Genomic DNA, 72,089 nt, shown 5'->3' with positions numbered 1-72,089 from the left:
AACCCGTAAGTACAATCATAGTTTGTCTTTGTAGATTTATTACTTCATAAATTTAACACTTTCTTCTTTGTGCAGGCGTGGATGTTGACGCATTCCGGGGTGAAACGCAGGGGAGTATCTCCCCGCCAATGACGGTAGGCTCGGTCAGCCTTCCTGAGGCGTTGACCCAGGCGCCTGCGCCTGCATCCGCTGGTCCAGTTGCTCATTCCTTTGAGCCAACTGTTCCGGCAGAGATGACGTCACCGCCGGCTGTGAGTGCGATTTTTACAGCATCCTTCACAGAGCCGGCGGTTACTGCTGCTGCTTACAAGGCGGCGACCACGGCGGCGACCACAACGGCGACCACGGCGGCTGCCACCATGCCCGCGCCACCGGCACCGATGGCCGGACCATCAGGTACGCGCAGGGCTTCCCGCCGATCTTTGCCACCTTCCCGTCTGCCTGACCTGTTGGATGGATTTCCTTTAGGTTCAGGTGATGGGTTTGGCGGCTATCGGCCTGTCATTGACCCTACAGGTGCGTAGGGTTCCTTTCTTTTTCCCTTTATGTTTTTTATCATCTTTTCCTTACTGCTTTTGTTTCTTTTGCAGTGTCGGATTCCAATGAAGTGTATGTTCCTCGATGGAACATACGCCGAGGAACAAACCTTCGCACACCTGTGGAGTGCGTGGACTGGGCTCGCCACGCTGCTCCTCCGGGTGCGTTGGGGGAAGCCATGGTTAGCTACCAGGAGGGTAGGCTAACTAATGAGCTTCGGGTTCTCCAGGCCCGGATGCAGCCGCGCGTCGAGCTGCTTTGTCGTGAAAACGACAAGTTGAAAGCAGCTCGTGCCAAGGACATATCTGAGGCGCGTGCTCTTCGGGAGGAGAACCAACAGCTGGCGGCAGCTGCCGCCGACAAGGAGAAGGCCTTCAAGGCCCTCGAGGTTGAAGTTCAGGCGCGACTCGAGGCCCGCTCCAAGGCTGCCCAAGCTGTGAATGAATAGCTTCGGCTGGCCAGGGAGACTGCGCGAAACGCAACCGAGAGGGCTGCCAAGGCTGAAGCCGTTGCTGAGCCTTTGCGTGTGGAGAATGAGGAGCTGAAAGGCAAATTAGAGGCTCTCCAACGCGCTCATGATGCCTTGGCAATGGAAGATGCCAAGAAACTCCAGGAAATCCTGAACCAGAGGGGGGTGCTTGACCAGACCCAGCGGAAGCTTAAGGGCGTCGAAGAGGCTGCCGCAAAGGAAGTTTTACTTGCCAACCTTAACAAGAGCGAAGCCGAACGCGCCCATAACGAAGCTCAAGCTGCCCTCCAATGGCTTCTTCAAGAAGCGTTGCCTCAGGTATGTTTAGTTTTATCTTCACGCTTTTCTTTTGTAAGAAAAGGTTCTAATACTTGTGTTTTCTTTGTAGGTTGTGCGTCGGGTCTTTTCAGAGACCTCTTACGATGATGCTATGACCGCAGCCCTCAACGCTTCTCATGAGGATGGGGAAAAGGCCGGCTTCTTGCTTGGTCTAGGGTTTGTTGAGAAAGGCGTCCCGCCTTCCAACTTCCCTTTGTTCAATGTGGATACCGAAGCCATTTATGACCAAGCATTGAACCAATACGCCGCCTTCCCGCATCCAGTGGTGGAGAAGGTGGACGAAGTAGCTGCTGCTGATGATGGGTTAGCTGTCCTCAAAGCGTTCCTCGAACCACCCCGTTCTTCTGACGGAGCGGGTCCAAGTGGAAGCGGCCCTGAAGCTTGATCCTGAAGATCCCTTCCCATTGCTAAGATAGACTTGTATAGTTTTTTTTTTTCTTTTAGGCGGGTAGTTACCCGGCCATTCTTGTAATATATTCTTGAAATATTAATCTTTTTGCGTATAAGATTTTTATTTCCTTCTTTGGGTTCCTTGCTTTATAAACTTATGACTTGCATACTTAGTTTAAATTAGCAATTTTCCAAGTGTTTAGAATAAGAACCTTTGAACGTGGTTGATAATGGGTTAAAGTTTCGCTTCCTCCTTCGTGATTGTGCGGGTAGAACCGTCACTTGCACTTGGTAGGATGGCTAAACTTTAACCTTCATCTGACCTGCGTGTAGGTTTTCCTTTTCGAAATTTCTAAGGCATTAAGATAAGTTAACCTTTGAACGTGGTTGATAATGGATGTGAAGTTTTGCTTCCTCTTTCGTGATTGTGCGGGTAGAACCGTCACTTGCACTTAGTAGGATGGCAAAACTTTACCCTTATCTGACCTGCGTGTAGGTTTTCCTCATCCTTTGAGGATAAGTTAACCTTTGAACGTGGTTGATAATAGGTGTGAAGTTTTGCTTCCTCTTTCGTGATTGTGCGGGTAGAACCGTCACTTGCACTTAGTAGGATGGCAAAACTTTACCCTTATCTGACATGCGTGTAGGTTTTCCTCATCCTTTTGAGGATAAGTTAACCTTTGAACGTGGTTGATAATAGGTGTGAAGTTTTGCTTCCTCTTTCGTGATTGTGCGGGTAGAACCGTCACTTGCACTTAGTAGGATGGCAAAACTTTACCCTTATCTGACCTGCGTGTAGGTTTTCCTTATCCTTTTTAAGAATTTTGTTTTGAACCGTTCGACGCGCGGTTGTCGATAGGTTATTATTCAGTTTCCTTAATGATTCATGCGGATAGACCGGCACTTTCATTTAATAGGATAATTGAACTCTTCCCCTTCAACTGGCCTGCGTGAAGGTTTGTCAGGTTATTGGGTTCGTGCGGGTAGGACCGCCTTCCCACGCAACGACTTCACGTAATGTGAACGCCGTCACCAGTGTTGCATAGTTTAACCGTTCGACGCGCGGTTGTTGATAGGTTATTATTCAGTTTCCTTTAATGATTCATGCGGATAGACCGGCACTTTCATTTTTGGGTGCTGAACTTTTTCCCAAACTGACCTGCGTGAAGGTTTGTCACGTTATTGGGTTCGTGCGGTTAGGACCGCCTTCCCATGCAATGACTTCACGTAATTATGCGGTGAAAACCGGCATATTAGTGTTCAGAAAAGTATAAATGTAAAATCATCAGCTTCGATGTTCTTAGAGAATCATTTCCATTAGAAGTGGCTCTTGGCCTTTCCTTTACAAATTGGAATTGATTTACATGCAAATTGTGTAAATGAGCTCCCTTCCATGATGTTGGGATGGGAGTGCCATCGAGCCGATACGCACCTGGTTCGGGATCTCTTTCTTTACGCAGCATGTAGTCTCGATATTGAAGCTGGAATTTTGATTCGTGTTTTCCCCAGCTGGGGTTCTACACGCACTCGCCTGCTCAGCCTTTATTACGCCACGAGGTGCGCGAGCGTCCCATCTCTGACAAATGCTTCGACCATATCTTTTACATCTATGCATTCTTCAGTGTTGTGGCCCTTTGTCTTGTGAAAGTCACAGTATTTGCTCCGATCAGCATCGTGACGATGTCGGATTATTGGAGGCTTTGGCCATGGGAGCTCTTCAGTGGCGAATATCTCAGTGACGCTTTTGGTGAGTGGCATCCATCTGGAGTTCCGGTGCGACTGTACATTATCCCTTCCGCCCAACCGATGTTGCAAGCCGGATGAGGTGTCAAAGTTTACCCTTGACTGCCAAATGCCTAGCTTTCGTTTTTTATTTAGTCGGGCGGTGAGGACGTTGTCTTCTCTCGTCTTCTGGGTGTAGAGGTTTGTGCTCTGTGGGAGATCTCTACCCAGTTGCTTCTCTGTTTCCGCATAGCGTTTTGCTGCTGTCATGATGCCATCCCATGTGGATGGCATGCCATCTTTACCCGTTAGGGTGCGGATGAGCTCTGGGTCATGTGCGCCCTGGATGAAGGCAGCGCGAACAAGATCTTCGCTGATATTGCCCAAACTTAGCTTCTTTGAGTTGAAGCGAGTGATGAAGTTTGGCAGAGATTCATCTTCCTCTCGTATGCATTTGAGGATTGTCCATTGCTCCTCGGTATACTTTCGTTGCTGGCTGAAGTGTTGGCTAAACTTCTGTTGGAAGTCTGCCCAGTCGTAGATGTGGTTGACCGGTAGACGATCGAACCATGCTCTAGCAGCCCCAACCAGCGTCATTTGGAACATGTAACACCACGTGGGTTCCGTCCAATTGCTGACGGTTGCCCCTGCTATGAACCTGTTCAAATGATCGTCTGGATCAGATATACCGTCATATGTGCCTATGTTGGGCATTTGTTTGGCACTCTTTGGGGCGATTGCTTCAGCAATGTCCCTTGCAAATTTGGACGTTCCTGCATTTGCAACGTTTGGTCTGAACGTTTTAGAGAAGTCTCGTGGACTTCCACCTGTGCTTTTTGGTTTGAAGGCTTGTCCAAAATGCCTTTTCGGTTGGGATTCCGTTTCCTTACGCTTCCCTTTTGCCCTATGGCGAGGGTTCGCGTCGGAGTCGGATTCCTCCGAGTCATCCTCCCAGTATTCGAATTCGTCGGCCTGTTGCACGGAACGCAAGCGTTCGTCCAACTCAGCCTGGAATTCCTTTTGTCGTGCCTCCGCCCATGCCTTAACTTCATCGAGAGTCTGGCGGGGGAGTCTTCGTTTCTCAAACTGGATATCGGTGGATCCCAGTAGGTGATCATTTACTGCACTTGCCCCAGCTTTGGTAAGTGGGGTAGTGTTCGTAAAATTTACTTCACTTGCCCCGGCTTCGGTAGCCGGGGTAGTGTTCGTAAAAACTGTGTTGCCGGTGTTCATCCCAGTAGCTGGGGTTGTGGTTACCGGAATTTCTCTAACCATCTTTGTAGAAGTTTGAAAAAACTGGAGAAAAATAAAGTTCTAGCTTTATGCACGGATGACGCCAATGAAGAAACACTAACCGGACCCCGGGCAGATTACTGGTAACCTGGGGGTTGGATAGCTGTTTCCCACGAGGGGTTAGACCCTTGGAAGATGGTTCTTCTGATAACCTGCAAAACAGACACCGTGAGCTCGTCACTGAGAAGGGGGGGGTTCCTCCTTGTGACCACCCTCCGGCGTGAGAATCAGACTAGATTGCTCTTTAATTATAAAAGTATATTAAGAGATTGCTAGAGCAGATATCAGGTATATTATGATGATAATGTGATAATGTAATGTGTTCAGATGATCATACCATTTGGGGTATTTATAGCCGAAGGTAGGTTTCCAAGGAGGTATGGCCGGCTGCAACAGTGTTCCTGTTCATCAACAGTAGCCTACGCACGTGCCCTGCTGGTAGTTGGTGGGTAGGCAGCGGCTGATAGTGACCAGGCCTGCTGTATACTATTCCCTTTCCACCAACTGCCGGCTACGCACGTGGTATGACAGTAGTTGGTGAGTAGGCAGCGGCTAATAGTGATACAGTACAGGAGCATTTTGCTCGCCATACTGTATCAGTGAGCTGTCGTATCTCTGATCAGATCTTTCGCCCATACCTCGTCAGGTACAGTAAAAGGTCCTTCAGTATACAGACTGGCTTATTTGGGCGGGAGTATTCCCCCTCCCGCCTCTGTGCGGGATTGCTCCCGGCTTGGCTCATTCCTTCAGGTGACACTGAATGATCGAGAGCTAAGTGCCTTGTGCGTGTAGCCATGCTGCGCGGGTGGCCTTCCCTAATGGCTTGTATCCGAGGCTGCGGGGACAGGCGGAGTCCTTCACCATTGGGAGGCATTTCCTGCGGGACCAGCTTGCGTACTGCGCGTAAGGACGTCACGTCTCTGAGCATGGTTGGTCCTGCGGATCCAGTTGGTCTCTGCGCAGACGTCCCTGTTTAAGGTGAGTCTTGCGGGTCCAACTGGGCTCTGCTGGGACCTACCTCTTCAGAAACTATACCACATGTTATACAACAATCATTAGAACTTAATTATTAATGAACGATAAAAAAAAACGTTGTGAACCATATGCGTCCATTTATTTTTAGATGTCATAATGACAATCTTGTCATTTTATCAGGTTTGTTTGAATATGACTCGTTTTATTTTATTTTATTTTATTTTATTTTTTTCTAATGGTACTTTAATTGGCACGCTTATTGTTGGTTCATTTCATGTAGTCGAAGATATGGCATGGAGCTCGTCAAACTTTTTGTGGTCTTTATTGTATTTATTTACTTGTATTTTTCTTTGACGGATGCATGTTATTTTCAATGTTTTGTCATCATGCATGTATATTTAATTCTTAGTTTACACCATCTACAAAGGCATTCATATTGTGGACATAGTTCACTCAAAAGTGTATCATCATTCACATACTTTTCTTTATTTTCATTTCTTGCATAATATTCAACCTCATTTTTACATTTATTTTTTATAATTAGAATATAACAAACTATCTAGCTTTTCATTTGAGTAATTATGTTTAAATAATGGACACTTAAAACTAATATGAATAAAAGTATAAGAAAAACCAAGTATAATAAAATGTTATGTAATTGCACAATAAAAGTATAAATACATAAAGATTTTATATATTAATATTCGTTGCAAATTTTTAAGTCCAAAAAACTAATTTCAAAACTTACAAAGTTTACAATTTTTAAAATTAAAAGTTTTACAACTATAATTTAAAAAAAAACAAATAATAAAAGAAAAATAATAAAAAACGAAAAAAGAACTTGAAAGCGCCACAACTGATGAGCACATCTGGTACCCGTACCAAGTTTTTAAGAAAATCGGTATTGAAAAATTTGGATCGCTACCGGTATTGACCGAATGTTTGCTTACGGTACCGATACCGAACTAGACATTTTCGGCACTTATACCAAATTTTTAAGAAAATAATGATCGGCAAATTCAGAATCAGTAATGGTCGGTGTTGGTATGGTAACGAACTCATCCCTAACTAGCTAGCTCCACCACCACCCGTCACCATCGATCCCACCTCTGCCATAGACGTTTACTGTAACGATTCCGGCAAATTCAGGTATACCCTAGCCGGTATATACTATTTACGTGTCATTTAAATATTGATTATATGAGTTATAGTACGTATATACGAGTATATATGATTCATAGTACGAATCATACTCGATTATATAGTGAATCGTATTGGAATTACAATTAACCAATGAACGATTATTGAAACCCGAACGAATCGGGAATTACATTATAGACGAAGTATATAATGTTTAGTGATATTTATGAAGTATTAATGCTTCGGGATAAGTAAATTATAGCACAGAAAAAGGATTTCGATTTAATGGTACGTCGGTACGCTAAACGAAACCTTTAACACCAAACCAAGCAAGAGACGATCAATCAAGCCGAAAAAGATGCGTAATTATTAATAATATGATGTTTTAATGTCATGGGTTAAGTTTTTAAAGTTTTTAAATCAGTTTTATGTAAATTTTATTTTCACCCGAAAAACAACCATTTTATGCTCGTTTTAAGCCGAATTACGAGTTTAAACGAGAAACGAACTGAACCAGATTATCCACAACATTATCCGGATTGTGTAATCCGAATATGTGGCTTAGAATGGATTTGTGGGACCCACCCCCACCCATTACAAGGACCGATCGGCCCTAACCATTACCATATCACTTCATTTTTTTTTTCATTATCAAAACTCTCTCAACTCTTTTCCTACATTCAAGTGTTCTTCAAGATCCTCATTTTCAACCAAGAACACAAGGTATAACATATGTTTTGAAGCTTGAATCTTGTTTTCTAACTTCATGATCTTGAGAAAAGGAGGTTTCAAATGTAAAAATGGGTGAAAACCCGAGTTGAAACCGATTCTCGCATGATCAAGTGATGTATACAAGTTATACAAAGGATCTTGATCCAAGTGATGAGTTAAAAGAGTTTATAACGAATTTTTACGGTTAAAATCTTGTTAAAATGAGTTTCCAAGTGAAAGATGGGTGAAAATCCGAGATGAAACCGACTCTTGTATGATCAAGAGATGTATACAAGTTATACAAGGGATCTTGGTCCAAGAAATGAGTAAAAAGAGTCGGGAATGGATTTCTACGGTTAAAACCTTTGTTTTTACATAAAAACCGACACTATGAAAGAAATGGTTTGATTGTTGGTATAGTTTGCTTGGTATAGTGTTATTGTGCTTGTAAGTGTTGTATCTAGCGGCTAGCAAAGGCTAGAAACCGAGATCCTTGCGATCTAAAGCTAGAAAACACAAAATAGTTCGGTTTTCGTGTGTATATGAATTATGGACAGATTGTTGTGTGCTTAGAGTTGGGTCACGAAATTTCACAGAGATGATCTACACATGAAAATAAGAGATCTGTGAATTTTTGGTAATTTTTGGATAAAAGATGAATATTTGGTGAATTTAATGCTCGGTTTTGGCCAAAAATAGTGAAAAATAGCAAAACATGATGAAAAATTCCGGAAAATTTAATATAATCTTTTTATAACATATAAAAGTCACCCACAAAATTTGAGCTCAGTTGGAAAAGTCTAAGTAGGCTTTTCGGTGAAACGAACTCTAGGGCTTTCTAGCTCGGTTTTGGGTGAAAATGGCTTGAAAAATAAGTTTTAAATTCTGGAAAAATTCCAGGAAGTTATGAGGATGATATAGATCATCCCAGAAAAATTTGGGATTTTTCTAAAGTGTTTTGGTATTTTTGATATATTTAGTGTTCTAATAAGGTTTAAAAATAGATAAATAAATGTAAATATAGGAAAATAAATCTGGAAAAATTCCAGAAAGTTATGAGGATGACAAGGATCATTCCAGAAAAATTTGGGATTTTTCTAAAGTGTTTTGGTATTTTTGATATATTTAGTGTTCTAATAAGGTTTAAAAATAGATAAATAAATGTAAATATAGGAAAATAAATCTGGAAAAATTCCAGAAAGTTATGAGGATGACAAGGATCATCCCAGAAAAATTTGGGATTTTTCTAAAGTGTTTTGGTATTTTTGATATATTTAGTGTTTTAATAAGATTTAAAAATAGATAAATAAATGTAAATATAAGAAAATAAATCTGGAAAATTTTTACAAAATTCCTTACTGTCAAATTAAGTTTTGTGCAAAATTTCAAGACCCGAGACTAATCGGGTAATTATTTGTGCTAAAAAGAACATAAAAGCAAGTTTTTAAAGCTTAAAACGTGTAAACCGGCAAAGTTCGCATAAGCGAGCTGACTGGTACACGAAAACTTTAAAAATGGACTATTTTCATAAATCTAAGTAAATTAAGTAAAAATAAATCATCCGAAAATAATTCGGATGATTTGGGTAATTTTACCCGATTTTACCGTTTCCGGCACCGAAATGACGGAAACGGGCCCCACGGCCAAACGGGGTGTCAAACCGAGCTATAATTTCATCACCTTAACTAAATTGACTGTCAAACTCTAAGCAATGTCACAATCTGAGTCCTTAGAAGTGTCACGGGGTTAACATTGTCCCCGAATCGAGTACAGTACTGGGTTAACAATGTTCCCAGATGTACCGATTGATACGTATTTAAGTTATGGGAATTATATAGTAACGATTAGATATTATATTACAGATCCAGGCACGTAGCTGTTCCTTGTATTACTCACCGACTCACAAAATGTGAGTTTTCACGAGCCCCTTTTAATGAACTGTTTTAATATTTTTCCCGGGGCGGAAAGCATGATTGTGTTAAATTATCTAAGTACATACCGATCGTATGGAAATACTTGTATGTTTTTATATATATATATGGTATGATGCATAGAATAGATAATTTGTTTATCGGGTGGAATTGTTCTGGGTAACTTAGTTCCCAGAGGGTTATTGGATATATTTCTGGGTTAACAGTGTTCCCAGAGGGTATTGGATATGTTTCTGGGTTAACAGTGTCCCCAGAGGTTACTGGATATGGTTCTGGGTTAACAGTGTCCCCAGAGGTTATTGGATATGGTTCTGGGTTAACAGTGTCCCCAGAGGGTATTTGATATGCGCTGGGTTAACAGTGTCCCCAGGGGTTATTTGAAATGTACTGGGTTAACAGTGTCCCCAGGGGTTATTGGATATGTTCTGGGTTAACAGTGTCAACAGGGGTCATTTAATGTGTTTTTGGGTTAATAGAGTTTTCATTAACGGGCTTAGCATAATTTCATCATTAACATATGATTTTTTTTTTATACTGATCTATGGTTTATTTAAATTAGTGAAACTCACCAACTATTCGTAGTTGACCCGTTTTCTTTACATGCTTTCTAGGTATGCCCAGGTTGGAATGATTGATATGTGCTTAACTATCTGTGCTACCTGTTGGAAGCTTGCTGCTCTGTATTTTGTAATGAATATATATTAATGTCTTATTGGTAATATATGTGTGTAACACCTAGACAGTAACGCAACTCGCAACAATGTAATATGTTATAAATTAATGTAGTGGTATTTTCTTTATAAGCAATGCTGTTGATATCAGATGTGTCTGTTGCATCCCGTGTACGTTTCCGCTGCGGTTACGGGGTGTTACATTTACAGTCATGGTTGAACAATGCGACATCAGTAGACTAATACATATAGCTCGTATGTCATGTTGATATAGATGTATGCGTTAAGGGTTTAAGAGATGTTCATTAACAGCTAATTAAGATTATAAAATATGGTTTTGGATAAGGGTATGACTTATCACTATCTTTGATAGCCCCACTTTGAAGTCGTTAGTGGTAATGAAGAATGATGGGTATCACATAGATTTAGCGGTGGGATAAATGGTGCAAGAGTTGATAAGGTGGCGCTTGGGTACGCATGAAAAATGAAAAACAGAATGGATGACACATGATGATCTAACCCGTAAACATTACCCTTCACAAGCTTTGGTAATTCTTTTAGGCGTTAAAAAATATAAACAATGATTTTAAAATGTATTAACAGATTTAGATGTTTAAAATATATACTTTTCAAAATTGTCATTTTATATCAGATAAAAATATAATTTTAACTATGTTGATAATACCAAATGATAAAAATATAATTTTAACTATATAATTTTAAAATATATTAACTATGTTGACAAACAACGGGAATCATGGATCGGATTGTTTATTATATTATCTTCATCGTCAATGTCATTCGAGGTAGTTTCGTGTTTTAAAGGAACTTGGCCCACACTCTTCACAATATTACGGCAGAATTAAGATGGCCACATATTAAAGAATATTTTTTATTATTATTTTTTTAATATGTGGCTATGTGCATAACTGCATATATATAAACACAGCTTTCATTGGCATCTTTTTCTTCTTGGTTCATTGGTATTTGGTAGCACGTTGATCATTTCGCATCTCCATTTGTGTAAAATGCTCACATAGGTATATAATGTATTTGCATATTAGGGAAACTTTCTAAAATATTCATTTTACTTTGTTAAAGTTAACATTTTATTCATTTGAGTGGCTAACCTTTAAGAATATTTATCAAAAAACAGTTTACTAATCGAGATTAATTATTATCTAACTGGATTTTAATTCAACCAGAAAATACCATGTACCAAAAATCAGACTGGATTTTTCAAAAGTCCAAAAGAACAAAATGGTTTTCTTTTCAAAGTTTGGTTTTGAATATTATATTAATATAATTAATTTTAATTCTATTTGATTTTTCTTTTATAGCCTTTAAAATATGTAATTTTGTAAATTCTGAAGATACCGGCTATTCTGACGTGCTTATTTTAATCAATGTTATGTTTAGTTGTTATATTTTAACTTAATGTAATTTTTAACTTTTAAATATATACTATAATTTTAAATAATACGAAGATAATAAAAACAGTTTATAATAAAAATAATTTGATGGTAAAAGTAAATGTAAAAAAAAGGGATGCTATGAAAATAAAAGAACGTTTGACCATGAATATAACGTTGAAAAGAAAATAAATGTTTCATAATGCATGAAAATCTAGTGTGCAACTAACGTGCCACGTTTGTTGGTGTTTAAAGAGGATGTATTAGGATGACGGGAGTAGTCTCATTTCGTATGGGATTGATGAGGTGGCTATATAGTATTGATAGGGACCGCCACGCCACGCCACCCTATGCACTAAAGGTGAGGGATGGGCGTTTGAGTGTGCTACTCATACCAGGCGTGAAACCATTGATGATTTACAACAAAATAGCTCAAATGTAAATTTTCATGATGGAAAGGCAGCACTACAATCAGAAATGTTATAAGTACAAATAAATGTTGACAAACAATTTTCTATGAATATAATTTTTTATATTACTCCATGAATTTACACGTGTGAGTTTTTTCTCTCTAAAAGACCACATCATCTCGTGTATTTAACCATGGACAAAAAAAAATCATGTCAATTTATCCTCACTTTGCTAAACTCTAGTACCAATAATCGACAAAGGATGAAAAGCATGGTATCGCCATCAGTATCATTCGAGGGTATTTTCACCTTTTAAAAGAACGTGGCCCTCACTCCTAAGGATGCCTATGGTAAAAGAAATATCGTCTACACGCATACTCTCCTTAGGTTGCTCGGTCGGGATGAACTATAAGGCCTTTATCCGTCAACGCCAATTTTGTGGCAATACGATAAGGGACATGTAAGATGACATATGACACTAAGTTGATGTGTAGAAAATAAATAAATAAATAAATTGTAAGAAGCAATAGAAAGTTGTTAGTATGATATGATATGATATCATATCATCAACTTATTATTCGGATTGTACGGCGCTACTTCATTTGACTCATGGATATGCCTTTCAGGGGTATTATGGTCTTTTGAAAGAAACGTGGCCCTCACTCATACACTGATACTAAACTCAGATCTCAATCCATCTTCAAACCCTAATCACTCACTCTTTTCTTTCCACTGTAAGTTTAATTAATTAGTTCAACCTTTTATCTTACTGTTTGATTATTATTTTATGCATATCAACTTTCATTTTAATTTTAATGTGTGGAATCTGGTATTTTGAGTACGTAATCTGATGTCTTTTATTCATTTAGTTTTAATAAATAAATTTGTTTGTTGTTTTCTGATTATTATCAACTTTTCAAGGGTTTTAACTTTTAATTGAATGAAAATTATTTTATTTTTGTCTCCGTACATTGGAGTTACAGTTTTTCAGAGTAGATATAAGTCTTGTGATGATAAAAGTCATTGATTTTCACCACAAATCAATCGATTTCTCAGTTTTTCAGAGTAGATATAAGTCTTGTGATGATTAAACTATCAAGTTAATGAGCAGGGTGTGCATGGGTCGGGTTGGTTTTCGGCTAAAACAGAAATTTCGCCATTTGAGTGTTTCAAAATCGTTGGGTTTCAGTTTTTTCGCTTATTAGTTGGGTTGGCTTTGGTTTCGGTTTTTTCTCGATTTTGCTGTTTGGGCTTAAAAATTCTGGGCCTAAGTTGGCTAAAAGTTTTTGGTTAGTTGATAATTTATTTGATTATTATACATTTATGCTAAAATATTTGGGGTAAAGTGTTAAACTATTATTAAATTATTGTAATTGACTCTAAATTTCATAATAAAAATGAGAATCTATAAGTTCGGCTAGGTTTTTTCGGTTTTAATTATACACAAAACCGAAACCAAACCAAACTGCCGTTTTTGTTTCGGTTAGGTTATGTCGGTTTGCTTTTTTTGGCTTTTTCGGTTTCGGGTCGGTTTTTTCTTTAAGGCTCTGATGATAAAGTCAGTGTTTAAAGTTGTAGTTTGATCATTTGATGTATAAAACGGAACGAAAAGTTTGTTTATAAAGGCATAACTGAATCTTTTCATTTATGCCATTTTGTTTCCAGATTTGAATCATGGGTCAAGCTCTAGGATGCATTCAAGTGGATCAGTCTAATGTAGCCGTGAAAGAACATTTTGGCAAGTTTGATGATGTCCTTCAACCCGGTTGTCACTGCTTACCTTGGTGCTTGGGGTATCAGCTGGCTGGTCAACTGTCGCTGCGTGTCAATCAACTTGACGTTAGTTGTGAAACAAAAACAAAGGTTCTGTTACCGTTTCTTTATTGACCTTCATTGATCATACATAGTAATATTACCAAAATTCTATTGTTTTCCTGTTTTATGCATGTGTTTGATTCGATTGCTTTGGTTGGATTGTTTTACTGTCATTTCAGGATAATGTGTTTGTCACTGTGGTTGCTTCCATACAATACCGGGCCTTGTCTGATAAGGCTGCTGATGCTTTCTATAAGCTCACAAACACAAAGCAACAGATTCAAGCTTATGTATTTGATGGTAAGATGGCAAATATTTTGTGTTATATTCTGTTGGTTTTGATTAATAATGATTGTTATCATTCTAATGACATTTTATTTATGTTGTTAGTAATTAGGGCTAGTGTACCAAAGCTGCTTGCGGTGCGCGCATATAATGTATATATGTGTGAACCCTCGGGTGGGCAAAAGTAAAATTGCACTAATTTTGACGTTATTTTACTAATCTCGTGAAAATAACGTTAAAAGTGGCGGAAGGTTAATCAGGCATCATGTGGTGGCGTTGATAGCCGAAAGACAAGGGCACATGCACCGATCAGCCGGTGTCCCGATGATTGAGTGCTATGTGCCTTATGTCCAAGGCTTGATGCAAAACTACTATCGAGCCGGGGGTCTCACCGGAAGCAGCCTCTCTATCCCTATGGGATAGAGGTAAGGCTGTCTACATCTTACCCTCCTCAGACCCTACCATAGCATTGCTATTGGTGGGATATACTGAGTACGATGATGATGATGATGATGTACCAAAGCTGCTATTGGATGATGTTTTTCTGCAGAAAAATGAGATAGCCAAAGGTGTTGAAGACGAGCTCGAGAAGGTAAAACTTAATATTACTTTTCCTATATTCATTTTAAACATGTTTCTTATGTTCTTATGTTTCAGGCGATGTCTGGTTATGGTTTTGAGATTGTGCAAACTTTGATTGTTGATATAGAACCCGATCAGCATGTGAAACGATCCATGAATGAGATCAATGCAGGTCTTTAGTTTAGTTGATTCTCCGATACATCAATGATTGATAAAATGACACGTCTGATAATAATATGTTAACTGTAATAACAGCTGCTAGAATGAGAGTTGCTGCAAATGAGAAGGCGGAAGGCGAAAAGATTCTACAAATTAAGCGAGCAGAAGGGGAAGCGGAGTCCAAGTATTTGTCTGGGTTGGGTATTGCTAGACAGAGAAGCGATAGTGGACGGTTTGAGGGACAGTGTGCTTGCGTTTTCTGAAAACGTGCCTGGAACATCAGCCAAAGAGGTTATGGACATGGTGTTGTTGACCCAGTACTTTGATACCATGAAAGATATTGGGGCTTCGTCGAAGTCTAATGCTGTGTTTCTTCCTTATGGACCGGGTGCGGTTAAAGACATTGCTTCACAGATTCGTGAGGGTCTGCTTCAAGCTGAAAATGCTAGAGAGTAGTCGATTGGATAAGGTATATGATGGGATTGCTATGAATATACTATAGTTTTTTTGGGGACTTGGCTTAGTATGATGCATATATGGTATGATCGGTGCGCATATAATTGATCATCTTGTTATTTAATTTGGTCTATGTATATGTGTTTTTGCTTATGAGAACGGGTGGATTTACGTATCTAATTTCGCGTATGGATATTTTTGAGTTTGAATTTCACAGTTGCATTATATTGATCAAGGTTGGAAAGGAGTATTATATGTTGTTTTCTGGATTAAACATAAGTAGCACTATTACATTTACAACTTGTTACAAGGTAAAATGTCACATATCAATAAAGTCGTTTTAAGCTTCAAAAAACGTTACGAGCTCAAACCATTTTGTTATATTTAATCTTTGCACATGTCTGATATGCAATATGCTCATGTTTATCACTTTATATCAAATTCTTAAGTGCAACTTAAGATAATATATTTGTTTGAGTTAATAACAAAGAAGAATAAACTAATGACTTGTTGCTTTTTAAATTGATTACATTATTAAAAAAGATGGTATGCATTTTCTTATGTAACAATGTTAAATCTCAGTTGATTAAATCTTAAACCCATTTGGAAATAACAAATCATCACTAAAAGGGTTTTGTTTAGAATCTTTATTTTAGCAAAACTAAGTTGAGATGAAATTTTATTATTTATAATAGGCCATGCGTAATGGTTAATACTCCTTCAATTATTACCCACTTCAAGACATATATGGATGTTAATTCGTTATTGTAAAATGTCCATACTCCTTCACACCCCGGTGGGTTGTGTAGGGGCTTTATTGGTCCCAAAAATGCCCTATACCAAAGTCAAGACTAGGATTTATAAGTTTAGACTATACCATAACTAGGACATGACATGTATATTTTATAAGTTTAGAGACTATACCAAAACTTTAGAAACCAAGCCAAAACTATATACGTATTTCATAATACAAATACATTTAAAAAAGAGTTGTTTTTATCCTATTTACCTAATAAAACATTAACGATAAAATTGATATTTTATAAACTATTTGATTATTATTTTTTAGTGGGAAAACTGATTTTTTTTTAAAATGCCACTCCAGAAAACTGTTAAATCGAGCACACATAACATGCATCTTAAAAAAACTTTTGGAATAAAGGGTACTCAATGAAGAAACAAAGCAACACAATAAACCCCTAATGTAGATAAACTACAATCCATGGATAGGTAGAGAAATCACCTAAAAAAACTGTTGGAAATTATTTCTATTGTCACCAAACGTATGAAAAGACCAAAAACCCAATCAACCCGAGAGCCGGTGAAACCCAAACATATCATCACGGCTTAAGCGCCAATGCAAGACCAAACTTGGCGCTCTTGTCCACAGCTTTGGTGTCAACTTCTCCTGAAATGGTAAACACGGATTTAGGGCGCCACTCGTGCTGGATAAGAGCATTTGCCTTGCCAAAGTTGTCAATACGGGCCTTGACCGTGGTCAATGGGTCCAAAGCATGCTGGGTACCAACTGTGATTGTGTTCTCATTGGTTGAGAAGGTGTGTTTCACTTCTGCACCCACTGCAGTGTTGGTCAACGGCTTCATAGTATGGTAGTATGAGGCAGTCAATGCATCACCCTTGTCATTCCTAAATTACCATTCATATTAATGTGTTGGATTTCTGAAAAGAGTTAAATTTTTTAGGACAGTTAACAAGTAAACAACTCACAGAGTCAAAGCAGCAATGAGATCAGCATTAGAGAAGCTGATGCCAGCATTACATTTGGTGAAGTTGCCGGTTTTGGTATCAAATGAAACATCAGTACCAATAGCAGCAAGGTTGGTTCCCAAAACGCCAGAGAAGTTGACTATTGGGTTTGCAGTCAACCCAATGCTTGTAGCGATTCCAGCATAGTCATGCAAGTATTGGAGTTCCAACTATCATGATAATAAACAATTAACCATTTTGATACTAGTAGCATATCAAATCAAGAAGCAGTTTAATTTTCACACACCTTGCCAGACCTCTGATCAGGAACTTTGAAGCTAAAGATTGCCTTCAAACCAGGAGCAGGTTCATCAACCACGATGGTGGTTGAAAGCTACAAATGATAACAAAAAAAACCATAACGGAAGATCATAAAGGATAACAAAATATGAATGATGAAAAGTGAAATAACTATCATACATTAGAGCCTGTGTCCACTTTGATATCAGTGGTAACATTGTTCCTCTTTAGTTGAGTGTTGACATCTGCAAGAAACAAGTCACCTTTCTTTGTTCCAGATGAAGTGATTGCCTGCATAGTGTGGAAAGCAAAATGTCAATCTAGTGAAAATAATATTTGGAGTTTATCACCAAAGGTATAAATGATTTTGAGCAAATATGATCCTAATCCTTAATAACAACCAATAAAAACCTTCAAAAAGTTAACATGAATGTTGAATAAAAATAAATAAAACATATATACATCCGTAAGACTAGAAGTAGCATGTATAAGTAGAATACATACTAAAAAGGGCAGAAATATGATTAAATCTTTAGAGTTTAGATCTATACTTTAAGACCATAATATTACTAAATTCATTATATTCATCAACCATCATGTGATTGCAGATGATGTGATTGCCTGCATAGTGTGGAAACTGGAAACGTTAATCTAGTGAAAAGAACATTCAAAGTTTACCGCCAGGCACCAGTATACAGACCTAAATGCAAAGTATAACTATCTCATTTAACAAAATCAAACAAACATATATAAATTTTCTAACCATTCAAACGGGCATCACACATGAATACAAAACACATAGGCATACATGATTTGCTCAATTCTGTCAAATATTTCAGCAACTATAATCCTAAGAATTCCTAATAAAACCCTTCAAAGATGATGGTTGGTCCTCAAACAGGCGAAGACACTTATGACACGGTCACATTATGAATTTTTTAGATAGAAAGCTAACAAGAATGTTGGTTATAAAAGAATACACAGTAATACATCCATACGCAGGGCCGGCCCAGGCCCATGGCAGGGTAGTCGACCGCCATAGGCCCGAAAATTTAAAAAAAAAAAGTTTATATTTTATAAAAAAAAAATTTGTTTAGGCCCATGTGTAAATTGTATATAGCCCAGTCTTCTGAAAATTTGTTCAGGCCCATTTAGTGATTAACGATTCATGGAACAGAAGTACAGAAGTATGAAAGGTTTTTAAAAAAAAAATATTTCATACCAGAGACTAGAGTAACCAGACCAGACACCACAAAAACTCCAAAAGGCAGCCAGCCACCAACCACCGCGTCACCGCGACCGCCGGCAGCCAGCCAGCCACCAGACACCAGTACCACCACAGCAGCCGGCTCCAAAGTCCAACCCTGCTCCGACAGTCCGACTCCGTCAGTCCGTCGAGTCGTCGAGCTACCAGCGCCAGGTTAGTTCTGAGTTCTAACAATCTGACTTCTTGTTTATTTGTTTAGTTTTATACTTATATTATAAAAGTTAGTGAGTTATGGAGTTAGCCAGTTAGGGTTAGTAACAGACTAACAGTTGTCAGTTTTATTATAAAGGTTGTTGAATTTTTGTTTATCAGTTTATGTCAACAGTAGGTTTGATTGTTAATTGTTACTTTGTTTTTGTTTATTGAATTAACACATATATATTATTTTTTAGGAAAATGCCTCCTAAATACAAATACCTATCCGGTAATGAAAAACGCAAAAAGAGGAAACGTGACGAAGAAATAAGAAAGTGATGTGTTGAGAGTGATGGCTTGGCGATGATATCTATTGAGAGTGATGTGTTGGAAAGCATAGATTATCAAGAATTGATCGAAAGTTTTGTTTCAAAAAATGCAAGGCGATCATCGCGTTTCGTTTAGGTATGTAAATTAGATTATTTTGCTACAATATTTATGTTTTGTGTCTTGAAATTAATATTATCATCGTATGATTTGCTTTTTTATTTGCGTTATCGAGTTTATATTTTACTTAAATCGTAAGGCCCAAATTTAGATTCGCCTTCGGCCCAAATTTTTTTTGTGTTTCTCGGAGCCGGGCCTGTCCATACGGCTACAAGTAGAGCATGCATGCATAAGTAGAATACATATACTAATTAGGGCAAAAAACAACATGATTAAACAAACCTTTAGATCTATAGTTTAAGACCAGAAAATTTCTAAATCCACTATATTAATCAACCATCATCCAATAGAAAATATCTAAATTACAGCATGTCATTGTGGTTACTCTATCTCCTTAGATTTCAGTATATCATTGTAAGGTAATTGTTTTTTAATATTAATATTATGCGGTGTAGTTGGAGTATCTGATTCTGATGACAAATAAAGCTATAGATGCCTACTGTTAGAACTTAGAAAGTTAGGGGGTGTTTGGATATGCTCAATGCTGTCAAATATTTCAGCAACTATAATCCTAGAATTCTTAATAACAACCAATAAAAACCTTCAAAAACAACAGTTGATCATCAAACAGGCATTATGAACTTTAAGGCCATAAGATTACTAAACCGACTATGTTCATCCATCAGAACAGGAAGTAAAAATACTAAGTTTCTAACAGCAAGCATATGTAAAGAATGTCAAAACATAAAGTAATATCGAGAGATAAGTGTAAGTAGCACAGACAACTCCAGTAGGCGAGTAGGTAGTGATGGTGAACTTGTGGTCTCCCTGGTAGTCTTTATACAGAAGATCTACATACATTCAAATGTAGATCCAATTAACTATCAAATTGAAACGCATAGACAGAGATAATTAATAATAATGAATGATAATACCTCTGGCTTTTTTGCCAATGTCAGTGTAGAGACCAGGACCTCCTTTAACCATCCTTACTGATTGAATGAAATGAGAATGGCGACGACGTGTATATGGTGTTATATATATAGGCCCAGATGAATTGGGGAAAAAGAAATCAAGTAAGCCCTAATTGTGCGTGTCCACTGCTTCATTTTGGGCCGTTCGATTGATTCAAAACATATATAGGAATTTTCATTTACGTTAAGTTCTTTTGTGTTGATATAAATGTTTAATCGTCCCACATTCGGGTTGGGATGCTATTACTCAGGATTGAATTAACATGTTGAATAATCGTCAAAATCAAGCCAAATTGATCGGTTTAACGTAGATGCATTATGATTTATGGTTTAAAACTCGAGTTTACAAGCGCTTGGACAAACCAAAGAGAAAAAGTGTTTTCTATGTAAAAGCAACGCCTCACCGTTATTTTTAGTTATTTTAATGAAGTGCTCACTTCCGTTATGCTTTAAGAGCAGGGATGTGAGCGAGTCAAGTTAAGTCAGGCTGAAGGTTGACAAGAACAGTCTAGATAGCCCTAACATAATATTTAAAGAAAAACTTTATTACTATTGCTATTGCTATTGCTTATCCCTATATTAAATAAGTTAACTAGCATCCCTTCATAATTTCTTAAAGGTTAGAGTAAACTGTGGTTTTGGTCCCTAAGGTTTGTCTAAATCTGCAGTTTTAGTCTAATAATTTTAAATTTGTGATTTTCGTCCTTGTGGTTTTATTTCACTTGCAATTAAACCTGATCCCACTAACCCTGTTAAGTCTGGTCGTTAAACCCCCCTCACATGAGGGGCAGTTTTTTCTGTTTTCTACCCAAATAAACCCCGTCCTAATTGGCAAGCACCCTCACGTGAGGGGCTGGGGTGTATTTTGAGGGGGGGGGGGAAACTACCCCTCATTTGAAGGTCACATTGATGGGTTTAACGACCAGAATTAACGGGGTTAGTGGGATCGGGTTTAATTGCAAGTGAAATGAAACCACAGAGACAAAAATCACAAATTTAAAATATTAGACTAAAACTGCATATTTAAACAAACTACAGGGACCAAATCCACAGTTTACTCTAAAGGTTAATTTGTACTATTTTCATGTTAAGATAAATAGATTTATATACTAACTTATAAATATGAGTTAAATGAGTAAATATAGTATACAATAGAGAGGGATTACAATGAGACTACGTGGAATGGATATTGATAGTTATTTTCTTATATCTGACTGTAAGTTTGTGTCTCATACCCTAGTGTAGTACGTGTTATCCATTGATTGATGTGTCCATTAATTTGTTAAAAGTTACCTTTGTGATTTTCAACAACATTTCTTATTGTTTCAATTTCTTTTCATGATTTCATAAACTAAAAAGGTTAAAAATGTAAAAGCTAAAATCTAACATACTAGAAAACTATTTTACAAATAAATAAGAATTATGAATATGTATGTTCCGGATTATAGGGTCGGGCATTATCTAACACTATACATATTTCAAACTTGCGAAATTTTTTAAAATTAATTACATATCTGAATATCCGTCTACCACCTTTCTTGATGTTTCAGGGCTTTGGTTTTACCTATTGGTTCAGGTTTGTTTGTCTTCCCTGATACTAGCTATAAAGATGTTAAATTGTTTATGATGTTTTAAATCTAACAATATACTATATTTAGAATACTAAATGGTCTTGGCGTAGCAATACTATAATGATGGTTGTTAGATAAGACTTTGTCTTTTCAAACAATAAGGGTTTAAGTCTAGGTCTATAAAGGAATCGAATGAACCCGAACAAACCATGTTTGTGTTCGTTCAATTAACTTTAATTGAACAAGTGGTCGAGCACATACAATTAAATGAACAGGGTTTTTTATTCGTACTCATTCGTTAAGAAAATGAATGTGTTTGTGTATATATGTCCATAAACAATATACACATATGACCGCGAACATTAATAGACGAACATAAGTAAATGAACATAACTGACCTAAAATCACTTTAACGTAAATGTGAATAACAATATGTTAGGCCTAAAAGTTACTAAGGGTGTGTTTGGGATTCCTTATTTAAGTCCAAAAGTACTTTATGTGAAAATAAATTATAAACTTATAACTTTTTGAAAAGGAGTTTGTATAAAAGTGTTTGGATTAATAAGTTGTTTTTTAAGGAGTGTTTGGAAATACTATACCCTTTAAGTTAATAAGTTAGAGAATCATAACTTTTCAAAACCCTCTTATTTTGCCCTGGCCATAAGTTAAAAACCATAAGTCCTTATGGTTTGCCAAACACCTTTTACACATTATTAACTTTTCAAAAACTTTATAAGTTATAAGTTGGTGGAAATAAGGAATCCCAAACACCCCCTAAGACTAGATGACATCATAATGGGCCTAAAAACGGTTCATGAACAAGCTACTGAACGTCTGGTTTGTGTACAGAAATATTTAAGTCCCGTGACTGTAAAACTTGGTAATATAGAAGCAAAGCCATAAAGTGTTTGAGTTGTCGTAAAAAATTAGAAAAGAAAACAAAAGAATAAAAATAAAACTCAAAACAAGTAACCCTTGATCAGCTGACTTGAGATCGAAGACTCACTCAAAAATAAACCAATTACAACTATTAGATAGCGGTAAGCGGGTATCGAACACAGGGAGTTTGTGGAAATTGTGTTTCCAAGTAGTTATGTAATTTATCTAAATTAAACTAAATGTAAAAAAGTAAATTCAAAGATTTGGTTGTTTAGTTTTGATAACAAAAAGAACTAAAGCAATAAACGAGTTTTAATCAATATGCGAAAATATTCCTTCCCTCGGTTTCAGGTTTCCATGAATGTTACGGTTAATGTTTAACTGAGATGAACAATAGGTAAAGTTCGTGTATATGTAAACGAATGCGGTAAATGAAGATCAAGTACTTGGATTATACAACGCAAGGCGATCACTCAAAAACCAATTAGTTTATCTAACCCTAAATCCCTCCCGATTAATCTTGATTACTTAAAGAACCAAGAACTGACGGTTTAGAACACAAAATCGATAAACTAATAATCTATCAATCAATACATAAACACCATAATAATGAAATCAATAAGATCAAATATTATCTCAGAAATTGTCTAAAAATTCAACCAAACAAACATAATAAACCTTACAATCCGAGGGAAAACATAAAGGAGTTTAGCCACACATGTTTTGGTTCATCATTCTTTCTATTATAATTTGCATAAGAATCAAAAACGAGTCTTTAATGATTACCATACTCAAAATAATGTGCTTGTCTCCCAAAATCGCCTCTAGGTTGTCTCTAGATGAAAAGATATAATTCGGATCTCAAGAGGCGTCCTTAAAACGAGTTTATAAGGCTGTTACGAGTTTCAGCGTCAGGCCCACCGTAAGCTACGGTGGCCACCGTAGCTTACGGTGGCTTCCAAATGCTCTACGGTGGGTTTAAACTGCCATACGGTGGGTTTTTCTTCAGATTCCACCGTAGCTTACGGTGGCTTCCAAATGCCCTACGGTGGTTTCCGTGACCTTTAACATGGCCTCCTTGTTTTCGTCATAACTTTCTCGTTTCAAGTCCGTTTTCTTCACCGTTTTTGCCCACGTTCTCGTAATTACATTCTCTATCTTCTCCTACCTGCAATTATATGAGTAACCATAGTCAACTAATTCAACAAGATAAACCCATTAAACACATGATTATTATTGTTCTTAAACCACTTAAAGGTTATCCCATGGACCACCTGTCACATTCCCACACTTACCAGTTGCATGCCCTCAAGCAACATCTCAACACAAAGTTTTTATTATTTTCAACTTGTAGCCACCGATCTTACCACAAATCCGGTTCAGTTAAGGTCCCAAGTCATACCCTATTCCCTTGTTTTTATTTGTTGCACTAGTTCACTTGACTTTCCATTTAAACCATAGATTTCTAACCAAACCTAACATGCTTTCGGTTTTTACCCATACATAGCACATTTACACATTAACCTTTTTGTTGGTGCAAATCCATACATTTCATATTTAATCAATTCTCCTCTCATACGCTTGTACAATCATCAAATCTCCACCTATGTAAATGCTTATTGACATGAATACAGATCAAGAGGTCTTAAAACGGGTTGTAATGGGGCCAAGTGTAAAGGTATGGAAGGGAATATTGAAAGTAGCTCAAGCGACTCGATCCGACTTATTACAAACAATCTAAGAAAAATAAAATAAAATAAATAACTATAAACATCACTAACTTCTCTTTTTCTTTTCTCTCTTTTTTTTCACTCAAAATATAATACTTTGAACATTGCATACATAAACATTGCAATTCTAATACAAAATTTTTTTTTTGAACTAATATAATACTTGAACATTACATACTAGCATGATAAACATAATGCTTCACATCTCTAACTGTTGAATACTAAAACAATTACATAGAAACCTATTAAGTCGGATCGTTTCGCAAAATAATACCGGGGTTGATCAAATAAAAGAATATGCCCAATAAAGTTTTCTAAAGGAACCCAACTCCCCGCCCCTCATATGACCATCCTAATATGTATAATGTATGAGGCCCCAACCCCCCAACCCACACTCTCGCTCATCAAAACGAGGCTTAACCTAAATGCCTCTATCACTTTTGCACTCATGCCAAGCTAAGATCTCGAAATGCACTAATTGTACAAGTTCAATCGGAGAATATCAACCGTCTCACCAAACAATACTTTCTCAATTCTCAAGTGTAAATGAACGTGTTATGCAAGTTATTACACCGAAAGCATGCTAACATTGGTTAGAAAACTACATAATCTCCTTTAAAAAAAAACAACTAGGCACATGTAGTTTAGGGAATTGTGACCATGAAAAGGGACCAAAAATTTTACCCCGCTATCTTACCACTTTCCGATTCTTTTAAGCACATTTTTTTTAAATTTTTCTGTTTTTCTGATTTTTTTAAAAAAAACATTTTTGATTTTTTAATATATTTTTTTGTAAGGCCCCGTTACCGGTAGCCCTACTTTCGTGTTGGATTTACTCATAAACGCAGTTCTAAATATCAGAGTTAATTAAAACATTCGCGGAACATTAAAACTTTCATAAAACATTTCGTAACAATCCAAAACTTATCTTAAACAAACAACTTGTCTTTCAAAAACAAAGTAATTAAAACATATCACGTCTTGAGCCTTCTGATGCCAGCCTCTTATTCAATGCCACGTGTCCCCTCAAGCGAGCTGCCTCATCCTACTCACCTGCGTGCATACTAAAAGTCAGCTACGCTGAGTGAGTTCTAGTTAATCATACATTATACAATACACACAAACTTATATTCTTTCAATCATACTTTCATACTTTCTTTTGTACTAACTTGCTTTCATATCTTACATTATAAAGAGCATTACGCCCTACATTCCTCGAGTATTATTAGGGCTCGGTACCCTCCTTCCTCGAGTATTATTAGGGCTCGGTACCCTCATTCCTCGAGTATTATTAGGGCTCGGTACCCTCTTTCCTCGAATATTAGTAGGGTTCGGTTCCCTAGTTCTCGAATATTAGTAGGGTTCGATTCCCTCTTCGTTACCATACAACCATACATCATACCTCGAGTATTATTAGGGCTCGGTACCCTTTTCGTAACCATACAACCATACATCATACCTCGAGTATTATTAGGGCTCGGTACCCTTTTCGTAACCATACAACCATACAACCATCCTTTCCTTCTTTTATTAACTTTATCACGTTCATACACATAAGCATACATATCATACTTACCTTATACATAGCGTTACAACCTGACAGTACGTGCAATATCCGAAGATTGTTCACGTACCATCAAGCAATCATTCATACATTTCACATTATTCACATAAGGCATACACTTATCTCTTAGGATAAGCGTATTAACAAACATATTGAGTATGCACACAGCCCCGAAAACATAACACATAAATGGGGCTAGAAACTCACCTGAATCCTGTTACGCTCTTCGTTAATCGTTATTCCCTTCTTGAGCTGTGCACGGCTAACTGTATAATATTTACATGTATCAATTAACTACTACTACTCATGTTGTATTTCTATCTTTATATAACCCACAACGAACGGGGGTCCGGGGGCAGCGCCCCTGGCAGCGGGGTCTATGGGCGGCAGCCCCTAGCAGGGTCCATGGGGCAGAGCCCCTGGCTGGGGTCGAGCTGCCAGGTCAGCTTGGAAAAATTTTATTTCCATTAACTGTCTTAACACAATTTTCATTAGGTTTTTAATTTATTTTCTAATTTGCTAACTCCAGCGAACTTATCATTAAGCGAACTTAACAATAAGCGAACTTAAGCATAGGCGAAGTTAGTGATCGGCGAAGTTAACCCTAGGCGAACATATGCCAGGCGAAGTTGAGCATTAGCGAACTTAGCCTTAGGCGAAGTTATCATGGGTGAACTTGGCCTTAGGCGAAGTTATCAGTTTGGCGAACTTGGTCTTAGGCGAAGTTAACCTTGCAAGCGAAGTTAAGCTTGCAGGCGAAGTTGCCCAGCTGCCGTCTCTGTTCAATCTTAATCCCCCACAATCATATCTGTTTTAACGTGAAACTCTTGGATACGATATTTAACCAACTCGCGATCAATCCTATGGTCGTTTTTGGATATGGTTTGACTTGAAAACACGTAAAGTTTGGACCTTTAAGCTCGAAACGTTCAATACTAGTTTAAGGGTTCATTTAATCGAGCCGTTTCCATTTCCGGGTTCATTACAATCATATTTACTATCAAGTTTACAACTTTATCTTTCGTTTATACCTGATCTATTATAGGTTCAAGTTTCAAGATTAAACGTGTATAAAAATGTAAACTTTAAAGGGTCAAGAACATACCTTTAGTGCTCGTTTGGATCTCGTTTAACTTGTTTATGCACTCTAGATCTCGTGTAATAAAGATCTAATACCAACTAACGTTTAATCTCTCTCGGATCTTGCTCGTTTCTCTCTCTCGGCCGCCGGCCGTATATGGTGGTGTGTGGTGTGTGTGTTTTTGAGTGTGTAGAGATTAAGATAGAAATGAATGAGGATTTAGGGTTTTAGGTTGGTTTAGGGGATATTTATATCCCTTAAAGCCCATGGACCTAAGGCCCATTCCCATTTAACCCACCTTAATTAATCTAAGTCCATGATCCGTTCTTTACTCGATATTAATTAATTAATAACGCGAAATCACTAAACGTAACTTTCTTTATTTAACATTATAATATTTAGGATGTTACATTTTTTTTCTCGATTTTTTTTAAAATTTTTCAAAACAAACAAAAACAAACGAAAATTTTCCTCATCTCCACACTTGGGATACATTGTCCCTAATGTACGGTTTTAAGAAAAATACAACAAATCACTTGTTAAACACCACCTTCATTCCAACACATCCCTTAATACTTACTCATAAGTATTCCATCCTCCACCCATCCACCCAAAAATAACTGAACACAAAGATAAAAACAATTATACAGAATATACAAAACGGGGTTCACCTGGATTCACGCGGCTCGATCAGTTGTACGGCGGGTGGGCCGGCCCGAAGATAGATGTCATGAATTCTGAAACTGGCCGAAGTTAAACGCCCCATCACCGCTGCTGCTTCCTTCTCCTTGTGGTGGTGGAGGTGCCATTGATTGCATTGGGCTGACCCACATTGAATGATGAAGTGGTGGTTCGGGATATCGTACCGAACCGTCAAACAGAGGAAGAGTCGTGTAATCCACGATTTGCGGATCCGCTACAACCGGTTCACCTGCATGCCATTGCTCATGCATCCTCCGATTACGATCATCAAAATACCTCATGTTCATCTCATGTTCACGCCCATATGCATTGGCACGGTTCCACATCTCCAACCGGTCGTGCCTCTCTTTTGCGGCTCGTTCAGCATATGCCCCCATAAACGTCTGATGATCGAATAGTGAACGCGACTCATCTGACCAATTTTCATACGTGGAGGGTGTAAGGCCCCGAACCCGGTAGCCCTACTTTCGTGTCGGATTTACTCATAAACACAGTTCTTCAAATCAGAGTTTATTAAAACTTTTCGCGGAATATAAAACATCAATCATTTGTTACTAAACATTAAATCTTTTCTTTGATACCATAACACAAAACTTTATATTTAAAACATCTTTACTTCTTTCTTCAGATGCCAGCCGTTCAATCCATGCCGTGTGTCATCCTCATGCTAACTCTATAATCAGCTCACCTGCGTGCATACTAAAAGTCAGCTACGCTGAGTGAGTTCTAGTTAATCAAGCAACTTATCATACAACCACTTCATACAATATATACGTATCCGAAGACACATAGTCCACTGTCTAACATGCCACTGTTAACCACTTAATTACCCCTATAGCTTAGCCTCTTAATTACCCCTACGGCTTAGCCACTTATGCCACTATATGCCACTTGATGCCACCTTAATAACGAAGTCACGTATAGGCTTACCCTACCACGTACTATCGTCATGCCACTAACACTCTTACTAGACTCTGCCACTTCTATCACACTCTACCACTACTTGTCAGCAGCACTCTTTATACCAATACAATATTTACATAATAAGCAATCGCATCATAGAATACATACACACTAACAACCACTTGACAATCACTCTCCTTGTCGATACGTGCAATATCCGAAGACCGTTCACGTACCGACAAGCATTACATAATAGCTACTTGTATAACATCTATACACTTACCACTTAAGGTAAGTGTATTCACACTTTCGCATCTAACCTGCTTAACTTACCACTTAGCCTCTTATTTACACCTACCACCTTGCCACTTTGCCACTTTAATAACGTATAACGTTATGCCACTTTGCCACTTAATAACGTATAACGTTATGCCACTTTGCCACTTTAATAACGTATAACGTTATGCCACTTTGCCACTTTAATAACGTATAACGTTATGCCACTTTGCCACTTTAATAACGTAAAACGTTATGCCACTTTGCCACTTTAATAACGAAGGCACGTATAGGCTTACCCTACCACGTACTATCGTTATGCCACTAACACTCTTACTAGACTCTTGCCACTTCTAACACGTTCTACCTCTACTTGTCTACAACACACTTCATATCATTTACATAATAAGCATGTCACATCAACAATCATACACACATAATAACGATGGCACGTACAGGCTTTCCCTATCACGCGCTCACGTTATGCCACTAACACCCTTGCTAGACTCTTGCCACTTTTAACACACTCTACCTCTACCTGCCTATATCATACTTCATATCAGTTCGGTATTTACGTAATAAACCAGTCACATCATAACATTCGTACACACTATCAACCACTTGGAATTTACTATCCTTGGCGATACGTGCAATATCCGAAGATCGTTCACGTACCGACAAGCATTATAAAATATATACCTCGTATAACATCTATAGCATACACTTACCACTTAAGGTAAGTGTATTCACACTTCACATCGAGTATGCACACAGCCCCGAAAACATAACAAGGAAATGGGGCTAGAAACTCACCTGGACTCTGCTTCTTCCTCTGGTAGCTGTAAATCCCTTCTTTGACTGAGCTCGGCTAACTGTACAAGTTACACGTATCAATACTCGCCTGACCTAATCTGGTGGCCTAGTATTAGCTTACTTTAACTTATCGCTTTTAATTTATTTTCTAATCGAACTTGGCTTTAGGCGAAGTTAAACCTCAGGCGAACTTGGCTTTAGGCGAAGTTAAACCTTAGGCGAACTTGGCTTCAGGCGAAGTTAAACCTTAGGCGAACTTGGCTTCAGGCGAAGTTAAACCTTAGGCGAACTTGGCTTCAGGCGAAGTTATCCTTAGGCGAACTTGGCCGTAGGCGAAGTTATCCTTAGGCGAGGTTACGCTTAAGGCGAAGTTAAACCTTAGGCGAACTTGGCTTCAGGCGAAGTTATCCTTAGGCGAACTTGGCCGTAGGCGAAGTTATCCTTAGGCGAGGTTACGCTTGAAGGCGAAGTTACGCTTGAAGGCGAAGTTCATCAGGCGAACTTAATCTTGCAGGCGAAGTTATCGCGCTGCAGATCTGTTTGCCCATAAATCCTTCGTTTCTTAGCCAAATAACTCGATTTTGGTACCCACGGAATCGTATGATCGGCGCCTACAAATCCCAACCATCAAATCAGCCTAAAATCGACGTTTTAGGGGTCCGATTTGGGCAGTTTGGGTTTCGGGTCCGGTTAACCATCCAATCCTAACCATTTTCAGTAATATTAGCTTTGTTGGATTTGTTCTTACCTTACCAACTCAGATCTATCAACAAAATCTCGGGTCTCGGCTTCGAATCTTGATCGGTTAGAATGTGTGTGTTTTGAGTGTGTGAAGAGATAGATGTAAATGAAGATATTTTTGGGATTTTGGGGGTATTTATATCCCTGAAATCCCATTCTTATTTAACCCAAATCCATAACCAACGTCCATTACCCGACACTAGCCCGACCTATACCAACTCCTACTCTTTTATTTATTTCCTGATAACCCGAGTAAACTTTCCCTCTATTATTAAGTAATATAATTAATATTATCTTGGAATTTTGGGATGTTACAGAGGGCCTATGCCTCTCCAACACCTCATTCATCGACCCCACATGGGCCCAATTATTCCCGTAAGAGTTATAACCATCCGAATAGTCCCAACCCCCGTGTTGGGAACTGCTACCACCACCAACGTCCATATAATCAGGTTCACCTACCTCTTCTACTTGTTCAACCTCATCATCTTCCTCTTCATCATCTACTTCAACATCCTCTCTTGCTACTCTCCATCTCACCTTATCACACACAAGAACATGGTGCCTATCAGTTTGTGTGTACTCACAACCCGGAAAATCTGACAACTTAAACTCTTTAAATACTTTGGTCATTCCCACCGACTCGTCAGTTATCACACCATGATTCTTTAACAAAGTTGTGATCAGTCGACAATGCGGAGTTAACTTCCGCTTGTTTCTTTCTCGGCTGATCCAAATATTATGCATGACAAGATATCGGTAAGAAATAAGGGGCTTTCCACACATCAACGCATACAAAACAGGAACATCACTGTTCCTTACTACCGAAATGTCCCCCCGACGAGGCATCACGTTGTGCAAGCAAATAGACATCAACAACTTTGCCTCGATCTTCAAATCTTTTCTCAAAAATCTGATCACTAAAACCTTCTCTTGCTTTAATCACCTTTGCTAACATGTCGTACCATTGAGGGTGCTTGTCGGGGAAATCAAATAAGTCTTTGGCAGAGGGGTAGATGTATGAGTTGCTTGGCTTGGTTTCGAAAAGCGCGATCTGATTAAATGAATCAAATGACATCACCACTTCATGACCTCCTACCGTCCCAATTAACTTCATATCGTGCCCCTTCTTGTATGCGGGACATCTTAACGTGGATACCCATTCTTCAATCTCTTGGTGGTACAAAGTGTTAGTTTCGTTATCATAACACTTTAACACTGCTTCCCAACCCAAAGCTTCAAACTTGCCAACTATTCCAAAAACCTCAAAACCTGGATCGTTTACCTCCTTCTCACACATATATCCATCAAGTCGTTTGTTCAACGTAGCCAGTTTATCAACAAACAGCTCCGCTTGCCATTCCGATGGGTACTTTGACAGTCCCCCACCTTTCCAAGTGGGTTTTACCGATTGTACTTGCACATATGCTTGCTCTTCTTGCATCCTCTGTCTCTTTAATTGGGCTGCTCGCCCACTTGAAGATGATGCCTTTCCTTTTCCTTTATCCGATGTTCTTCCCATCTACACACAACAAACAACCCAACCAAACCAAATTAAGTAAACATCAACTTCCCCACACTTGCTTGTTACTATGGTTGTGGATAATCACTTGTTAATCAATTGACCAAACATTTCAACACTTTCTTCAACAAATAATTTCCAATTAATCAATATAACAAACATATGTTTGTAACCATTATCTACTATCCACAACCATACCATATAATCATCATACTCATTACTCAAAAAAGCAAGTGGGTATATAGAAACAATCATAACAAACTTACAACTACAATACAATGTACCATCAATAATGAAAAGAGATTCCATACCTTTGTGTTGTTGAATATGTAGATGAATAAAGCTTCAAACTAAACCAAAAACCCAAAAATTTTCGGAAATTTTCGGACTCTCTATGTTCAAAATCGACCAACAAAACAAAGGATTCTTTCAATTTCAATGGTATAATCGAAATCCTTGTGAAATTTTAGTCAAAATAGACTCAAAAATCGGTTGATTTGGTGAAGTTATGAAGAAGTTATGGATCTTTGAAGATGGAGGTTAGGGTTTGTGAAGAAAGGTTTTGGGAAGAAGATGATGAGAGTTGAAGTAAATAATAGTGTTAGGTGATTTGTGTGGTTTAGAATTGGTGAAAAAATTGATTTTTATTGTTTATTAAACACCAAAACCCGGCCCCCAAGTTCAGTCCCGATCGGACCGTGGCCCACGGTTGGAACCGTGGGTCACGGTTGACTCATACCCTTCGATGGCTTCTAGTGGACCGTGGCCCACGGTTGGAACCGTGGGTCACGGTGGAGTGATGTTAATTTGGGCCGAAGACACCGTACCGTGGGAGTCTTTTGCACCGTGGAGCCGACCGTGGGTCACGGTCTGGACCGTGGTCCACGGTTTACCTCCATTTTTTTTTAGCAATAAGGAACCAAGAAAAAACCAAAATAATTAAAACTTAATAAAAACAAAATAATTAAAATTTTTTTTACCGTTATAATAAAAAAATAAAAATTACCCTACCCCCATGAAAAACCCGAGTTGTCCCCAACACGGTAAAGAAAAACATAAGGTCTTCTCCACACTTGATTTGGACAAACTCTAAAACGAGGAAGGTAATTTTTAAAACCAATTTTAAATAAAAACTAAATTAACCTAAACTAAAAATATACAACATACCTTTGCCTTTTTAATTCGTTTCCTCATCCGGTGAGCGTAACAAGAAACTCGCCCGGTCCACATTGAGCATATTGATATCCTTTCCTTCCAAGTAAGGTTTAAGTCTTTGACCGTTCACCACTTGTTTCGTTTTCTCTTGGACATCTTCTATCTCCACATCACCAAATTGACCCACTTTTGTGATGACATATGAGCCCATCCACTTGCTCTTTAACTTACCCAGAAATAACTTTAGCCTTGAATTATACAACCACACCTTTTGACCCACTTCAAAAGTCCGTTTTCTCAACTTTGCATCATGGACTTTTTTTAGTTTGTCTTTGTATGCGGAAGCACATTCATATGCTTCATCCCGGATTTCCTCGATCTCATTCAATTTCAACTTTCTCAATTTACCCGCTTCCTTATAATCCGCATTAACATTCTTGATCGCCCAAAACGCCTTATGTGCCAACTCCATTGGTAAATGACACCCTTTCTCATAAACTAACCGATAAGGATTTGTGCCAATAGGAGTTTTGTAGGCGGTCCGATACGCCCACAATGCATCATTCAACTTAGAAGACCAATCCTTCCTATCGACCCGCACCGTCTTCATCAAGATTTCTTTGATTTGGCGATTGGACACTTCAACTTGTCCACTTGTTTGTGGATGATAAGGAGTAGCAATTCGGTGATTCACATTGTACCTTTTTAGAAGCTTCCCAAAGTTGAAATTCTTGAAATGTGACCCACCATCACTAATAATAACCTGCGGGATACCAAACCGAGCAAAGATGTTTGATTGGACGAATTTACAAACTACCGAATGATCATTTGTTCTTGTTGCTACCGCTTCTACCCACTTGGACACATAATCAACCGCAACCAAGATAAACGGGCCCATAAAGTCAATTCCCCATACATCAAAAATCTCTAACACCAAAATCGGTTGCAATGGCATTTCATCCCGTTTCGAGATACTACCCAACTTTTGACAATTCAAACAATGTCGGGCATACGCACTTGAATCTTTAAAAATGGTGGGCCAATAAAACCCACATTGGAGCACCCGGTAACCCGTCTTTTGACCGCTAAAATGACCTCCACACGCCAATGCATGTGCATGAGTCAAAACTTCCCACACCTCGGAATCGGGAATACACCTTCTTATCATTTGGTCCGAACCAATCTTGAACAAATCCGGTTCATCTCAAATATATTGCTTCACTTGGGCCATGAACCGTTTTCTTCTTTTCTCCACCCAATGACTTGGAATAGACCCCGTTGCTAAATAATTCACAAAGTGGGCATACCACGGTGTAGTCGACACGGCTAACAATTGTTCATCTGGAAACCGTTCGTATATCTCCGTCGAGTCATCAACACCCTCCAATAGGATTCGAGATAGGTGATCCGCCACAACATTTTCACACCCCTTTTTATCCCGAACCTCTAAGTCAAACTCTTGCAAAAGCAATACCCATCGAATTAAACGTGCTTTTGCATCCTTCTTCTCCATCAAATACCGAACTGCGCTATGGTCCGAATAAACAATCACCTTACTCCCCCCAAATATACGAGCGAAACTTATCCAAAGCATACACCACCGCAAGTAATTCTTTTTCTGTGGTTGTATAATTAAGTTGGGCTTCGGATAAAGTTTTACTCGCATAATAAATGACCACCGGCTTTTTATCAACTCGTTGACCCAATACCGCTCCAATAGTAGTATCACTAGCATCACACATAATCTCAAACGGCTTTGACCAATCCGGTGGTTGTAGAATGGGAGCTTCCACTGACTTTTCCTTCAAAACATTAAACGCTTGCAAACACTCATTAGTAAAATCAAAAGAAACATCTTTTAACAATAAATTACATAAAGGTTTTGTGATTACACTGAAGCTTTTAATAAATCTTCTATAAAAACCAGCATGCCCCAAAAATGACCTTACCCCTTTAATGTTTTTAGGTGGTGGTAAAGATGATATTACTCGGACTTTTGCCTTATCCACTTCCATTCCCCTTTCCGAAATCACGTGACCCAACACGATACCCTCTTGCACCATGAAGTGACTTTTCTCCCAACTTAGAACTATATTTGTCTCAAAACACCTTTTTAAAACTTTTTCTAATTCATTGAGACAATTTTCATAAGTTGGGCCAAAAATGGAAAAGTCATCCATAAATACCTCAAGTGACTCCCCGACCATATCCGGAAAAATACTCATCATACAACGTTGGAATGTGGCCGGGGCATTACACAAACCGAATGGCATTCGCCGAAAAGCAAAAGTGCCATACGGACAGGTGAAAGTGGTCTTATGTTGGTCTTCCTGGTGAATGGCAATTTGGTTATAACCCGAGTACCCATCCAAAAAACAGTAATACTTTTGACCCGATAATTTTTCAATAATTTGGTCAATAAAAGGTCATGGAAAATGGTCTTTCGATGTGGCAATTGTCCAACCTATGGCAGCCTTATTCGCCTTCAACACCTTCAACAATTGTTGTTCTTGAACCTCTTCCAAATTGGATGCAATAATGACCGGTAATGTGTCATTATCCCCCAAAAACGCGTACTTCAAGTGGCTTGGTAAATCCTTCAATTCCAACTTTGGTGGACTTTCCAGTGACGGTTTTGTACCCGAATCAATCACAGCTGGCAAACTTTCAATTTGGTGAGTCCATGGTGGTCGTCCTTCTTTAACCGCCAACACGTCTTGATTTTTCTCTTCCATCCTCAATGCACAAAGATGTACCTGTTCAGAAAAATCACAAACACATGCTTCCAAAGCATCGTCCTCATAATCGTGCGGTTCACACGTGTCAACAATATCTACCATGAAACACTCATCACCACATAAAGCATTAGATCCGTTAGTGAACACATTTAATCTCATTTTCCGATTTCCAAAAGCCATGTCAACTGTGCCCGATCGACAGTCAATAATAGCATGAGCGGTGTTTAAAAACGGTCGACCCAATATAACATTTTGTTGTTGGGTCGAATCAACCGATGAGTAGTCTAAGACCAAAAAGTCAACCGGATAGTAAAATTCTTCAACTTTTACTATCACATCCCGCACGATTCATCGGGGGAGTTTATGAGACAAATCGGCTAACACAACCGTTGTCTCAACTCGTTTTAAAGGACCAAAATCATATTGGTCGTGTAAACCCCCCGGAAGAATACTTACCCCGGCCCCAAAATCTAGTAATGCCTTAGACATTTGAAAATCGCCTACTTGAATGTTAATTAAGGGAGTTCCCGGATCTTGAAGCTTAGGAGGAAGGTCTTAAAACAACACTCACCCGCTCAATTAAATCCACTCGTAGAGGCACTTTTTGTTGCCTCTTTTGAGTGCACAATTCTTTCAAAAACTTAGCATACGCGGGCACTTGTTTGATTGCCTCAAGTAACGGTAAATTTACTCTTACTTGCTTAAAGACTCCCCACATCTCTTCTTTTTGAGGACCTCTTCTTGAAATAATATTTTTCTTACCCGGGTAAAGTAAAGCCGAAGGAAATGGAACCACCTTAGGTTCTACTTCCTTATTTTCATCATTTAAATTTGAAGTTTGACCCAGATTTTTAATGGTTTTTCAAAAGTGACATGTTTAGTGGGTTTATTTATTACTATTTCATCATCATTTTCGTTACCCGTAATATCCTCAACTTTCCCATCAACCACACCCGGTGATAAATCCTTTTTATATTCTTTACCACTTCTTAAAACACTAACGTGATTAATAGGAACATTACGAGAAGAGTTATGAGAAGGATTTACCTTTGTGTCGCTTGACAATTGACCTTTATTTTTCTTCAACTCGGACACTTCAGTTGCGAGTTGACCCATTTGTGTAGTCAAAAATTGGATGGCCTTATCTCTTACTTCATCCTTTTGCATTCGCGCCTCATCAAGTTGATTTCTTCGTTGCATGTCTTGTTGCATCAACTTCAACATGTCCATAACTTCATTACCACTCGATGAACTTTGACCCGTTGACCCACCTTGACCGCCACCCCCCTTGACCTTGAAATCCTTGATTATTCCCACCAAGATAATTACCTTGGTTATTATATTGTTGGCGAGGGACATAATTGCTTTGATTTCCTTGAAAATTCAGGTTAGATTGAGTGGCCGGATTTCCATAACGAAAATTCGGGTGATTTCTTAACCCGGGGTGGTAGGTGTTGGAGTTCATGTTGTAATTTCTACCACCTCCCCCTTGGAGTGCATTTACCTCTTTTATCGGCGCTTGACCTAACGTACATACCTCCGTTGCATGACCCAGTTCGTTACAATTTGTACAAACATTGATGACTTGATTAGTGGTTTGTACATTTCCTTCTTTCACGGCTTGCACTTACGGCCTACCAATCGCCGGTCTCGCTCTTCTACCGATTTGAGCCTTTCTTTTTGAAGTAACCGCCATTTGTTCCAAATATGCCCAATCGTCTTGTTCATAATTGGTACCAAATGTACCATTAGTGATTGACCGCAAATCCCGTTCATCCTCCATACTCAAACCCTCGTGAAACGCATTCAACAACTCCCATAAAGCAATACTGTGATGAGAACAATTCTTGATCATCATGTTAAATCTCTCAAATGTTTCATGAAACATTTCCCCCGATTGTTGTTGGAAGGTTCTCAAACTTCTTCTCGCGTCATTGGTCTTTTGGGCCGTGTAAAATTCTTCTAAAAATCTTTGTTGCATCTCGGCCCAAGTATAAACAGACGCGAAAGGCAAAGTGTAAAACCATCTCTTTGCCTTGTCTTCCAATGAAAATTGAAACAAAATCAACTTCACATCATCCGATGTAAAACCTTGACCCCCAATTGTGTTGCAAATGGAGTCATATGCCTCCAAGTGGAAGTAAGGTTCCTCCGTTGCTAGACCTTTATACTTCGGAAGACTTTGAAGGGAATTGGTTCTTACTTCAAATGTCCTCCCTTGATTATTGAGAGGGATAACCACCGGAGATGGATTATTAGTAATTATCGGTCGGAAATGGGCTTCAATCCCCCTTACCATCTCTCTTGCATGCCTTCTTGGTACCCCCATTGGTACTCTTGGTTGACCCATTTGCCTATAAACGGGCCTTGGCTGCGCAAACTGTGGTTGGGGCATTTGCGGTTGGAATTGTTGATCTTGAGGTTTCCCTTACGGTTGTTGAACAACCGGTGGTTGTTGTTGAGCTTGTTGAACTGGTGGTTGACCTTGTTGTATAACTAGCGATTGTTGAATGGGTTGTTGGACAACAACCGGCTGTGGTTGTTGTCGATTAAGCTCTTGCACTTGTTGCGGTTGTTGCCATTGACCATAACCAAAGTTCCCAGGTTTACCATTTTTCCACCATCACCTCCCATGTAGTGACCTTCCACTTCATACCCCTCAAATTCACTATCAAACCCATATCCGTATCCGTCACCTTGTGATCTTGAATGTTGCATGAAAGGTTGGGGTTGATATTGGTAACTTGATTGTGATGGTTGAAAGGTTGGTGGTTGATATTGTTGAGATGACGAAGCACCAAATGTAGGAAAAAGATTGGTAATAGGTGGCAATGTGGATGATGTTGCATAGGTAAATTGGGCATTGATGGGTTCGGTTGTGGTTTGTGGTTGGAGTTCACTTGATGCTGTAGATATATTAGTAGTGATTGGTGGAGGTGGATTTGGTGGAGGTGTAGTTGGGATCGTTTGACCCGAAGTAGGAACTGGTGAATCCATGTTGTTTGATGCAGTTGGAGAACCAAGAAGCTTATTCTCCCTACGTAGGACTCGGTTTCTTCGAAGTGTTCTGTCAATCTTGGGATCAATTACTAACGGTGATGACCTGTTAGAGCCTCTAGTATGCATACACATGTAGGTACCTGCACACTAACACAACCGGTGTAAATCCGAAAATAACACAAAAACTACTAAAGCTAACACACGTTGTGCACTACTCCCCAGCAGCGGCGCCAAAATTTGACGTGAGGTCGAAAACTCACTCAAAAATAAACCAATTACAACTATTAGATAGCGGTAAGCGGGTATCGAACACAGGGAGTTTGTGGAAATTGTGTTTCCAAGTAGTTATGTAATTTATCTAAATTAAACTAAATGTAAAAAAGTAAATTCAAAGATTTGGTTGTTTGGTTTTGATAACAAAAAGAACTAAAGCAATAAACGAGTTTTAATCAATATGCGAAAATATGCCTTCCCTCGGTTTCAGGTTTCCATGAATGTTACGGTTAATGTTTAACTGAGATGAACAATAGGTAAAGTTCGTGTATATGTAAACGAATGCGGTAAATGAAGATCAAGTACTTGGATTATACAACGCAAGGTGATCACTCAAAAACCAATTAGTTTATCTAACCCTAAATCCCTCCCGATCAATCTCGATTACTTAAAGAACCAAGAACTGACGGTTTAGAACACAAAATCGATAAACTAATAATCTATTAATCAATACATAAACACCATAATAATGAAATCAATAAGATCAAATATTATTTCAGAAATTGTCTAAACATTCAACCAAACAAACATAATAAACCTTACAATCCGAGGGAAAACATAAAGGAGTTTAGCCACACATGTTTCGGTTCATCATTCCTTCGATTATAATTTGCATAAGAATCAAAAACGAGTCTTTAATGATTACCACACTCAAAATAATGTTCTTGTCTCCCAAAATCGCCTCTAGGTCGTCTCTAGATGAAAAGATATGATTCGGATCTCAAAAGGCGTCCCTAAAACGAGTTTATAAGGCTGTTACGAGTTTCAGCGTCAGGCCCACCGTAAGCACCGTAGCTTACGGTGGCTTCCAAATGCCCTACGGTGGTTTTAAACTGCCATACGGTGGGTTTTTCTTCAGATTCCACCGTAGCTTACGGTGGCTACCGTAAGCTACGGTGACCTTTAACATGGCCTCCTTGTTTTCGTCATATCTTTCTCGTTTCAAGTCCGTTTTCTTCACCGTTTTCGCGGTAAATGAAGATCAAGTACTTGAATTATACAACGCAAGGCGATCACTCAAAAACCAATTAGTTTATCTAACCCTAAATCCCTCCCGATCAATCTCGATTACTTAAAGAACCAAGAACTGACGGTTTAGAACACAAAATCGATAAACTAATAATCTATCAATCAATACATAAACACCATAATAATGAAATCAATAAGATCAATTATTATCTCAGAAATTGTCTAAACATTCAACCAAACAAACATAATAAACCTTACAATCCGAGGGAAAACATAAAGGAGTTTAGCCACACATGTTTCGGTTCATCATTCCTTCGATTATAATTTGCATAAGAATCAAAAACGAGTCTTTAATGATTACCACACTCAAAATAATGTTCTTGTCTCCCAAAATCGCCTCTAGGTCGTCTCTAGATGAAAATATATGATTCGGATCTCAAAAGGCGTCCCTAAAACGAGTTTATAAGGCTGTTACGAGTTTCAGCGTCAGGCCCACCGTAAGCACCGTAGCTTACGGTGGCTTCCAAATGCCCTACGGTGGTTTTAAACTGCCATACGGTGGGTTTTTCTTCAGATTCCACCGTAGCTTACGGTGGCTACCGTAAGCTACGGTGACCTTTAACATGGCCTCCTTGTTTTCGTCATAACTTTCTCGTTTCAAGTCCGTTTTCTTCACCGTTTTCGCGGTAAATGAAAATCAAGTACTTGAATTATACAACGCAAGGCGATCACTCAAAAACCAATTAGTTTATCTAACCCTAAATCCCTCCCGATTAATCTCGATTACTTAAAAAACCAAGAACTGACGGTTTAGAACACAAAATCGATAAACTAATAATCTATTAATCAATACATAAACACCATAATAATGAAATCAATAAGATCAAATATTATTTCAGAAATTGTCTAAACATTCAACCAAACAAACATAATAAACCTTACAATCCGAGGGAAAACATAAAGGAGTTTAGCCACACATGTTTCGGTTCATCATTCCTTCGATTATAATTTGCATAAGAATCGAAAACGAGTCTTTAATGATTACCACACTCAAAATAATGTTCTTGTCTCCCAAAATCGCCTCTAGGTCGTCTCTAGATAAAAAGATATGATTCGGATCTCAAAAGGCGTCCCTAAAACGAGTTTATAAGGCTGTTACGAGTTTCAGCGTCAGGCCCACCGTAAGCTAAGGTGGCCACCGTAAGCTACGGTGGCCACCGTAAGCTACGGTGGCCTTCCAAATGCCCTACAGTGGTTTAAACTGCCATACGGTGGGTTTTTCTTCAGATTCCACCTTAGCTTACGGTGGCTACCGTAAGCTACGGTGACCTTTAACATGGCCTTCTTGTTTTCGTCATAACTTTTTCGTTTCAAGTCCGTTTTCTTCACTGTTTTCGCGGTAAATGAAGATCAAGTACTTGAATTATACAACGCAAGGCGATCACTCAAAAACCAATTAGTTTATCTAACCCTATCCCTCCCGATTAATCTCGATTACTTAAAGAACCAAGAACTGACAGTTTAGAACACAAAATCGATAAACTAATAATCTATCAATCAATACATAAACACCATAATAATGAAATCAATAAGATCAAATATTATCTCTGAAATTGTCTAAACATTCAACCAAACAAACATAATAAACCTTACAATCCGAGGGAAACATAAAGGAGTTTAGCCACACATGTTTCGGTTCATCATTCCTTCGATTATAATTTGCATAAGAATCAAAAACGAGTCTTTAATGATTACCACACTCAAAATAATGTTCTTGTCTCCCAAAATTGCCTCTAGGTCGTCTCTAGATGAAAATATATGATTCGGATCTCAAAAGGCGTCCTTAAAACGAGTTTATAAGGCTATTACGAGTTCCAGCATCAGGCCCACCGTAAGCTACGGTGGCCACCGTAGCTTACGGTGGCTTCCAAATGCCCTACGGTGGTTTTAAACTGCCATACGGTGGGTTTTTCTTCAGATTCCACCGTTGCTTACGGTGGCTACCGTAAGCTACGGTGACCTTTAACATGGCCTCCTTGTTTTCGTCATAACTTTTTCGTTTCAAGTCTGTTTTCTTCACCGTTTTCGCCCACGTTCTCGTAATTACATTCTCTATCTTCTCCTACCTGCAATTATATGAGTAACCATAGTCAACTAATTCAACAAGATAAACCCATTAAACACATGATTATTATTGTTCTTAAACCACTTAAAGGTTGTCCCATGAACCACCCGTCATCAGCCCGTCTCATCCATATTACCACTTTTAGGCCTTCAAGTTTATTTTGTCATATGAAAGAGAAACAACCATAAAGTAATCGAAAACATATTTCAAATTCAAGCATTTCTCCTTATATTTTATTATAAAATTTAATATATTTTAAGGCATACGAAGCTTCCATTCACACATAAAACTTAAAAGAGTCAATAAATATCTCAGTCAGTTGATTCCATGGTTTAAATCGTCATCAATGCCAGGAGCCGTAAAGCACACAAACTCATTTCGTACCCTGTGTGCTACGAGATGCATGCTAGTGGCAATATATATTTATATTTATTAACCATTATGGACACTAGTCTTCCTCTAATTCAGTAATTCCAATAATAATCCCTGGTGAATTCATTGTCTTTTTTATGATATGTGCCCGTTTACAAGGAATCTGCGAGGCTAAACAAACAGATGTCTGCAGATGTGGTCCGCAGACTGCAGATATTTTGACTCTGAATAAACAAACAGCATCTAACCGCCCGTCTACTTAGAATGTCCAAACTAAACACTCGTTTACAAATAAAAAAATAATAATAGTAATCACTAAATTTAAACGCCTGTACACAAGTTAAACGTTTGATTTAACTAGGGAAGAAGGTGTATCCTCAGCTGCCTATTGGTATTAGTGACTATACTAACTATACACGTGCTACGCGTTTGTTTCTTGATGTATAGAACATGAGAATGAAAGATCTTGGAGAAATAGTACCTAGCAAACGTTTTTGCAATTACACGCCTAGATCATCGAGTTAATATGGTTGTCACTACTATATTAGAAGGGGCATATCTGTATTTTTTAGTACCGCATGGATTTTCGGTTTCTAGTTTTCACGATTCTGAAAATAATACAACATTAGAAGAGACTAGACTACCCTAGACAACGCTTTAACTCGAAAGAGTACAAGTTTTAACATACATACCAATGAAGAATGATTCCACGAATAATAAAGATTATGGACAAAAAATAAGGTTGGCATCAAGCTGCAATTCTTAGGAATCATCAAAAAATTATAAAACATAATAAACCAAATAAGCAAACAGCTTTCAAATTCACATCTATAAATATACACATACTCAACAAGAAAACTTAAAAGGAGGAAGTAAAATATATAAACACTTAACAGTTAAAATGGCAATAAAGAGTGAAGAGAACTACAGAAAGCGATCCATTGTCAACGTGAACCCCGAGACCCCAGAAGTAAGGCGCGTTAAAAGAAGGAGAAGAGACACATCAGCACTTACACTAGATTGCAAAACGGAGTCAACTCAGCAAAGCGGTCAAGCTTCACCAACAACTGTAAACAGAAGTTCTAAGTTTCGCGGGGTGAGTAGACATAGATGGACAGGTAGATTTGAAGCACATTTGTGGGATAAACTTTCTTGGAATGTTACACAGAAAAAGAAAGGAAAACAAGGTATTTAGTTAGTTACACGTTTTAATTTGTTTCCAATCATTTTGTTGTTTTATTAGTTTGTTTTAGTTGTAAACACTGTTATCTGATCTGAGTTCATTTTACTTCTTGTTTGATATGCAATTTGGATGATGCTGAACAGTTTATCTTGGTAAGTACTTGTTTCTATATGGGTTATGATAGTGATTTGTTTAAGGAATCGATTGTAAACCGTGAAGTTTGCTAAGTTTGCTTGATTATGATCTTAGGAGCTTATGATGAAGAAGAATCAGCAGCAAGAGCGTATGATCTTGCTGCTCTAAAGTATTGGGGACCAACTACGTTCACAAATTTCCCGGTATGGATCATACTTTTAATCATCGTTAATTCATTATCGGGATATTCGTTGCAAACCACACTTTCTTTTGGGCAAAAAAATAACAATAATTACAAAAACTTTGAAGGGGGGGGGGGGGGGGTACCTGATTCTCCTTTAAAAGATGTCTCTGTTCAAATCTTGCTTCTACTTGTTTTTTTATCATAACCTCTTGATGGCCACTTGCCCAACATAAGCTACAATTTACTTGGTCCCGCTAGTTAGCAGGGTATTGGTGGGTCATGTGAATTTTCCAATAACGGTTCTCGCATGGTTACAATAATAATATAACCAAATTCTAAAAAGAAAAGTTATATAAGGTTAATTTGGGCTTCATATTGTTGGCGATGGAGTTTGTGGTCTAGAATTATTCATACACATAGATGATAAATAAATTATAGGATCAAGAGCACAAAATTTTTCCTTTTTGAAATTTTGAACAAAAAGTGCCCAATTTTATTATCAGCTTTGAGCCCCAAAGGCTTGACCCCCTTGCAAGGTGTGGTGCTACCGTGCTAGTATCTAAAGTCTCGCAAGAAAAAATGTTATATTTGCGCCACATATATTCTAAGTACATATTAACTAGTTAATCCAAATCACGTGAGTTCGGTTTTATTTACGTCTTTTCACTTTTGTAAAGGTATCTGATTATGAGAAAGAGATTGAAATAATGCAGAACTTAACAAAGGTATCTTCATTAAGGAGGTAAGATGGTGCATAATATATGGTAACATTTCATATAACAATACAAAGTTATACTGGTTGAATAACATTACTTGTTTGTAAATTGTTACAGGAAGAGCAGTGGGTTTTCAAGAGGGGTATCTAAGTATAGGTGTGTTGCAAGGCACCATCACAATGGGAGATGGGAAGCAAGAATAGGCCGAGTTTTTGGAAACAAATACCTATATCTCGGGACCTATAGTAAGTAATCTCTTCTAAACCTAAATCTTTGCCTTGACCGGAGCTTTAAATTTTTAAATTACGTCCGACAGTACTTAGTAGGCCACATGATCTGGCCTGTCAAGACCTTTCTGTCCATTACTAAAGGGCCCGTAACTCCAAAAGTAGCCCAAATTATGTCCTTTATTAAGTTGAGTTCTTTTATGTGTTGTATACGAGTGAAAAGAAGAATAACAAGTTGTTTTTTAGGCACACAAGAAGAGGCTGCACGTGCTTATGATATTGCAGCAATCGAGTACAAAGGACTAAACGCGGTGACCAACTTCGAGTTGAGTAATTACATCACATGGCTGAATCCTGGTACACAAACTCCACCTGCAAATCATGAGCCACAAACAACCACCGAATCGAATGTTATGCGATCAAATAAATACAGTTCGTTAGAGGAACCACAGTCTCCATTCCTGGAAGATCACAAACCATCTGAAACTAAATTACCATTTAGTCCAAGCAAAAGATCTTCACCACCAGCAGTTGACTTGCTACTTAGATCATCCATGTTTAGAGAGCTTGTGGAGAAGAACTTGCATGCGGGTGATGATCAAGATGAGGAAGAAGACATGAAGACACAACTGATGAGACCTTGTTATGGGAATGAAGATGGTGTCATGTTTCTGGATTCCTCGAATGGAAACGATGTACAGTTGCAAGATGAGTTTGATTTCAACTTTGATTTTCAAGGACCAACATATACATTTGGATTGTCTCCACTTGTTGACACAAGTTGATGATGTATAATGTTTGATGTCAAAGGGTGTTTTTGTTTTCAAGATCTTGTTTGATAAACTCATGTTTGGAAATCAAATGATGATCATAGATTCATGGGGTAATGAGTAAATCAATATAAAACTTATACCTGGTAATATTAATATGTATACCATTGATGACCATTTAGGCATTGTGTTTCTTCTAGGATGACCGGTGAACTTTGTTGGATAAAGACATGTCTAAAGATTTCAAATCATCAGATGAATGTGTTTCATGTGTTATCACTGTCATTTCACTTCTAAATACAGATGTTTCATGGAACACTCTGAGGACTAAAATCTCCTTCAATATCATTAGAGATGATAGATATAATTTGAATCAAACAACATATTATTAATATTTCGAATCAAAGACCAAATACCAATAATTGGTACAACTAAGCTACCAAAAATAGTGTTACCCTAATGAAGCTAAGGGCAATAGCACTAGCAAGTAGAAAAGATTTTGCGTATTTTGCTTTCATCTATCGACTATGATACCTTCAATATGGCATGAAAAGCCTCTTGAGGTATATCCACCGACCCCACACGCTTCATACGTTTCTTTCCTTCTTTTTGTTTCTCCAACAATTTCTTCTTCCTCGTAACATCACCACCATAACACTTTGCAAGCACATTCTTCCTCATTGCAGAAATCCTGCAACATCAACTGCCAATTGTGAAAGCTAGCAAGATTCTAGTAAAAGTAACAAAATACCCATGTCGGGTTGACTGGTCAGAACATGGTTTAAGAGCCAGAGGGGGTGTTACTTACGTCTCTCTAGCAATGACCTTTGATCCAATAGCAGCTTGAACTGTGATCTCAAACATTTGCCTGTGTTAATGTCACACGCGTAAGTAAATTCTGAAACACAAAGAACAAAAGTGGTTGAAAACAGTTGGATAACCTGTCAATATATTTCTTGAGCTTGTCTACAAGCTCACGACCAACACGTTGAGCCTTCAACTTATGAACAATAGTAGCCATTGCATCAACAGGTTGTCCATTCAAAAGAATATCAAGTTTCACCACATCAGATTCAACATACCTGCAAATCAACATTCACATATTATTGTCTTGTGTATCTCTAAATATGACCATATATTGGAAGCATGATCTTACGCTGAATCTTCATAATCAAATGATGCATAACCAGACGTGATGCTTTTCAGTTCATTATAAAAGTCAACCACAATTTCCCTGAGAGGTAACCGGTACTTCATAAACGCCCGCTGACTGCATATAACCAACAAGTTTAACATAATAAAAAAATTGAAAATCTAAATAAATTCTAATGCAATGCGCGTGTAAGCTTACCTGTCAATAAATGAATACTCTAGCTGTTCACCTCTTCGTTCTGAGCAAAGATTAATAACCGCCCCCACATACCTATAGCCAAAAAAAGCATAATAAGTTATTTAAGTTTTAACTAATGTTAAAGTTTCTATAGATGATACAATTTAGGGTTTTTGAGAGCTTACTCACTGGGGATAATAATTGTTGCCAATACTGTCGGTTCCCATGAAGCTACAACTCGAATTTTAGGATCTGCAGTAAACGCACCAGGATTTTGCACTTCTACTTTACTGGAAAAACATAAATTAGTGAACTCCTTTTTTATAAATAATCTGAAGTAATCTTTTAAAGACCAAAAGCCACTCACCTCCCATCTGAATACTCAAAAATATACGGCACAGTTGGAACAGTAGATATTATATGTGTTCCATGTTCCTGTTAAGTTAAATTTCAAACAAACATCTAATCAGTAATTAACTATTTTATTCATTAAAACCTAACAAAACAACACCTGTTCAAGACGTTGATGGAAAACATCCATGTGAAGTAATCCTAAAAAGCCACACCTGTAAGAAATGACCATGTATATTATCAAATAAACTCAAGTAGAGTTACAGTTTTCATAATTAAAAACATAAAAGAAACAGAATTTAATCAATCTACAGACCTGAAACCGAGACCGAGTGCTGTGCTGCTCTCTCGAGCAACTGAGACACTAGCATCATTGCATGTTAATCTCTCAATTGCATGACTTAGTGCTTCAAAATCAGAACCATCCGCCGGATAAAGCCCAGAAAAAACCATATGTTTTGCAGGCTTGAACCCTAATCATTAAACAATTTAACATAATTCGATAGCCCGTTAACGTCTTAAACCAAATTTACAAAATTACCCGGTAAAGGCTCAACAGTTGTTTTAGTATGAAACAATGTATCACCAACACGCGCCTCTTTAGTTGATCGCATGCCACTGACCACATACCCGACTTGACCGGTCAACAGGAACCCCGTTGACCTTAATTCTGGATGCATAATCCCAACATCCAAAACCTCATAAGACTGACCTGTGGCAACCGACGAAATCTTGTCACCTTTACGCAACGAGCCGTCAACAATCGCCACGTGGCAAATCACCCCCTTATACTCGTCATAATAAGAATCCAACAAAAACATACGAAGATTTGAATCTTTTTTTCCCGGTGGCGGAGGGATCCTACCTATAACAGCCGGGAGAACGTGTTCGAGACCTAGACCCGTTTTTGCAGAAGTCAAAAGCACATCACTCGGGTCAAGGTCAAACATTGACTTTAACTGTGTTTTGACACGGTCTGGGTCAGCGGTTGGTTGATCAATTTTGTTGATGACGGGTATTATTGTGAGATTAGATTCAAACGCTAGGTAAAAGTTTGCAACGGTTTGAGCTTGCACACCTTGGGCTGCATCAACCACTAAAAGGGCTCCTTGACAAGCAGCCAATGATCTTGATACTTCATAGCTGAAATCTACATGACCGGGTGTGTCGATCAAGTTTAGTAAATATTTTGTGTTAGTGTCTTTAATGATGTGGTTGTAGAACATTGTGGCGGTTTGAGCCTTCACTGTGATTCCTCTTTCTCTCTCAACCTATTAAAATTCATAACAAGGTTATGATATGTGAATGCATACCTGAATCACAATCAATGTTTAGATAAAGTGATCTAGCAGCCATATATGAGTCATAGTAATTAGATAATTCATGGATTATTGCTATGGATATGCAGGTAATATATTCATCCCAATATTTATTTCTTACAGCTACCTATGCTTGCTTCTCCAGAGTCCAGATCTCATTATTTTGAACTTCATTATTCAGAATAGCAGGATTAAGATTACTTTTCGGCCACATTTGAAACTGATTGTTACAACTTATTGATGCAACAATCTATTTTAGATGTGCATACAAAGTCAAGACGCTATAAAATGCAGACTACAAGTTTTGAAATAAATAAGAACCAAGTTAAAACACTGATTATAGAAAGTTTAGAGTTCGGTGATCCTTGAGCGTCTCAACAAGCGAGCTCACTAAATGACAGTCTAATGTTGAAAGTTTCAATGTGTTTTATGAATCGTAGGCAAGTACATAATTTAGCAAATACAAGTGAAATGATAATTGACATGGGATGACATCTCCAGTAAGAACCATTGAAACCCTAACTGTGGAGGGCAAAAGGAGGCAGGCCCAGATTGACATGTGATGAGCAGATTAGCCAGAATTTGCTAGGCTTGCACCAAGAGATGATCAGGAATGGAAGTTCTTGAAGACATTGGATCACAGTTATGGACTTCATGAGGAGTGTATAGATATGTCTTGTGGCTTTAGCTTTTCCTATACTTTTATTTGCCTTACCCTTAGTCTTAGATGATATAATCTTAATACTTCATATGTTGAGAGACTAAAACAGTGAACCGAAAAATTGAGGGTTGTTTTGATTCACATGTGAAAGTGGTGTTTGAAATAAACACAAAAGATTGAAGAAAGTAGGAATCGGCTGGTATGATAAAAGATATAGCTTAGATATATTTTCTATGTTAATAAGAATTAAAAGATTACTTGAGTTCATTTCGTACGTTTATCTAGTTGAAAAGCTTCCTAGTTATAAGCAATCAGGGTAATTTAGGGAGCAAGTAATAGAAAAGTGTTGAATTTGTTCCAACATCATGTGTTTATTGAGATTGATCACGAAACTAATTTCCAACTGCTCTTGCCTTACATTTTTAGGGGATTGTAAAGGTACTGGCAAAGAGGTTAGTGCTTCTTTTTCCTATCGCTTTGCTCTTTTAATTGCAGCTACATTAGTTCACTCATCATTGTATGTTAGCAGTGGTTTGCGACTTACGATATTAGTACTTTTGTATAGTTGTTTGCTCAAATTCTCTTACCTACATCTTATGTCATACGGATTCCCATCATCCGTACCGAACACGTAAAAAAAAGTTTTTGAAACTTATAAGTGGGATTATATTGAGTTAGTCTTAAACTTAAAATTGGCATGCATTTTCATAGTGAGAAATCAAAATAAAGTATTTGACATATTAAATGATAATAAAGCAATAAAAATGAAGCAATAAAATGTACCTGCAGTTTATCAAGATACTGAGGCACCCCATGGCCTCTCTTAATAGTACCGGTAAGCTCGAGAAGGCGATCAGCGAGCGTAGATTTACCGTGATCAACATGAGCAATAATCGAGAAGTTGCGAATTTTATCGGTGGGGTACTGACTCAAATCTATCACATTACTATCATCTTTCCGGTTATTATTATTATTCCTTGAAATGGAACAAAAACCGTGTTGAATTGAAATACAATAAGGAAACCCTAGCCTCCTGTAATGATGATTGGGGCGGAGTCTGTGGATTGCTTTGTTAAGATAATAATAATAATAATAAGGCATTGGTGAGTGTTGTTTATGTTAGGGTTTTTTTAGTTTATATTCGGAAGCATGGGTGACTGGTGGTGGTTCAGTTGCAAGATGTCTTTGCAGCAGCAGCAGCAGCAGCAGCTTCTTCTACTTCTATTTCTTTTTTCTTTCTTTTTGCCCTAACTGGGAAAAAATATTTTTAACCCCTTTTTTCCGGTGCACTAGACTCTTGCGTTTGCACAAAGACAAAGAGGGGTCAGGTCGTTTTGCGATATGATGTATGTAGCCTTATCTTATATTTTTTTTGTGCAATAGGCTATTTTCACGACTTGAACTCGGAAATTGCTTCTAAGGTGCTGTTTGTTTTTGCAGACATAAACTGTCTGTAAGCTGATTTCATCTGTTTTTATGTCTGCAGCTGAAGATGTGGTCTGAAGCTCTGTAAGTTGAAAAAATAAGACTGTTTGTTTTTATAAGTTGATACTGTCTGCATAAACTGAAAATATGTAAATTATCAAACTTATCTCACTGGATAGAAGTTATTTAACATTCAAGTTACATAAAATTATAATATTAAAAACAAGTTTAAAAAACACATAACATAAAATAAACTCAAAGCACATTGTTTTGCATTAATTGTTGTGCTATTTGATCTCGAAGTTGACTCATGAATTCACGATCCGCTGCACTTCCATGTCGAGCTTCTCCTTCTTCACCATTATCTTGTGCATCTTCATCTCCATCTTGAAAACGTACATTTGGGTGATCATATTCATCAAAAAGGTCATCGCTTAAACCCTCTTTCCGTATAAAATTGTGAAGTGCAAAACATGCAATCGTAATATTTCGTTGTGTAACCAACGAGAAAGGCGCCATTTTTTTTAATATTGGAAAACGTGCCTTTAATACCCCATAAGAACGTTCAATAACATTTCTAAGTTTTGCATGTGCGTGGTTGAACTTTTCTTTTTCGGTCAATGCACGATTTCTTCGAAAATCTCCAAGCCAGTACCTCACATTTCGATATGGTGCCATAAATCCACAAGTGTGTGCATACGCAGCATCACATAGATAATATTTATCTAAAAAAGACGATGCATGCATCAAAACTATATATGTAATATAAGAAATAAAGTTGAGATTGTAATATATATACCCGGAGGAGGTAGTGGAAATGGTGCATTAGCATTTGTTAAAGATTCAGACAATATTCTAGAATCATGTACTACTCCTTCCCATCCGGCCACCAGAAAGGTAAATACCATATTGAAGTCACAAATGGCCAAAACATTTTGATAGCACTCGCCTTTTCCTCTTCCTCTATACAAATGTTGTTTATGAACAGGGACAATGGCATGTATCAAAGTTTCATCAAGTGCACCAATCGCTCCCTATATAGAATTTAATCGTTAATAATATACATGGAAAGAGATCACAATAGGACTTTTAGGACGTACCTTAAAAACTCTTCGTAATCTTTTATTATGTCTTGGAGTATCTGGATTAGATGTTGGTACTATAACCTCTTTAGCAAACTCCATCATTGTTGCCAACACTTCATGAAAATACTTATGAATTGTTTGTTTCGAGTGTTGAAATCTACGTTTAATAACGGAAAACCGTTGATTGTGACCGAGCATGATCAGAAACATAGCCATTTTTTCTTCAACGGAGATGTGTTTGCTATCTTTTAACCAACCTTTCACTCTAAAATGTGTGCAAAGTCGAACAAATGAATCACGTGACATACGAAGGAGTTCAATGCTTTGTTGATTGTTCCCACGCAACAGCTCTAAAGTAAAATGGTGTCCAGACATAACCGAAGTGTTATCTCTTTTTCTTTTGTGATTTCTCGGCCAAAAGTATCGAAGATATAAGAACATCACAATGAGGAGCAATAACTTTTGATTATAATCCATGATAAACCTGTCGAATAAGAGCAAAATGTTTATGTTGAAAATTGAATATAAGAAAGGCCTAATTGCAAACATAATAGTTCAAAGTAGTACAATAATTGTTCAAAATACAAAGCAAATAAAGGTTCATATAATACGAATCACATACTACAAATCACACCAAAAGACAAATACCGACTGACCAATGTCATCTACTACAAATACCGACATACTACAAATCACACCAAAAGACAAATACCGACTGACCAATGCCATCCACTACAAATACCGACATACTACAAATCACTCTCCCTACTTAGACATTCCTAATGTCGTCCCGGTCATCTTAATCCACCCTTTCAACACCTCAGGGTCTGATGGCAATGTCATCCACGCTTGTCTCATTTGTATCGACTGACCAAAAATGTTAAATGCTGCCAAAAACAAGGGATCTATAGGCTCTAAGCCAACTAATTTCAACTTATCATAACATTCGTCAGTTGATGGCCCTGTGCTTTTCACCATATGCTTGAGTGCTTGTTGCATATCTTTCGCTAAATCATCTAGGGTAATGGTGGTTTTAGAGGTTTTGGCTTTTTTGTTACGCCTAGCTTCATTATGATTAGAAGTTTGACCCTTATTATTGGAAGGAACTTCATCATCATTTTGAAAGCTTTGTTCATGAGAGTCTCCATCATCATCTTCCGGATTACAAAAGCTACCATCTTGTATCTGAAGTGTTTGGACATGTGGGGATGATGAAACTCCAGATGTTTGAGTAGATGTCCATTGATTACCACCTGTAGCACTAAGCCCTTCGAACAAAGCTATGTGAAGGTCAAGATGAGGCAACGGGCGTGTTTTTAATGACATTGCCCTCGGGTGACCCTGCGCCAAATTAATATGGACTATAATTTATACTTTTCACTCTAAAATATAACACAATACTAAAAACATAAAGAAATATACACCTTCTTAAAATCTTCCCATTCCTGAGGCGTTAAAGTGAACATGTTTGTTTCTGGGTTGTAAAGATTTCCAGTCTTGTTTCGCAAATAACACCATCCTACATATTTTGATTTCATGGTATCAAAAGCATTTCTAATTTGCTTTTGACTCAAATCCATGTGAAATTGTTCCTTGAGTTTCTTTCCTAATATAACCCAAGACTCTCTGCGCAAGCTTTGTCCATTTCTACCTACCCGCCCAATTTCTTCAAGACATGTTTCTAATAAACATTTAATTGCGTCATCCGTCCATTGTTGTCGACCATCATTAGTTTTCATCTACAATTATATATATTCTTAACAATCATTTGTTCACAATACTCAAATAGCATAACAAAAACAATCATGGGTTCACAATACTCAAATACCATAACAAAAACAAATGGCTTAACAAAAACAAATCAAAGGTGGTTTGGGTCAAATACCATAAACCGACACACTCTTTTTTCTTAAAATGTATTTTCCTAAAGACGAAAGTTTATGGACCAAAATAAAAGAAATCATTTATATATGTTGACTTCTCTGAAAACTACTACCAATCTTGCCATATATCTCTGAAAACTACTACCAATTTCATAAATTTTCAACAACTCTCAAACAAAAACAACCAGACAATCAAACTCTAAAATACACACTTATAGCACATCTGGTACACTAGAATCTATCTACTGATTACAACAATCATAAAGACTAAAACTGGAAAACAAACGGATTCAAGAATCAAAACCCTAAATTAACAGAAGATGAACAAAATTGATGTTTGAGAGAGAAACTGAACGGATTGTATGAATCACGATAAAACTTCTCGACTCTTTCAATTTATATAAGCAGACCAAATCAGCCCAAAACACAACCACCAGAACGAGGTGGTCGAACGGCGGTGGTCGAACGGTTTAATGATGAAGCAGCGGGGGGTCGACGGAGGTGGTCGAACGGTGGTTATGGTGGCGGTATGGCGACCGAACCAAGGGAGAGAGCAGGAGGCGGTATGGCGGTAGTTATGGCGACCGGAACCAAAGGAGAGAGGAAGAGAAGGAGTGTACCTGGAGGAGCAGAGGCGGTGGCGATGGCTGCCGGCGAGTGGAGGAGCGACGGAGGTGGTGGCTAGGGTTGGAAGGGCTGGACGACCGGTTGTGGAGGATGAAGACGTTTGAAGCATGTTTCAATAGCTTTTGTTTTAAGAAGTTATAAGCTGTTTGCAGATCTTATTCTTTTAAAAAAACAAACTGTCTTCACAGCTGATTGTCTGCGCGCCTGCAGACATTACTCTCCTGAAGATGTTTGAAGCAAAAACAAACATCACCTAAGTCGCAAAGCAGCAACCTTACTAATTGTTCTGAAGTCTGTCTCAAACGATGTTTTTAAAATGATTTATGAAATTTGATTATTATTTTATTTAATACTTCTAACACAAGGGGGCAGAAACTGGGAGTTGCTGAGGCGTAAGGTGAGTTTGGAGAAAGAGGGCCACCCTTCCGATTTTGAGATAAAACAAAAGAGAAAAATGAGAGGCGTATGGGTGAATCAGGAATGATGTCAACGAAGAAGATGCGAACATTAACTATTTAAAATTTGATACCGTAGGGAGTTCAACAAGCGTAGGAGCCTTATACCGTCCCCTAAGGTCGTATATAATATACAAGTGAGAGGGAAGAAAAAGGCATTTAGTCTTTTAATAAAAACTTCATAAAATCAAAGAGAAAATAAGTAATCCAAAAAAATAAACATTAGTATATTTTTAAAGGCAACATATAAACTTTGATTTCTTATAATGTGGCAGCAAGATTTTGTAAAGGTTACTTTTTGACTATTAAAATTTGATTATCTTGAGTTCTTATTCTTAAAATTTGATCACAAGACTTTGTAACAATTATTTTTTGACCCCTAAACTTTAATTACATTGATTTCTCAAAATTTGGCAACGAGAATTTGAAACACTATTTTTTGGCCCTGAATGGTGGGGGTATTAGTTTCGTATATTATTGCGCTAGTTGTATAGTTTTAGTTGGTTATTTGTACGAACAACGGTACTTCATACGTGTTTATTTGTGTTATAAGTCACAGGGTTTTAATGTGGTTAATTTGGACTTGTGCGAACACGAGATGAAAGTTTGGGATGATCAACCCAACAGGTTGTGCAACTTTCAGTATATTCCACCGAAGATGGCAGCGCTTTGTTTTTATTAGAACCTCAACACGTCTCCTTCTGACTGCATATACGTTTTAGCCTGGTTGAAATATGTTTGTGTGCTGCATCAAATGACAAAAAAAAGTAAGCCATAAGTACAAACAGTACTGTTGATTTTGGTAGTATTTTTTCAATCTCAAGAACATATTTCAGTAGAATTTAAAGGCAGCCATGGATCCCAAACTCAATCGGAAGAACGTGAAGCAATTGCATTTGAAGGCGCACTTGGACCGAAAGGGGAAGACTTAAAGGACCACAATAGTATTAAGATCTTATTATATGGCATTGGTGTATGAGATAGGAAAAGTACGGTTTGACCTAAAACCGTGAAAACGGACCGTGAACACCCCTGGTTCCACCTACATCAGTTTCCTTCAAAACAATCTTTTAATTAGTTTTACTTCAAGTTTACCATCGCGACTTGGTTTGGTTACTTTAAGCCTTTGGCATACATTATACAAATAATTAAGAATACAACAATGATAACATGTAACTCTTTGCTAAAAACATTACAATATAAATTTAGGATTCAGTCATCACAATCAGAAGTTTACACTTCACAACTCAGATAATTTGGTGATTCTCTTTAGTTCATACTTATACTCTCATCTTGACGTTTCTTTATGATCTTACGGTTTATTACCCATTAAACCATTTCTCTCGTAGAGTCGTAGTACATTTCTATTTTGATTCGTATGACGTATTAATGCATATAATTCACTATCAAGTATGTTAGCCTTTCACCTCTACAATCTTTCACACACAAATCACGATTCAAAAAATTGAAAAGAAAATAATACGTTAAAGCTCTCAAGTTATCTTTCACATACAATCCTTCACACACAAATCATAATTTACGTCAGTTTTACTTATTTTCTTCTGTATCATTTATTTTGAACCATTTAAGCACATATTTACATTACAATTCAACCATGTGTTTAATCAAGCTTCATAACGAACATCAAAGACACATAATTCACAACTCACAAAAATAGTTACATGCCATGTACAAGAAGTTTATTTTTTTTCCTAATTATGTGTAATGATTGAAACTCTTATGGCAATCAAATAATTTAATCAAAAGAAATGGGATGATGTGATTGAAGTTGGTTGAATTAACGACGAGACCCAATTCTTTACGCCCCAAACCCGTCCCCTAGAAATGTGTCGACTATTTTTTCACTACAAAAACTTCCTCTATGTTGTAAAACAACAACCTATTAGCTACATAGAGTATGTATGTAATCATAGTATAGAGAGAAAGTGAGAAGTAGAGAAAGAGGAAAAGTTCTTATTCATTGATATGTGTATCTAATACAATAACAAGAGCCACTATTTATAGGGCTATAACATTATTACAAACATAATGAAAAGTAGAGGTTATGAATGTGAAGAGTCACTACTTATGGTGTATTCATAACACTCCCCCTTGACTATCCACATAATGAAATACGCTTAGTGATGTTGCCTCATTAAAAACCTTGCTTGGAAAACCCATTGAGATAAAACCATAGCTAAGGGAAAAAGAGTGCAACGCGTATAATACTCCCTCTCATTTATACATCCTTTAAGTGGCGGATTCTGATCATCTGGGAAAGTTTGTTTAAGACTTTTGTAATTAAAACTCCTCCGCTTAATCTTGTAATGTACACTTCTTATTTGGAGGAATGATGTACTGTCTTCGTGTATGACTTGCAGTGTCTCATCTTGTAAACAAGTGAGTTGTAGTGTCCCATCTTGTAAATAAGTACCATAAGATCCATGACTTTGTTATATTACATTCCCTGCATCAATATGACTAACCAACCCTTTTTTTACGGGTTCGTAAAATATAAACTTATATATTTCATACCTTGCATGTATAAAATATTTATGTTTAGCTTATTTTGTTGTCTATTCACTTGAAACAAATTATATCTTGTCAATAAATTTAAATAAATAATATACATAGTTGTGTATAACTAGAAAGAAATATTACATCAATTAATATAATGTTTCTCCTTGACCAAGAATTACTACTGATATAAAGGATAATTTGTTCTATATGAGATGAACTTTATCCATATTAAAATGTTTTAACATCTTCTAGATGAAATGATTGATATAAAAATATCAATACTCAAATGCTCAACCCGCATACCATCTCTTTATGAGATACAATGCAATCATCATATGATATTGTTGATTTAATATTAAAATATTCGACACATGGATTGAATATATCATATTCATATCTCTTTTTCGAGAGATAATCACCGAGTTGATTATATCATTTCTGACTCGGCTTTTAGAGATCACGTATAGAACTTGTTAATTTCATATAATAAATTTCTTGAGCTTTTGGCTTAAATGCTTCATGCACGTATAATTTGTCATGAACTTCCTTCTATGTTAATCAATCATGTATACAATATACAACTCAAAAGGTTTAGCAATCCATTATGAATTTCCTTCCATGTTAACCAATCATGTATACAATTTTACTCTTAAAGAGTTTGGCACAAAAACTTCATCTAGTTAGCACATTATTTTCTATGTTATATTTAAAGATGTCATCAAAAATTATTTTAATTTCATTCCATATGGTACCATTCTTGTACATAGTTTATTCAATATCACCATATGTTTATTAATGCATAGGAATTACATCCTTAAGATGCTTACTTTTAACTAATAAATCATGTTAGGAAACTCACCAGGAGTTCCATATATATATGTATATATATATATTCCATTCATCAATGTATACAAGAATTTATATAATACAATCATATCGTTCTCAAGAACTTATTATATATGATCTTGGCAATTTAAGTCCTTCAAGGTTTAGCATAAATATGATTATAATATAAACCACCATTTAATGTTGAGGAAATCTATAGGTTTATATATAAAGTAAATAATCTAATCATCCATCACATAAAATAGAAATACTAATTTAAGTCATTCCATGATAAATACATATATGAAAAATGCATATCTTGTAAATGCATAGTTTAATTTTCTTTCATGGGTGTATGATATATAATTTATGACAATAAATACTATTTAATCCATTTATATAAATATAACAATTATGGATAGTTAATAATGATAAATGTATAATGATCCATTCACCATCTATAACTTAAACTTATTGTTAGTTAATTAATCTAAAAACTATATTAAAGAATGGCCGTAGAGAATGGAAACAAAAATGTTCCTGTAACTCTAGTAGGATGTGTTATTCATCATAAACATTATGAACACAAAGTAACAAAATACAACAATCCCAAAAAAATGTGACTTAAATAATCATGATTATTACGAGAGAGTATATGAGTAATTAAGTTGGGAAAATATGATGTGCGATATGGAAAACCGGCTAAAAACATATAAACTAGTATACATATTAATTATTCAAACTATGCACATTAATTACTTGGAAAACGTATTCCAAAAAAAAATAACTCAAAGTGCATCAAAAAATATGAATTTATCAAAGACCAAATAATAGGTCAGTCTTGGTACGTACCTTAGTTATGAAAATGCATTGCGGCTATCGATGTGGAGAGTAAAGAAAGGACGATAGCCAACGGTGGCGGTATAGTTGTTGGTAACGACTTTGTTGATTAATTATGGGAAGCCAAGATAAGATATAGAGACTCGTGCTGAGAACTTGTTTTAAAACAACAACCTATTAGCTACATAAAATATGTATGTAATCATAGTATAGAGAGAAAGTGAGAAGTAGAGAAAGGGGAAAAGTTTTTATTCATTGATATGTGTATCTAATACAATAACAAGAGCCACTATTTATAGGGCTATAACATTATTACAAACGTAATGAAAAGTAAAGGTTATGAATGTGAAGAGTCACTGCTTATGATGTATTCATAACACTCTAAGAATAAATAAATAGTTTAGGAAAAGATAAAAATGAAAATAAATAAATAAATAATAGTTAAATAAGGTCCAAACAAAGAGAGTAGAAATTCGAAACTCTGCTCCCAATTGAATTGATAGCTATCTATCTATCTATCGCAACCAAAACTTTGTTTTCGGTCAGTTATTATTTTTATTTCAGATCTGAAATACAACAACATTGCTTAAAACCCTAACCCAGTAACCCCTCCTAGGTTGTTTGTGTAATTTATCTTTCTCATTACTTGATTCTGTTCTAGGTTTTAAAACTTTTACACATATTGCTTTCATTTGTTGCTTATGTTATTGTTTGATGTTTTGCTGTTGGTTTATAGTTGTTTCTCATTAGTTACTTACTTGTAGTTGTTGCTTCTTAGGCATGCTTTTTGGTTTCAATGCATGATTGGTGGTGACTCGGCCTGTTCACTGTTCTCTTACAATTACAAACCGGTTATCGCTCAACTTTCGGTTAGTCGGTTTCAAATATTTCAAACCGGACCGGACTGTAAGATTTGATTATATATTTTTTATTACATACATTTAGCTATCTATATTTTTTTATATTAATTGGGCCAAGTCATACTTACAAGTTATTATTATATATCTTCTTTTTTCTTTATACTAATATTGGACTGTAACATTCAAGTTTAATATTTGTGTTATTATAATTGATGAAGAATCATTTGTGAAAAATATACTTACAAAGACCTAAGATTATGTTTATTAAAATTTGTCAACTTTTTGTTTCTTAATATTATTCATCTGTGAATTGATTAGTTTAAAATATTTCTATACTTTATATATTTTATTTTTTTGAAGCCGGAACCGGAACCGGAACCAAACTGTTGGTAACGATTCGGTTTGGCTCGGTTTCGGTGATAAAAAATCATTTAGCTCACAAACCCGGACCGTGAACACCCTTCGTGGTGACATGAGTATATTAGTAGAGGTCATTCATGAAATGCAGGGACTTTTGAGCTTGATATATAAGTAGACATGAATTTATGAATTATAAGCAGCTAGACTCTAGCTTGATAAGAGGTCTTTAATTTATGAAATGCAGGGACTTTAGAGGTTAAACAGTTCCAAAAGTATTAATATAATCAATTGGCAATGGGGAAGTCTCCTGCAAAGTGGATCAAGACTGTGCTTTTTGGGAAGAAGTCATCAAAATCTAATCTCTCAAAAGTACGTAAACAATGTTTTTACATTTCAATTATATTTAAGCAAGCATACGTTTTGGATTATAAGTGTTATGACTAGCGCCTTGTATGGGATGGCTTATTGTTTTTCTTGCGTGCAACTTGGTTATATGTTCCTTTATATTCACAATCAGTTATACTTTATCTAATGTAAGTTGCTGCTTCACTCAGAGTCGGTGGCAATCCTTTCTTTAGTGGTAATATGCTTGAATCTTGTTTCTAGTACCATGAAAACAAAGAAGACTACTCCTACAGTGTTCAAAAACTGTACAGTTATGAATTTGAATCAAGATAAACTGCTTTTACGAGTCACGGGAAACATAACATAAAACGCAAGCTTGCGCCTGTGATTACTAGTGTGCTTTTCAGGATGCATTTTATGAATACCAAAATTAATAAAAGCATGTGAAACTTTATCATTTCCACACAAGTTATAGAAATATGCAGGCCCGTCTCCGAGAAAAAATTCGGGACTTAATTAAAAGGTTTTTTTTTTTTTTTTGGGTTTAAACAATTAAATTTTTAAATGGGCTTACTTGGTTATGATTTGGGTGCAAAAAGTTGTTTTTTTTAATATAAAAATAAGCTTAAATGAATTGAGTAATTGGGTTTAAACATTAAGAATACATATTTTTTTCAAAAAAAAAAAATAAAAAATTATGGGCTACTGGGGTGATCGGGCTGGGGACAATCACCCTCTTCGCCAACCCCCCCCCCCTACTCAAAGTTGGCTGTGGAAATATGCATCTGTTTTTTTTTATTCTGTATTTTACGTCATAATTAAATCCTAAGTAGCACGGAAACGGGTACGGGGACAGGGTACGGGGACGTTACGGGTACGGGAAACGGCAAAAATAAAAAATCTAAGATACGGGTACGGCACAAAATATAAATAAAAATATACAAATATATTAAACAAAGTCAATTAGTTTTAATTCACATCTTATAATTAGCACATAAAATTCATAAGCAATTAGTTTAAATTGTAATTGGTTGAAGCCTTAAAATATTTTGTTTATGTTATATGGCTGTGTGAAAGATTTATTTAAAAATATTAAACTTGATATACTTATGAGAAAAAAACGATTGCTTTTGCTTTTGTACATAATTAATACACAAATACGACAAAAGACCTCACCCAACTTTTCTTCTTTTAACTTTCTAGTTTCTAATAACTGCTCTCTTATAAGTTGGTTGTGGCTCAATGGTAGAGCACTCACTTTACAAGTGAGAGGTAGGGGGATCAAACCTCACTACCTCCAACTTATATGGAAGATATGAGGGATGACCCTGGCTTGCCAGGGTTCGAGTCCTGATCTCACCCGGTTTTACCGGCTCCTCGCTGTCGTGCCGTTGGCGGGCGTGGGGGTCGGGTTTTATCCGGTGAATCCCTCAACAGGTGGACCGCTAGGGGCTCCGTCCATCCGGACTAGTGGCCGGCTCAGGCTACCTTTAGCCAATGGGGGCCGCGTACGGGTTACCCGGCGTTACTTAGTTGGCCGTTCAAAAAAAAAATAAAAATAACTGCTCTCTTTCCCAATTCGCCACAATCCCCAAGCCCAATAATTGCCGTGTGTAATGGAACGTCGCCGGAGTTTCAACAAACACCACCAGATTAACCAGATTCATGATCCGAAGCACCGTTTTTGGACGTTTCCTGTGACTATATTCCGTACCCAACGCCCGGAGACGTTTGCGGCACCGTCCCCATTTATCGGAATCGTCCGGGAAACGTTTCCGACGCGTTTCGGCGGCGTTTCCGTCCCCAGACCGTCCCCGGGACGGGGACTCAAGCCTAAATGGCGTTTCCGTGCATCATAGATTAAATCTGCTAAAACCTATTGGCTTGAATAACATATTCTTGGCAAAACATTTTTTGTCCTACTTGTGTACCAGTAGTCTTGGACTTGCATTCATATCAATTACGCTTTTTGGTTTTTACTGCCAGTTACACTTTAGAGAGTCATTATTCTCATCTACAGAGTCTTCATTAGTTTAATTTCTTAGCTTTTATATATACTATCACTCGCTTGCCAGTTTAGCGCATTATAGGCTTATAGCTTGTGTCTATAATCACTTTACCTTTTTGTACGGATATGTGCATATAATATGATGATAGTTTATTTGTATAGAAGACTTCAACATTGCAATGTTTTATTTGTTGGTTAGAAGTTAGAACTGTGGGAGGAGCTTTGGTGCTTGCAGTCACGTGGCTGCATATTCATGTCATAGTTTGTCCATTACTCCATTAAGCGCTTGTCATGTTATTACTTATTTGTCATTGTGTTTAATCACAATTTATGGAAGGAGCAATTTGTTTTACAGTATTAATGACCTAATAAATAATTGGTTCCTGATATTTGATTATTTGTGTAGGATTCTACGTTAGACAAAAAGACCTCCATTACGATCAACTCACGTTCAAAGGATCTTGATGCTGATTCAATGGTGATATCAAGCCCAGTACACCATGTCATCAATGCAAGTGGAGAACATACACAGTTGGAAAAGAGCTCGAGTGCCAACTTAAAGCACGATACACCTGAGAATATAAGAAATACCATTAATAATGCAAATGATGATGAGCTAATCAGGCTAGAACAGGCTGCTACAAAGGCACAGGCTGCCTTCAGGGGATACTTGGTAGGTTTCGTTCATTAATTTGCTTAAACAAAAGAAAACTGTGTTATTTAATAATTAACAAGTGTGACACCTTTAATAATACTAATTACTCTTTGAAAGGCTCGCCGGGCATTTTGGGCCCTTAAAGGCATCATAAGGCTTCAAGCCTTAGCTCGTGGTCACCTGGTGAGGAGACAAGCGGTTGCTACTTTGGCTTGCATGCGTGCAATTGTTGACTTTCAAGCACTTGTTCGTGGTCAAAGGGTCAGACTCTCCATAAACGGTCCTAAAATTCTTCAGAAGAGAACACCCGGAAATCCTGTGGTAACTCTTTTTTTTGTTTATAATTAGGCTTGTAAATGAACCGAACGAAAGTGAACGGAGAATGTTCGTGTTCGTTCGTTTAACTTTAACCGAACAAATAAATGAACGTAGATCTTGTTCGTGTTCACTCGTGAAGAAACAAGTGTATACGTGTTCATTTGTTAATAACATAAATGAACAATTCACAATTGTAAATAAACACAAACGAACAAACATAACTTGACATAGATGAACGAACATCATTATGTTGGACCAGCAAAGTTAATAAAAGTAGACTAGTTTATAATTGGTGATATTTTTTTTAGGCTTGTGAGTTTTTATTTTTTATATGCCAAAATATTGAAATAAGCAAGGTAGTGATTACATCGAAACAAAAGGCAAACGGGCAACAAGCTGCGCCGCTACCCTTTTTTAATTGCAAAACCCAATCTAATAAAAATATTAACGGGCCTAACATTATAAATTTATATGTAAACAAATGAACATAAACGAACAAACATAAACAAACTAATGTGAACAGATGTAAACGAATGTTCATGATCTAGACATGTGTTCATGTTCAAAGTTTTGTTCATGCTTGTTTGTTTATTAAATAAACAAGCTTCCCGTCGAACGGTTCACTGAAAGTATGGTTCCTTTGCATTATAAGATTTCATTATAGTCTTATTAATCCTTTTCACTCGTTTCATAAGTTGATATTCGTTTGTATATTTTGATAGCACAAGGAACGGGCTAACTTGCTTCAAACATCTCTAAAATCAGAGAAGCTATCAAAAAATGCATTTGGCGTTAAGGTATCGTACCCTAAACCTTCACTGGACCTTAAAGTTATAATATCATTGTTATAGCTATAATGTTTCATTATAACTCAACATATTTGCTTTATTGCTCGTTTCAGCTTTCACTTCATCAACAACTACTATGCCTTTAAACATCCAGTACAATCCAGATGAACCCAATTCGGTTAACAACTGGCTTGAGCGTTGGTCATCTTCTAACTTCTGGGACCCACTTCCTCAACCCAAGAAAACCCTTGATATAAAGCCAAAAAGAAAACACACAAAATCACAATCTCAAGAAACAGAAATCACAAAGACAAAAAGAAGCACCCGGAAAGTTCCTTCACCAAATTTAGATAAATTGAACCACAGTCTAAGAAAAATTTCACTATCTGCTGCAAGTGGTTCAGAAAAGTCAACCATTGAAAAAGTCAACGACCTTAATGTCATGGTGGCTGAATCACTTGATGTAAATCCATCACCAGTCGAACATGAAACCAATGATAAAGAAAATCAGAAAATGAGGAGAAGGTCATTTCACAGCTAAACAAGAATGTTCTACAGTGCCGAGTTACATGGCGGCAACTGAGTCGGCAAAGGCCAAACTCAGGGCGCAGGCGGAGGCTAAGGCGGCAGAAGATGGAGGTGATAGTGGTTTTGTCAGGCGACATTCTCTCCCTTCTTCAACTGGTAAACTCAGTTTGCAGTCACCGCGTGTTCAGAAGCTTTTACATGCCAATGGGAAACTTAATGGTAAGCATATTTGTTGTAATAATTTTCATTCCTTCGTTATATTATCTCTAATGAGTTAATTAGGTCAACCTAGCAAATGTGCTATTCGCTTTTTCCAATATATTAGAGTCATTTTTAATACAACAGTTATTTAATAAACGAATGAACATGAACAAAAGTTTTTGTTCATTTAGTTAAACGAACGAACATGAACACGTGTCTTGTTCATTCATTTATGTTCGTGAGTTTTCCTTTACGTTCATTCATTTAAATTCTCTTATGTTTGCTACTTTATGTTTGTTTTAAGTTTGTCCGTTTACATTCGTTAGCATTCATTTAAACTTTTGAAGCGGCCCAATGCAATTTAATCTAGTATTAGTAATTTTTTAGGCCCGATACATTGTTCACTTCTACTTTTAGTTGGTTTTAGCTAAGTTATGTTTGCTCGTCTATGCTCAATTATATTTTTTCGTTTACTTTCGTGAACTGTTCGTTTATATTGTTAACGAGCGAACATAAACGAACACAGGAACTCTCATTTTCTTAATTAACGGGCACAAGCTAGAAAACCCTATTTATTTAGTGTTCGTGTTCGACCGTTTCTTCAGCTAAAGTTAAACGAACGAAGACGAACATGCTCTGTTTGTTGTGTTCGTTCCAGTTCATATACTAATTACCAAGTCCAGATACCCGTTTGACCCGCACTGCTTGTTAATATGTTTTCAGAAAAGGTGGTCTCGGCAGGGTGGAGGAGGTGAACAGGATCCCGAGATATCTTTCTGGTAAGATTGTTGTCGTTGAAACATGTTTTGTGGTACATTATTAGTCATGACCGGTTGTTGTAGCCGTAGGAGTATTTTATGGTTTCATGAGTGTAGTTGGTATAATGTACAGTAATGCGGCCTAGAGGTGCACAAATCGGGTTCACCTTGAAAACCCGAACCGGTTCGAAACCGGTTTTTTTCACACCGGGTAGAAAATGAAACCGGTTCCAGTCAAGAACCGGTTTGGTTCCCGACCCGAACCGATGCCCAGAAATGCAAACTTTTAGGAACCGGGTAGGGTTAGAACCGGACCGGTTATTACGTAAAAACCGGTTCCACCGTTTTTTTTTTGAAATTCAAACAATATAGCCGTTAGAAACAGATTCCAACGGCTATATAGCCGTTTTTGACCGTTGGAACCGGTTTTATTACTATATTTAGCCATTTTTCATTCTATAAATACCAATGTATGAGTGTGTACTTGTTAAATCACTTCCAAAACTATAAAACACACTCCAAAACACAATTAAGCTTAAACCGACAACAAATGGCAACTAATGACGACGTTTTTATGGTGATCGAAACAACAAGATGATAGGAACAAAGCGGCGCGCGGAAGCGAAACAACACACACATGCACAACGATAAACACGCATAAACGAAAATTTAAACGACACAAGAATTTAACGTGGTTCGGTCCCCGCGAGGGGACCTACGTCCACGGGCTGCAACTAGGTTTTCTTATTAGCTCAGAACCAAGATTACAATTACATGATGGGATATATATAATAAACAAGATTAGGGTTAAACATAATTAGGAGCCAAAACCGGGCCTTCTAATAAAACCGGCCCAAAGGCCTTCATAACCCAACAATCTCCCACTTGAAGGCCTTGCGATAAATTCCAGCCTGCCATCCAAGTAAATATAACAATCTCATTCATCCAGTAACTCTAGTAATCTTCAGTAATAGAAATCAACCAAGCCTCCAGTTCCAAGAACAAGTTAAAACTTCAACAAAAGAAGTTCTCCAAGCCTCCAGTTCTCTAGGAACAAACTAAGATTTCTACCAATCCACACCAGTTGCAGCGCCCCTTCCCATCAGTTACCTGAAAGGCCCATTGAAGCTCCCGAGAGCTCCAATCCGGTCATCACAGACCCAGCCATGACAAAACCCGCCAATGGCTCATCCTCAATCTTAACCGGCCCTCACTTACTCACACTACCAGCTCCAAAGACTTCCAGAGGATAATCACTCTCCAAAAATCAGCAGACTATACCAGGAGAGATTTTCACATTCGGATTTCCCAGTCTTCCGAACTCAACGTCCCTTTGGAAACAAACCTAGAACACACCGCGTGCTCCCACTGTTACCAAAACCCCGAACATGTTCAGACCTCCGAATACGCTCAAGCTAACATCACTGTGGCTCCAGGCTTCATGTCTGCAAACTGAAACCCCTTAGCACTACCCGATTCAGCGAGCCAAGACCTTATAACTCGGAAGTTGGTTCACTTCTTCCGACGATACAGAGACCGTATCTTCCAAAAGTCTTTAACTAAAAGATTCAACAAATGCTTCATTGAAGTGAGTAACAAGAAATAAAGCAAACTAGAATCTTGAACCCAAGAGTCTTCACCGCCTTCACTGAGTCTCAATGCATCAACCCCAGATACATTCTCAAAAGCAGAATTCCAAACCTTTCGACATCGACTCTTAAAATGTCTCACCTCTACGCAACCTACCAAGTCGACTATGCCCAGCTCCCACTGTTCCTGTTATCCCAACCCATGCCACACCAACACTCCATGAGATGAACCCCACTCGTACTATCCCGGCAAATAACTTTACCCAACACGAGATTATGAACCTCTCAAATGGTGTACCACTGATCACCACCAAACAAGATATAACTTCACAATTCCAAACGAACAAGAAGTAATAATCACAGTTTCGAACCAGCTAACAGGCAAACAGCTATAACAACAGTAGAACTTTCATGAAATCAAGCGGTACCAAGGGTTCTATGACCGTACACACGATCAGTTAACTCAAACCCTAACCGAAAGATCATCCAAACGAGCAATAGTTAACATGACTTGCCACTAACCTCATTTTTTTTTTTCACTTATGCCGTCACCAGCACACCCGCTGGTTCCATTTTCTCCAAGTTTATCCATCACCAGTACTATATCCAAGTTCACATGACAAACCAATCAACCAAAATCCAAACCGTCAAACATTCCGATCATAACCACATCGTCTTCAGTTATAACAATAACAAACGAGAACAAATCGAAAACAGTGAACAGACACAACAAGGGCACGGGCCTAAACTTGACGATTGTTCAACAGAACACTGCCAAATAAACCGATTTGCTCTTGCAATAACCGATAAATCAACTAACTGTAAATAAACTATATAAAGTTACCTCAGACTAATCTCTTGCAAACAAATCTGAACCCGAACCTAAATGGTCTTCACAAAACCCGGTTCCCTGAAGCCGAGCAACCTCCAAAGAAAAACCCTAAAACCCGAAACACCCGACCCGGTGCTTCACCTGCAACGCCCGAGTGAAACCTGCAACTCCAAGAAGTCCAAAACAGGAATTCTAATTGCAAAATCACCCGGAAAACCGTCCCAAACAGCCCTGAAAAACAGCCCCGAACAGCCCTGTTAACCAGAAAAACGAAGATCTCTGACAATACTGTTCACCGCCGGAATCACTGTTCACGGCCGGAAACACTGTTCATGCCGGATACTGTTCACCGCGGCACTGTAGCGGCGGCACTGTAGCAGCCCTTCTCAAACCAGCCTCTTCTACCTTTTTTTTTTTTTCCGATCGATACCCGTGCAAAACCGTGTGTAAACAACGAGCCAAAGCTCTGATACCACTCTGATAGGAACAAAGCGGCGCGCGGAAGCGAAACAACACACACATGCACAACGATAAACACGCATAAACGAAAATTTAAACGACACAAGAATTTAACGTGGTTCGGTCCCCGCGAGGGGACCTACGTCCACGGGCTGCAACTAGGTTTTCTTATTAGCTCAGAACCAAGATTACAATTACATGATGGGATATATATAATAAACAAGATTAGGGTTAAACATAATTAGGAGCCAAAACCGGGCCTTCTAATAAAACCGGCCCAAAGGCCTTCATAACCCAACACAAGATGCCCCGATGTTTGGGTTCATTACGATTTGTGTCTAATGACCGACTCACATGAGATCACCATAACAACGACGGAGTAGTATTTTAGTTTGTTTTTGAGTTTGGTGGTGAAACAAGTGGTGGAAAACAAGTTATATATAGGTTTCGGGCATCAAAAACCGGTTCCAACGGCTATATTACCGTTGGAACCGGTTACAACGGCTCTATTCTCTCTCAAAAACCGGTTCCAACGGCTATATTACCGTTGGAACCGGTTCCAACGGCTATTTTGTGTCTCAAAAACCGGTTCCAACGGCTATATTACCGTTGGAACCGGTTCCAACGGCTAATTTGACCAATGTTTGACTAATAAAAAAAAACCCGCCGGAACCGGTTTTTTCGGGTAGGAACCGAACCGGTTACAATTAGGAACCGGGTTGGAACCGATGGGGACATACAAATAGGAGAACCGAGTACGATTTTCGGGTACAAAAATACCCAAACCGGGTATTGGGCCAACCGGGTAGGAACTGGAACCGGTTCCGGTTCGGTTCCACCAGTTAGGTTCCGAAACCGGTTTTTTTGTGCACCTCTAATGCGGCCAGGGAAAGTTTGTTTTGTAGTCATTTTAAAGACTGTTAATGTGTTTTTGTCTTTGGTTTCAGCATCTTTTGGCATTTGATTTTGTTTACTTGATTGTGATTTGTATTTAATCCTTCTCATTTTGGATTCATTATGTGATGTGCCTGTTTGCATTTCATTACTCTATTTTATATTGTTTATTATAAAGCAATCATTATTCACAAAAATACAGGTTTAACTATAATTTTGAAATTTAACAATCTCAAGAGTCTTCAAAAACATTTCTATTAGAAAAACATGTCATCCTGGGATGGTGACCTTAAACTTTAAGATACTATCAAGTAAAAAAAGTGTTGATCTTATTCTTGTATAGTTCATATTACATTGTTGCCATTGTTTTTAAACTAAAACACTCATTTTATATGTATAAACTTAATTTATTTTAGTTTATATTTATATTTTAAAAACAAATGCACATGGGTAATCAGTAACAAACACAATGATAGTAGTATTTTTTTAATAATCGAGTAAAGTAAAATCTGGAATAATAATAAAAAAACTGAGGTGCGTGACTTAAGTGGTCCCTTGTTGTGGGGCTGGGCCGCTGGACTAGGCCCTGCAACCCATTCACACGTAACGGATAGGGGCAATGACAATATGAATATCAACACTCTTGTTTTATTTTATTTTTCAAAATTTAAATGTAGATATTTTATTCTCTCTAAACGGTATAAAATCAATTTTAAATAAACATTTATGTATAAAGATTGTATATCTATTGTTTAACTGTTATCCATAAGAGATTTGTGACATTATAAATCATCATGGTTATTAAATATAACATTTGAATTATTATCCGCTTTTCTAAACAAGTTATTCAAAACTACACTTATCTAATCTTTTAGTATATTATTAAAAGATATGTAGAAGTGTCACGAGTCTATACCATATATATCCCCACACCCATCAAACCCCACCAAAAACCATATTCTTTCTTGAATCATAAACACTTTCATTCCACAATGATGAACAAAACACCGACTGTGTTCTATTGTTTCATCCTCACCATCATAGCCACTTCTGTGTTCTTATGGGGAGGACGCGCCACTGCGACAAAACACGAAGATATCGGGATCTACGAGCTCAACAATGGCCACATCTCCCTCAAATGCACCAATTGGGGTGCTGCCATTATCTCTCTTTTTCTTCCTGACAAGAACGGTACACACATGCACTTGTTTCAATCCCATAATCTTTTTGCTCATCCTAATTAATAACAAGATCCTTTTTTCTTTTCTTTTCTTGTTTTGTTTATTATTTGATTCTTTGTTGAATTCCCAGGAATCTTTTTGTGTAGTTTTGTCTTCTTTGAATATGTTTTGGGTTCTTGATTTCCCATAAGTTTTTCGGTGATTCCTATGTGTTTTGAGAAAACTAATAATCATAATATGTTCTTGTTCTTAATCTTGATCCTAGAAGAATGGTACAAAGTACATACACTAAACTCTAACCTCACTTTTTCTGTGTGATTGTTCTTTCTTTTCCTTATTAGAATATTTCCTTTTTGGGACTTTCATCTTTAAGGTAATTATTTGTTTACGTTGAGAAAATTAACATATCATATACACACTAATACACACATTAAATATATCTTTCTGTTTGTGTTTTTTAACTGGCTTTTCATTATTTCAATCTTTCTTTTTGGACCCTTTTTAAGCTCCCAAATATTTTGATAATGCTTGTATATTTTGACAAAATCAACAACATACTAATTTACTCTCTTCTCTGTTTTCCATTTTTTTAATTTATATATAATCAATTTCCCTTAATATTTTGTGATTTTTATGTATTTGAAGGAAATTAACAACCGATTTTGCGTTTTCCAGGGGGATTTTCAGATGTGGTTCTTGGATATGACTCACTTGAGACATACAAGGTGAAGTTTTGGATATTTTTATCTTTAAATAATTTATTATAATTTAAATGAAAGTATAATGTTTTTCTATTATAATTTTCTCGACAGTTTATAGATAAGATTTATACTTATTATTATCCTCATTAAATAACGAGGAACTTTAGCCAATTGAATAAGCCATGGGCCATGAGATTAGGATCGTGGACTATGTAGTACGACACACATAAATGAGATCTTGACTTTTGACTAAATGTATTTTTATCAAGATAGAAAATAAAAGTTCTTAAAACTTTTTTAACTAACATTTGACAAGTATAATAGCTTACATAATTGCATGAGTTTTGTCAAATGTCTATAAAAACTTATATGAGAATACAAAACATAACTTTAAATAGATTATCAACAAAATTTAAATTCCAAGAAATAATAGATTTTTTGGTTAAAAATAAAAAGTCTATGTGCTTTTAATAGTCATCATGCCGATTTTGATATGTTAAGGTATGCTTGATTGGACTAATTTCCATGGATTTTT

General features: G+C 37.3%; 4 protein-coding genes and 2 pseudogenes across 6 annotated transcripts in view; 4 read left to right on the top strand and 2 right to left on the bottom strand.

Annotated features, from left to right (window-relative positions):
- Positions 1-12,693: 12,693 nt before the first annotated feature.
- On the top strand, positions 12,694-15,527 carry LOC143628552 (hypersensitive-induced response protein 1-like; annotated as a pseudogene). Its single transcript, XR_013152769.1, has 7 exons — positions 12,694-12,734; positions 13,666-13,863; positions 13,995-14,115; positions 14,206-14,237; positions 14,624-14,692; positions 14,758-14,854; positions 14,938-15,527. The product of XR_013152769.1 is annotated as a hypersensitive-induced response protein 1-like (transcript).
- Positions 15,528-16,430: 903 nt separating this feature from the next.
- Positions 16,431-20,172, bottom strand: LOC143628606 (mitochondrial outer membrane protein porin of 34 kDa-like). The gene is made up of 6 exons (XM_077098154.1): positions 20,089-20,172; positions 19,937-20,004; positions 17,485-17,595; positions 17,312-17,398; positions 17,026-17,234; positions 16,431-16,944 (listed from the first exon to the last, which is right to left on the bottom strand). The coding sequence occupies exons 1-6, from the start codon at positions 20,138-20,140 to the stop codon at positions 16,638-16,640; spliced, it is 834 nt and encodes a 277-aa protein (XP_076954269.1). The 5' UTR covers positions 20,141-20,172; the 3' UTR covers positions 16,431-16,637.
- Positions 20,173-42,804: 22,632 nt separating this feature from the next.
- On the top strand, positions 42,805-45,923 carry LOC143628584 (uncharacterized). The gene is made up of 6 exons (XM_077098137.1): positions 42,805-43,728; positions 43,868-43,876; positions 43,974-44,062; positions 44,721-44,785; positions 44,859-45,004; positions 45,233-45,923. Exons 1-6 carry the CDS (start codon positions 43,443-43,445, stop codon positions 45,769-45,771), a joined length of 1,134 nt encoding a protein of 377 aa, XP_076954252.1. The 5' UTR covers positions 42,805-43,442; the 3' UTR covers positions 45,772-45,923.
- A 151-nt stretch (positions 45,924-46,074) lies between these two features.
- LOC143628605 (translation factor GUF1 homolog, mitochondrial-like) lies at positions 46,075-50,607 on the bottom strand. Its single transcript, XM_077098153.1, has 11 exons — positions 50,201-50,607; positions 47,979-48,708; positions 47,754-47,910; positions 47,598-47,652; positions 47,454-47,521; positions 47,272-47,376; positions 47,108-47,179; positions 46,913-47,026; positions 46,698-46,838; positions 46,565-46,624; positions 46,075-46,447 (listed from the first exon to the last, which is right to left on the bottom strand). The coding sequence occupies exons 1-11, from the start codon at positions 50,516-50,518 to the stop codon at positions 46,282-46,284; spliced, it is 1,986 nt and encodes a 661-aa protein (XP_076954268.1). The 5' UTR covers positions 50,519-50,607; the 3' UTR covers positions 46,075-46,281.
- Positions 50,608-59,582: 8,975 nt separating this feature from the next.
- LOC143628583 (protein IQ-DOMAIN 31-like) lies at positions 59,583-66,035 on the top strand (annotated as a pseudogene). The gene is made up of 7 exons (XR_013152772.1): positions 59,583-59,693; positions 60,542-60,666; positions 63,057-63,323; positions 63,423-63,626; positions 64,346-64,467; positions 64,502-65,158; positions 65,864-66,035. The product of XR_013152772.1 is annotated as a protein IQ-DOMAIN 31-like (transcript).
- A 4,503-nt stretch (positions 66,036-70,538) lies between these two features.
- Positions 70,539-72,089, top strand: part of LOC143628604 (uncharacterized) — a 3,022-nt gene continuing 1,471 nt past the window's right edge. Inside the window, exons 1-2 of the mRNA XM_077098152.1 lie at positions 70,539-70,863; positions 71,529-71,578. Coding sequence (XP_076954267.1) covers positions 70,665-70,863; positions 71,529-71,578 — 249 coding nt within the window. The 5' untranslated portion in view covers positions 70,539-70,664. The remainder of the gene's footprint in view (positions 70,864-71,528; positions 71,579-72,089) is intronic.

The sequence above is a fragment of the Bidens hawaiensis genome, unplaced genomic scaffold (assembly GCF_021521415.1).
Source record: "Bidens hawaiensis isolate Kalapana, Puna unplaced genomic scaffold, B.hawaiensis_p1.1 tig00005028_1, whole genome shotgun sequence".
Lineage (NCBI taxonomy): Eukaryota > Viridiplantae > Streptophyta > Magnoliopsida > Asterales > Asteraceae > Bidens > Bidens hawaiensis.
This window is presented reverse-complemented; position numbering and strand designations above follow the sequence as displayed.

Excerpts from the sequence above, each read along its gene's own strand:
- LOC143628606 (XM_077098154.1), bottom strand. The coding sequence starts at position 20,140 with ATGGTTAAAGGAGGTCCTGGTCTCTACACTGACATTGGCAAAAAAGCC. Across the intron at positions 17,596-19,936 it reads CCTACTCGCCTACTGGAGTT|GCAATCACTTCATCTGGAAC; the intron begins GTCTGTGCTACT and ends CACACTATGCAG. Across the intron at positions 17,399-17,484 it reads AAGTGGACACAGGCTCTAAT|CTTTCAACCACCATCGTGGT; the intron begins GTATGATAGTTA and ends TATCATTTGTAG.
- LOC143628584 (XM_077098137.1), top strand. The coding sequence starts at position 43,443 with ATGGCAATAAAGAGTGAAGAGAACTACAGAAAGCGATCCATTGTCAAC. Across the intron at positions 44,063-44,720 it reads CTACGTTCACAAATTTCCCG|GTATCTGATTATGAGAAAGA; the intron begins GTATGGATCATA and ends ACTTTTGTAAAG. Across the intron at positions 45,005-45,232 it reads CCTATATCTCGGGACCTATA|GCACACAAGAAGAGGCTGCA; the intron begins GTAAGTAATCTC and ends GTTGTTTTTTAG.
- LOC143628605 (XM_077098153.1), bottom strand. The coding sequence starts at position 50,518 with ATGCCTTATTATTATTATTATTATCTTAACAAAGCAATCCACAGACTC. Across the intron at positions 47,653-47,753 it reads GCACTCGGTCTCGGTTTCAG|GTGTGGCTTTTTAGGATTAC; the intron begins GTCTGTAGATTG and ends CATTTCTTACAG. Across the intron at positions 46,839-46,912 it reads TTTGATTATGAAGATTCAGC|GTATGTTGAATCTGATGTGG; the intron begins GTAAGATCATGC and ends GTTGATTTGCAG.